This window comes from Salvelinus alpinus, chromosome 31 (genome assembly GCF_045679555.1).
Source record: "Salvelinus alpinus chromosome 31, SLU_Salpinus.1, whole genome shotgun sequence".
NCBI lineage: Eukaryota > Metazoa > Chordata > Actinopteri > Salmoniformes > Salmonidae > Salvelinus > Salvelinus alpinus.
Genome location: NC_092116.1, coordinates 29,891,771 through 29,963,267, shown reverse-complemented (window position 1 = coordinate 29,963,267; position 71,497 = coordinate 29,891,771). Strand labels below are relative to the sequence as shown.

The 71,497-nt window shown below is 43.3% G+C and overlaps 5 protein-coding genes and 2 long non-coding RNA genes across 8 annotated transcripts in view; 3 read left to right on the top strand and 4 right to left on the bottom strand.

The window, feature by feature from the left end:
* The window catches only part of LOC139561438 (uncharacterized), a 10,296-nt gene extending 6,474 nt beyond the window's left edge, over positions 1–3,822 (bottom strand). Inside the window, exons 1-2 of the mRNA XM_071378534.1 lie at positions 3,363–3,822; positions 2,001–2,450 (exon numbers count right to left, since the gene is read on the bottom strand). Of these exons, the coding sequence (XP_071234635.1) occupies positions 2,001–2,450; positions 3,363–3,528 (616 nt within the window). The 5' untranslated portion in view covers positions 3,529–3,822. The remainder of the gene's footprint in view (positions 1–2,000; positions 2,451–3,362) is intronic.
* A 198-nt stretch (positions 3,823–4,020) lies between these two features.
* On the top strand, positions 4,021–4,988 carry LOC139561474 (uncharacterized). The gene is made up of 2 exons (XR_011672148.1): positions 4,021–4,487; positions 4,576–4,988. It is a non-coding gene; the product is annotated as an uncharacterized lncRNA (long non-coding RNA).
* LOC139561462 (uncharacterized) lies at positions 4,912–8,963 on the bottom strand. Its single transcript, XM_071378588.1, has 2 exons — positions 8,440–8,963; positions 4,912–7,113 (listed from the first exon to the last, which is right to left on the bottom strand). The coding sequence occupies exon 2, from the start codon at positions 5,839–5,841 to the stop codon at positions 5,035–5,037; it is 807 nt and encodes a 268-aa protein (XP_071234689.1). The 5' UTR covers positions 5,842–7,113; positions 8,440–8,963; the 3' UTR covers positions 4,912–5,034.
* Positions 8,964–19,391: 10,428 nt separating this feature from the next.
* On the bottom strand, positions 19,392–24,171 carry LOC139561445 (chorion transcription factor Cf2-like). The gene is made up of 3 exons (XM_071378545.1): positions 23,895–24,171; positions 22,705–23,154; positions 19,392–21,464 (listed from the first exon to the last, which is right to left on the bottom strand). Exons 1-3 carry the CDS (start codon positions 24,058–24,060, stop codon positions 20,614–20,616), a joined length of 1,467 nt encoding a protein of 488 aa, XP_071234646.1. The 5' UTR covers positions 24,061–24,171; the 3' UTR covers positions 19,392–20,613.
* Positions 24,172–26,470: 2,299 nt separating this feature from the next.
* LOC139561472 (uncharacterized) lies at positions 26,471–28,421 on the top strand. Its single transcript, XR_011672146.1, has 3 exons — positions 26,471–27,351; positions 27,676–27,756; positions 28,173–28,421. It is a non-coding gene; the product is annotated as an uncharacterized lncRNA (long non-coding RNA).
* Positions 28,422–32,958: 4,537 nt separating this feature from the next.
* LOC139561440 (zinc finger protein 436-like) lies at positions 32,959–44,005 on the top strand. Its single transcript, XM_071378537.1, has 3 exons — positions 32,959–33,334; positions 37,062–37,514; positions 38,421–44,005. The coding sequence occupies exons 1-3, from the start codon at positions 33,169–33,171 to the stop codon at positions 39,542–39,544; spliced, it is 1,743 nt and encodes a 580-aa protein (XP_071234638.1). The 5' UTR covers positions 32,959–33,168; the 3' UTR covers positions 39,545–44,005.
* A 2,188-nt stretch (positions 44,006–46,193) lies between these two features.
* On the bottom strand, positions 46,194–60,589 carry LOC139561436 (uncharacterized). Of its 2 annotated transcripts, none has more exons than XM_071378531.1 (3): positions 60,299–60,589; positions 55,059–55,499; positions 46,194–50,629 (listed from the first exon to the last, which is right to left on the bottom strand). In XM_071378531.1, exons 1-3 carry the CDS (start codon positions 60,462–60,464, stop codon positions 49,299–49,301), a joined length of 1,938 nt encoding a protein of 645 aa, XP_071234632.1. In that variant the 5' UTR covers positions 60,465–60,589; the 3' UTR covers positions 46,194–49,298. The 2 variants fall into 2 exon arrangements, with proteins under 2 accessions (XP_071234632.1, XP_071234631.1); XM_071378530.1 differs by having other exon boundaries at positions 55,059–55,508; positions 60,299–60,588.
* Between the last annotated feature and the right edge of the window lie 10,908 nt (positions 60,590–71,497).

Genomic DNA, 71,497 nt, shown 5'->3' with positions numbered 1-71,497 from the left:
AGGCTGACTACCTGTTATGCGAGTGCAGCAAGGAGCCAAGGTAAGGTGCTAAGGTAAGGTGCTAAGGTAAGGTGCTAGCTAGCATTAAACTGATCTTATAAAAAATAATCAATCTTAACATAATCACTAGTTACCTACACATGGTTGATGATATTACTAGTTTATCTAGCTTGTCCTGCATTGCATATAACCGATGCGGTGCCTGTTAATTTATCATTGAATCTCAGCCTACTTCGCCAAACCTATGATTTAACAAGCGCATTCGCAAAAAAAGCACTGTCGTTGCACCAATGTCCCTAACCATAAACATCAATGCCTTTCTTAAAATCAATACACAAGTATATATTTTTAAACCTGCATATTTAGATAATATTGCCTGCTAACATGAATTTCTTTTAACTAGGGAAATTGTGTCACTTCTCTTGCGTTCTGTGCAACAGAGTCAGGGTATATGCAGGAGTTTGGTCCGCCTGGCTCGTTGAGAACTGTGTGAAGACCATTTCTTCCTAACAAAGACAGCCAACTTCGCCAAACGGGGATGATTTAACAAAAGCGCATTCGCGAAAAAAGCACCATCGTTGCACAAATGTACCTAACCATAAACATCAATGCCTTTCTTAAAATCAATACACACAAGTATATTTTTTTTAAACCTGCATATTTAGTTAAAAGAAATTCATGTTAGCAGGCAATATTAACTAGGCAAATTGTGTCCCTTCTCTTGCGTTCATTGCACGCAGAGTCAGGGTATATGCAATAGTTTGGGCCGCCTGGCTCATTGCAAACTAATTTGCCAGAATTTTACAAAATTATGACATAACATTGAAGGTTGTGCAATGTAACAGCAATATTTAGACTTAGGGATGCCACCCGTTAGATAAAATACAGAACGGTTCTGTATTTCACTGAAAGAATAAACGTTTCGTTTTCGAAATGATAGATTCCGGATTTGACCATATTAATGACCTACGGCTCGTATTTCTGTGTGTTATTATATTATAATTAAGTCTATGATTTGATAGAGCAGTCTGACTGTGCGGTGGTAGGCAGCAGCAGGCTCGTAAGAATTCATTCAAACAGCACTTTCGTGCGTTTTGCCAGCAGCTCGTCGCAATGCTTCAAGCATTGAGCTGTTTATGACTTCAAGCCTATCAACTCCCAAGATTAGGCTGGCAATACTAAAGTACCTATTAGAACATCCAATAGTCAAAGGTTTATGAAATACAAATGGTATAGAGAGAAATAGTCCTATAATTCCTATAATAACTACAACCTAAAACTTCTGACCTGGGAATATTGAAGACTCATGTTAAAAGGAACCACCAGCTTTCATATGTTCTCATGTTCTGAGCAAGGAACTTAAACGTTAGCTTTTTTACATGGCACATATTGCACTTTAACTTTCTTCTCCAACACTTTGTTTTTGCATTATTTAAACCAAATTGAACATGTTTCATTATTTATTTGAGACTAAATTGATTTTATTGATGTATTATATTTAGTTAAAATAAAAGTGTTCATTCAGTATTGTTGTAATTGTCATTATTACAAATATATATATAAAAATCGGCCGATTAATCGGTATTGGCTTTTTTGGTCCTCCAATAATCGGTATCGGCGTTGAAAAATCATAATCGGTCGACCTCTAATGCTTACTTCTATTATGACCTCACAGCGTTTAAGATGAGCAGAGTCAGGGGTCTACAGGACTGAAGCTGTACTCTGCCTACTGCCATCATCAATGTAATATTGAATTACTAGTGTGAACGTAAACGTACTCACCATCTCTAATGAAATGCATTGGAGTCAGAGAGGCTGTGCTATATAAGCTATTTCAATCATCTTTTCCTGACAGATAACTTTTTAATTATGGCTGGTGAATCTTAGCTATATTATAAACTGTTCTTTAAAAATGGATGTAATGGAGATCCCTGTTACCAGAAACAGTTTATTAACTAAGTAGAACAGTAGCTAGCTAGGTATTAGATCTACATACTAACCTATTCTACATAGTTTTATCTCTGGTGTGATCCGCAGCAGTCTCCGTAGCAGATCATTCTCCTCCTGGTACTCTGCTACAGTTTCCTCAACCGCACCAAAAATCTCCACAGCAGCAGATGCCGTTAAACATTCATTTAAAAACACACAGAACAACTGTAGTTTAGATGTTTTCAGTGGACTGAGAGTTGGGTATTCAGCTCGTACGGCTTCTTGACATGGGTCCTCCTGATCACATTCACTTTTCACACAGGAAGGAGTGGATATGGAGTCTTTGGTATCAAAGCGCCCTTGAAGCTGCTCTTCCTCCTGACTGGTCCTGACTTCCTCCTGTTCCTCTTTAATCTGTATGGTCTCTGGGTCCTCCTGTCCCAGACTGGGGCTCCACTCCTGCTCACAGTGCTGCTGCTCAGGGGGAACCTCCTCTTCAGAGACAGAGAGCTGCAGGGAGTCTGGAGGGAAGGAGAGGAGGAGCAGAGGTTTACACTCCCCTATGTATTTATTTACACAGTGAAACTAACATTTACAAATGTGGCTCTATACTCCAGAATTTGGGATTTGAGATCAAATGTTTAATATGAGGTGACAGTACAGAATGTCACTTTTTATTTGAGGGAATTTTCATAATATCTGTTTTACCATTTAGAAATCAAAGCACTTTATGTATCTAGTCCCCCAACGTGAAGAAGTCATAAACGTTTGGATAAATTAACGTAGTATATTACAGTAGTCAGAAGTGTAGTATTTGATCCCATATTCCTTACACACATTAATCTTGTGAAACCACAAACTTGTTGAATGCATTTGCAGTTTGTTTTGGTTGTGTTGTGGGTTTTGCCCAATAGGAAGTGAATGGTGAATAATGTATTCTATAAGCTTGGAGTCCCTTTTATTGTAAATACAATATAATCTGTTTCTGGACAATAATGAATGAATCTTCAATGACGACAAGTGAGAAAGTTAAAAGAAACAAAGATGACCATCATCCCCCCCCCCCCCCCAAAAAAAATGCTGACCTCCCCTGTTATTGGGGAGGGGGGGTTATGATCTTTATTCCTGATTTTGACGGAAATTATCTTCATTATTCATGATTTATTTGTGATTATCCATAATCATAGTATAATCCACATGAATGTATAAATGTTCAGAAACATATATTCTTATTTACAATGTAAAAAATTACTGCAAAAGTACAATACATTACACTTGAAATGTTAGTCATTTAGCAGACGCTCTTATCTCCAGCAATTACAGGAGACATGAGGGTTAAGTAACTTGCTCAAGTGCACATCGACAGATTTTTCACCTAATGTGGAAATAGTGAAGGGGTCTGAATACTTTGCGAATGCACTGTACATACGTACCTGTTCTACATAGTTTAACCTCCGATGTGATCAGCAGCAGTCTCCGTAGCCGATCATTCTCCTCTTGGTATTTTAGTACCGTTTTCTCAACTTCCCCGAAAATCTCCACAGTAGCCGCAGTTAAGCGCTCATTTAAAAACACATGAAACCACTGTTGTTTAGACATTTTAAGTTGACTGGTAGCTACTTAGTTAGCTATTCAGCTGGTAGCTTCTTCCACGAGGAAAGAACGGTGTTCACAAGAAAGAAAAGTCCACTCGCAAGCTCACTTCCGCCTGTATCAGAGGGTGGCAAACCCATAAACACAGCGCCTCTATGTAGATGGAGCGTTAACTACAAGGTACAGACATTTTTTTATTTTTAAATTTAACCAGGCAAGTCAGTTAGGAACAAATTCTTATTTACAATGACGGCATCCTGGGGAACAGTGGATTAATTGGCTTGTTTAAAATGACAGATTTTAACCTTGTCAGCTCTGGGATTTAATCCAGCAACCTTTCGGTCCATGGCTATAGCGAAGAGAGCAGGTGAAATAGGGCACCCCTGTCGGCAGCCCTTGAACAGGCGGAATGACTGCGACGTTTCCTGATTGGTTACCACGGACGCCATTGGGTGTGCATAAATAATTATTATCCAATTAATACATTAATTTCCAAACTCGAAATGCTCCAGAACCGACATCATATACTTCCAATCAATATGATCAAATGTCTTCTCTGCGTCAAGAGCTATTACCACTGCCTCAACTTTATGGTCATGATACATTACGTTGAAAAGGCGTCTCAAATAGACTCTGTGCATTATACCGCCTCCAACGGTCTAATTTACTTCTGACCGGGTTGATGACTTCCGGAGCGAGTTCTGCTATTGTTTTTATCATTAGCTTACTAGCTAGCTAACTGTCGCCGATGCTTTTCTGACTGAAATAGTTCGCAATGACTACGTTTAAATTACAGGAGGCGAAGGAGGTGCCAATGAACATTGTTCAGTGCCTCCGTGTTCAGTTTCTTCCAAATGTAATGGTATTGTGAGCTTCCATCGTTTCCCAGTCGATGTAGAGCTCAGAAGAAAAGGTGGTTGGTGGCAGTACGTCGTGACAACTTTGCTGTCACCAAACACACAAAGGTGTGTAGTACACATTTCGTCGACAGTGACTTTGTTGAGGGAAAAATTGGGGGGCGACAATTCCTAAAAAGAGGTGTTGTTCCTACAGGCTTCGCGTGGAACTGGCACATTCAAAAGAGACCTGGTGCTTGGGAAAGAAGACTGAAACCTCCTGCTCCGACTGAGGGGGATGAAGAACAAGGTGCGCTGCCAATGGACTGTGCTGTCTTTGTTCCGGTCCAGAGCATGGGCTAAGCCAGTGTAAATGTACATGTGTTTATTTGTTAGCAGCAAAACAATAATTTGTTTATCTACGGCATGTATCAATCATTTGTGTTGTAGTGAATATCAGTTTGTGTGGAGCTTGTATTGGCTTTAATTAGGCAATGAGTAACAGGGGCGGGGGAAAGAAATCAAGTAAACACAGAATAGCCAGAATGCAAGATTGAATACAATGTCAGAGATGTTTAATTGATTAACTGAACTGTTGAACATTTGCTGAAATACATTTTTTTAAACAAATCTATTCTACTGTAGATTTCTTCACAAGAACATCAATACTTATTTTTCATAAAACCACTAAACTTGGCACCCATGCAGGGGATCCATTCAGGTGCGAGAGACACTTCTGCAAGTTGTGGTAAAAATACAAGTGGTCAACCTTCTCTCTTATAGTTTTTGAAACCTGTAGATCTTTATATATCCTTTCAACTAGCATGTCCTCCTGTGCACAGCTGACAAAGTCACACCAGCTACAACCTGTGAGAAGGATTTGACCTTGCACCTGCCAGTAGTAAGCATGAGATCTCTTCAACTTCAGCTCTCCATTCTGTATCTTCAGGTAAGGGCAGTCAACATAACTTGGTACATTTGGGCACTTGACCTCTAAGAGTCCAAAGTGTGGTCTCACACTGGGATCAAATATGATGCCATCTGGAGAGGATCCTAACCACGGAGCATCTGGGTGCACTACGAAGCCACACGGAAAGAAGTTAACATTCTTCAGTGTGCAGTACTCCTGTACAGCCACTGGCTCCATGGGTAGCCCCCTCTTCATCTCCATGGTCTGCATACCAGGTCCCTGTACAGCCACTGGCTCCATGGGTAGCCCCCTCTTCATCTCCATGGTCTGCATACCAGGTCCCTGTACAGCCACTGGCTCCATGGGTAGCCCCCTCTTCATCTCCATGGTCTGCATACCAGGTCCCTGTACAGCCACTGGCTCCCTCTTCATCTCCATGGTCTGCATACCAGGTCCCTGTACAGCCACTGGCTCCATGGGTAGCCCCCTCTTCATCTCCATGGTCTGCATACCAGGTCCCTGTACAGCCACTGGCTCCATGGGTAGCCCCCTCTTCATCTCCATGGTCTGCATACCAGGTCCCTGTACTGCCACTGGCTCCGTGGCCCCCTCTTCATCTCCATGGTCTGCATACCAGGTCCCTGTACAGCCACTGGCTCCATGGCCCCCTCTTCATCTCCATGGTCTGCATACCAGGTCCCTAAACAGCCACTGGCTCCGTGGCCCCCTCTTCATCTCCATGGTCTGCATACCAGGTCCCTAAACAGCCACTGGCTCCATGGCTAGCCCCCTCTTCATCTCCATGGTTTGCATACCAGGTCCCTGTACAGCCACTGGCTCCATGGGTAGCCCCCTCTTCATCTCCATGGTCTGCATACCAGGTCCCTGTACAGCCACTGGCTCCGTGGCCCCCTCTTCATCTCCATGGTCTGCATACCAGGTCCCTGTACAGCCACTGGCTCCATGGCCCCCTCTTCATCTCCATGGTCTGCATACCAGGTCCCTGTACAGCCACTGGCTCCGTGGCCCCCTCTTCATCTCCATGGTTTGCATACCAGATCCCTTGAACATCCGCTCAGCTAGGTGGTCAGCTGAGGTCTCTCCCCGGACATGGCAAACCTCTCGGAAACGAGAGGATGTTATTCTCATTTTTCTGAGCTGATGCCGTTCTGGGCTGCTGCTCTGCTCCCTTGTAGCGACCTGGACTTTGTGTGACATCTCGTAGGTTGTCTCTAATGCCTTGAGGTGGAACTGCTCCTGATGGCTAAGGACGTAAGCACACTCTGAAGCCTGAAGCCTGTAGCCATCTAATGGAAGTATTGGTGGAGAAGGGGCATCGGCAATCTTCACAATTTCCCGGGTCTTTGGCTGTGGAAGCTGATAGGACAGAACACTGCCGGCTTGCACTGGCCCAAAGGCGGACTCAACCAGGTGCACGTCAGCTGACATTTCCATTGTTGTCACAAGAGGGGCAGTAAGTGGAGAAAAGTTGGCATACGTTTCTGAGACGCGGAGTAGGTCCATGTCAGGCATGTATCCATTGAGTGCTTTGTAGAGAGAACTTCTGCAAAACATTTACTAATAGAATCAGTAAGGATTTACTGTTACATAGGCTGAATACTTTTCAGGTGCATTTTTTTATTGATAGACAAGTGTTCTTGGCTTGTGCCAATGCTGTTCTGTGTCTGTGCAGCTGTGAACTGGTGGTGCAGCAGGAATGTTTTGTTGAGAGTAGTGCGCTGTCTGGTAAAGAAGAGCCACCAGATGATTGCACAGATCACTTCCTGCAACACAGGAGCAGTGGCTTTGGACCACTATCACTGGTACGGACTGCTTAAACACCATCTGTGAAGATAAGACTGAAGTGAGAAACAAGAATGATGCGGCCCATAAATAACAAACATAGTAGTTTCTAGTCTTCTTAACTAGGGGCTCATTTAACTATACAGGAATACATTGTGTCTCAGTAACACAATTACCAAACACTGCATCAACAGATCTTTACCAAATAACCTGTTAAGTGGGCAATTCTAAATTGGGTTTGGGACCCATCATTAATATCTATCTACTGATAAGATTAAACGTTGACACTGTCTCCAACACATTTTGACCATGATGACAGTGTCTCACAGGAGATGTTTAACAAGGTCCCTAGTAGCTATCTATAACCTTTCCCTACTCTCATGCTGTGCGGCTTTTCACTCTTCCTCATGGACCTGTGACAGGCAGCCCTCACGGTGATCTCCCCTGTCAATGTATCTTTGTTAGATACTGTGTAGAAGACATGAATAACAATTATTTTTAGCTAGTGTAATAAATATCATTTATTATAACACAAGCATATTTGCTATTACGTTGTTATAACTAACTTCTTTCCAAACAGGGTTTCTCACAAACTCATAAGCAGATACTGAGACCCACACACACCCAGAGACAGATGGCTGACACAGACCTTTCATAAACACTGATAAGAAAAGGGTGCCTGGTACTGCATATCATGAGATACTGAGACACACACATACCCAAGGACAGAGGGCTGACGCAAACCTTTCATAAACACTGATAAGACAGGAACATCTACGCACACACAAAATCTCCTCTTCAGTCTGAACATTTTACAGAGACACACAGAAATGTCAAAATAGGAACATCTACGCACACACCTAATCTCCTGTTTTAGCTGAACATTTCTGAAGACAAAGAAATCTACTCAGAGCCAATGAGACAGTGATACTAGCCTGAAGGGGACCTCGCCCAACTCATCAGGACCAACCAGAGGACAAGAACTTCCAGACTCAACCTACTTTCTATCTTTGTATAAAATGTCTATGCACTCTGTTATCTGGGCTTCTTTCGGAGAGTTCCATTTGAGCTTGATGAAAGGGTCCGTGCACGCTATTTCAGATATCTTTACCTCTGAATAAATTGCTTTTAATTAAACCTCATCCACCCTGTCCAGAGTCTCTACTTCGTCTCAGTTCTCCAGTAAACTTGTGATATCAACACTAGCAAATATAGCTAGCAAGCGTAACTTAACCAAGCTAACGAAAATACACACATTCTCAGGTAGATTCTGTCAACGTTACATCCTTTTACGAAGTAACTAGCTAGCTACAGTTACTAGTTAAATTAGCTAGCTAACGTTATATCTGTCACTGACGTGGTACTCACCTTCATAGTTGTCTATGTGGCTTCCTATATACATCTTCAACCCCTTTTCATTCTTGCTAGCTGGAGTCTCGGAGGCTGATTTAACAATTCAATGTATATCAAGTCCTGAAGACACCTAGTACATAGTGGTAGTAACGTTATTTCGTCGATAACTAGACTGACCGGAAATTGCCAAACCGATAGGAAGTGTGTTTAGAATTTTCGATCATGGAATGTGCATAAGGGCTATTGTAGTATAAATGTCGGCCCGGGATAAAAACCTGTCTGGTCAGAGTGTATGATGTCAGAAAAATATGTTTTCAATCGGTTTGCCAATATCTTTGTCAACACCTTATTTTCTATGGGGAGTAACGACACGGGGCGAAGAGACGACATCTCCATGGAATCTCTTATCTTTTGTCAAGATCAGTGCTATTGTAGCTTCATACAGTGTTTGGGGGGGGTTTGGCATTTTCTTTGGATTGTTTAAAAATTCGCAACATAAGTGGAGCTAGACTGGCGCAGTACTTCTTATAGAATTCTATTACATATCCATCGGGCCCAGGGGCCTTGCTGTTTGGAAATTGTGCTATCGCTGTGTTAATTTCCTCTAAAGTTATCCCAGCATCGAGTGCAGCAGCTCCCCCTCTGTATAGTTTAGGAAGTTCACATTCAGCGAGAAAGCGTTCCATAGTTTGTGGATCAGTAGCATCGCATTTTGATTGGTATAGCTCTGAGTAAAACTGCGCAAAGCATTTATTAATATCCTGCTGATCTGTTACTATTTTGCCCTTCTTGTCTTTTATTTTGTGAATAGCTCTAGATGCCTGTACATGCCTTAGCTGTCTTGCTAATAATTTATGTAGTTTGTCACGCAGTTCAAAATAACTTTGTTGCGTTCTAGCAAGTAAAGAGCCCATCCATTTCGAAAGGATGGTATTGTATTCATATTTCAACTTCGTGATCTTCTCAAGGACTGTATTCGAGGAATTCATCCTAAAAACGTTCTCCTGTTCCCCTAACTCTCTTTCAATTTCTCTCAGCCTAGTATTGGCGCGTTTCTTCCTCTCTGGTGTATAAGAAAGGATGTAACCTCTAATCACAGCCTTTAGAGACTCCCAAAGGGTGGAGTCGTCAACATCCCCCGTGTCGTTAGCTCCGAGGAAAAAGACAATCTGCTCCTTCAAATACTGACAAAAAGCCTAATCTTTCAACAGGTATGCGTCTAAGCGCCACGGTCGCCGACCTGTCGACATATTGTCGAGTTTCAGCACCATGGACAGAGGAGAGTGGTCCGTAATTAGAATAGGGTGATAGGTAACCGACTCAGCTGCTGAAATTAGTTTGGAGTCCAACAAAAAAATGGTCAATTCTGGAATATGATTTATGAACTGATGAAAATAAAGAATAACCCCTATCTGTTGCGTCAGTCTCCAAATATCGACAATGTTAAGGTTTGTCATCAATGTATTTAGACAGACACCGGCATTTGATTGTTGAAGTGACCTTGATAGCTGTTTATCTAAAAGAGGATCTAACGTACAGTTAGTCACCTCCAACAATAACACTTGTATCCGAGATATTTGGTATGGCCTTAAATACCCTTTGAAAAAATAATGGATCATCGAAGTTGGGTCCATATAAACTGACCAAGGTTATTGGTTTCGAATTCAGTGTACCAGCCACAATAATATACCGACCATTAGGATCTGAAATCAAGGATGAGTACACGAAAGGAATGTTTTTCCTTATCAGGATTGCAACCCCTCTCGCTTTTGCATCACAATTAGACTGGTATATCTGACCGATCCAGCCGACTCGTAGCTTGTCCTGAGCGGAGCGTTTCATATGCGTTTCTTGAAGAAGCACTATGTCAGCGCCCAGTGATTTAAGATGAGGAAAAAAACCTTAGCTCGTTTCACGACATCCCGTAAGCCATTACAGTTCCAGCTGACTATCTTTATTCCACCAGGTCTACTCTGTGCTCGGTCACTATGTGGAATTTCTTATTTTAGAGCAAATTGTTGCTGTCATACAAAACCCAGAAGAAAAACGTCCCGCAGTGCGGGAGCTTGTCATGCCACATTTATTAAATGTGAACATAAAACACAGACACCACCCCCCCCCCCGTCCCCCCCCGTCCCTTTACTGAGTGACTTCCCCAAACGAAGCACTCCTTGACTAACACACAAACCTGAGGGTGTCTAGACATACAGCTTGAACTAACTCGTCGTCTATAGATGCTCCGCATATCAACTAATATTAAATAATACTGAACTCTCACGTTAGGGGGTGAGTGGCGCTAAAACATGATAGGCTAAACAATGCTATATAAGCCACAACATCTCACCCATCATATAAGTCCCAATTTCTGATCTTCTGATCGAAAAGACATAGGCAGGAAATTCAAACACATTCCTGGCCTGTATTTGGCCATTTAGCCGGTTGACATTTAGCCGTTCTGTATCCTCAGCCAGGGAACTTGCTTGACAAGAACAGATCGGCCTCTTTTGGGTGGTCAAAGTAAGTGTTGATCCCTCGCCTGTCACCTTAAACCGGGCTGGGAAGATGAACCCATTCCGGCTATGGGCCGCCCTGCATTTGTTGCGTAATTCATCATACTCTTTCCGTTGGTTCCTCACCCCCAAAGTAAGATCTGGGTAGAAAGACACCCTGGCTCCGTTGTAGTTAAGGGGGAACTTTTGACTAGCCAGCTTGAGGATGAGATCCCTGGTCTGGGGATAGTGCAGCCGTACAATGAATGGCCTTGGTGGCGCGCCCTTGGCCGTCTTCGTTGCCTATGATCTGTGTGCGCGGTCGATCAGGATGGCCGTTTTGAAGTGTTCACTCCCCAGCAGTGCCAGTATCAGCTCCGAGACGAATTCAGTGGGTTTCCCTTTCTCAGTGTCCTCCTGGATCCCAAATACTCGGATGTTCTGGCGTCTTGAATGCGACTCGAGCATTTCCAATCGGGCTCTCAGGGTTTTGTTGTCATTTTTGAACGCTGCACACTGTTTCTCTATGTCCTGTAGCCTGGCCTCGTGATCGACTGTCGTCTGCTCAACCTCATGCACCCTTCCCTTACTTGCCTTCACAGTTTCAGTCAAAGTCCCAATACTCTTTGAGATATCAGCCAACCTTGTGTCCACCTTCTTGCTTAGTGAGTTTATGGCAGCCAGTATGTCACGTTGAGTAAAATCTGTGGGGAAGTCTTGGGAGCTGGCATCTTCAGCTAACTCCTCGTGGGTCGGCGATGTTGAAATTGGTTCGTTACGGCCCCATTTTTGGTGCCTTTTCCCTTTGTCATATTGCCAGACAATGTCTGAAGTTATAGGTTGTGAGAGGTTAAGATAAATATTAATTTGTTTCAAAATAGAGAGGAGCTCTAGCAAAGTACGTCTACTCCATAGCACGCTCTCTAGCGCCCCCTATGTTAGGGGGCCTACACCAAGTAGGCCTTGGTGTGTGTGAGCTGCTGACTGCTCATTATTTGCAGATAGTTGTTGACACATCCAGGATCAAGGGGCAGGGAAATGTGTGACTAGTTTTGGTAATCAGTGCCTGTATTGGAGGGGGAGTGGTTTCACCTCTCCAAGGCAATCAGCAATTAGTACAGGAAGGTGTGCTCTCCACCTCTGCGAGGCTATTGTCAATTAGTACAGGAAGGTGTGCTCTCCACCTCTGTCAGGCTATTATCAATTAGTACAGGAAGGTGTGCTCTCCACCTCTGCCAGGCTATTATCAATTAGTACAGGAAGGTGTGCTCTCCACCTCTGCCAGGCTATTATCAATTAGTACAGGAAGGTGTGCTCTCCACCTCTGCCAGGCAATTATCAATTAGTACAGGAAGGTGTGCTCTCCACCTCTGCCAGGCTATTATCAATTAGTACAGGAAGGTGTGCTCTCCACCTCTGCCAGGCAATTATCAATTAGTACAGGAAGGTGTGCTCTCCACCTCTGCCAGGCTATTATCAATTAGTACAGGAAGGTGTGCTCTCCACCTCTGCCAAGCTATTATCAATTAGTACAGGAAGGTGTGCTCTCCACCTCTGCCAGGCTATTATCAATTAGTACAGGAAGGTGTGCTCTCCACCTCTGCCAGGCTATTATCAATTAGTACAGGAAGGTGTGCTCTCCACCTCTGCCAGGTTATTATCAATTAGTACAGGAAGGTGTGCTCTCCACCTCTGCGAGGCAATTATCAATTAGTACAGGAAGGTGTGCTCTCCACCTCTGCCAGGCTATTATCAATTAGTACAGGAAGGTGTGCTCTCCACCTCTGCCAGGCTATTATCAATTAGTACAGGAAGGTGTGCTCTCCACCTCTGCCAGGCTATTATCAATTAGTACAGGAAGGTGTGCTCTCCACCTCTGCCAGGCAATTATCAATTAGTGTTAGTACTTCAGTCTCCCCTGGTTTCTCAGCAACATCTGTAAGCAGCGGTTTTGTGGCAAACTAAGACAGTCACCAAAACAAAGACGGTTCTGCCAAGTTATTCGAGGAACGCTCCACACCACTCTCTCATCTTACCTAGTTATTTACAGATTCTCATTTTGCTCTTTTGTACCTTTGTCAACTATGTGTTTAAAAATGTATATATATTACACCCATTTTCTTCTCAAATTCATGACCTGCCAAACCGCGCTTCTTAACACCCACCTGGTTAACCCGGAAGCCAGTTGCACCAATGTGTCGGAGGAAACACCGTTCAACTGATGACCGAAGTCAGCCTGCAGGCGCCCGGCTCGCCACAAGGAGTCGCTAGAGCGCGATGAGCAAAGTAAAGCCCCCCCGACCAAACCCTCCCCTAACCTGGACGACGCTTGGCCAATTGTGCGCCTCTCTATGGGACTCCCGGTTGTGACACAGCCTGGGCTCGAACCCAGGTTTGTAGTGACACCTCATGCAGTGCCTTAGGGCCTCCAGAGTGGTACAGCGGTCTATGTGTGTGTTTTCTGTACCGGTTCACACCTCTCCCTGTAGGCCTTACAGACGCTCCCCACCCCTTGGCTGCAACCCTTTTCATTTAGTGTACCCTACGCGCTCAACCTACGTGAAACTCCGGGTATCTGGCAGCCTGTGGAACTGCCGATCTGCGGCCAAGAACTCCAAGTTCATCTCAGCCTATGCTGCCCTTCAATCCCCTTGACTTTTTGTCCCTGACACAGACATGGATCACCCCAGAGAACACTGCTACTCCAGCTGCTCTTCATCTGACTACTTTTTCTCTGATAGTCAGAGAGAATCTGGTCATCGCGTTGGTGGTACAGGTCTATGCATTTCTAGTGGATAATTTAACCTGTCCAGCTCCTCATTTGAATTCCACGCTGTCACTGTCACTTGTCCACTCAAGATGAACATTATTGTCATCTATCACCCACCAGGTGTCCTTGGAGAGTTGCTCAATGAGCTTGACACCTTGATAAACTCATTTCCTGACGATGGCTCACCGCTCTTCGTACTTGGGACTTCAACCTCCCTACGTCTGCCTTCAATTAATTTCTTTCCAACTCTCTTTCCCCTCCTTGCCTCTTTTGACCTCACTCTTTCCCAATCCCCTCCAACTCACAAGGCAGGCAATACGCTTGACCTCATCTTTACTAGAGTCTGTTCTCCTACTAATCTCACTGCAACCCCCCTCCAGGTCTCTGATCACTACATTGTTTCATTTTCTGTCTCCCTTTCCTCCAACCCCCTACCCAGATGGTCATGGGCCGTCACAATCTTTGCTCTCTCTCTCTCCTCTTCTATCCTAACATCTTTCCCTTCTGCTAAATCCTTCTCCCTCCCGTCTCCTGATTCTGCCTCTTCAACCCTACTCTCAACGCTTTCCGCATCATATGACTCGCACTGTCCCATTTCTGGCCGGCCGGCATGGCCCTTTGCTTGGCCACTTTGAAAAAAAGGTTGACTACATCTCCTAGTCATTCACTCAGCCTACTGATTCCACTGGTATCACTCACACAGAACTAACCTACGCCTTGACCTATTTCTCCCCTCTCTCTCCAGATGAAATCCTGTGACTAGTGAAGTCTGGCCACTCGACAACCTGCCCGCTCGACTCCATCCCCTCCTCCCTTCTCCAGACCATCTCTGGAGACCTTCTCCCATTCCTCACTTCCCTCATCAACTCATCCCTGACCACTGGCTGCGTCCCCTCCTCAAGACACCAACACTCGACTCATCTGACGTGAAACTGTAGACCTGTATCTCTTTTCTTTCCAAAACACTTGAGTGTGCTATCTCTGATCAACTTTCTTGTTATCGCTCTCAGAAAAATCTTCTTGACCCTAACCAGTCAGACTTCAAGACTGGTCACTCAACCAAGACTGCTCTTCTCTGTGTCATGGAGTCTCTCCGCACAGCCAAAGCTGACTGTCACTCCTCTGTCCTCATCCTCCTAGATCTATCCGCTGCCTTCGCCACCAAGAACCATCAGATCCTCCTCTCCAGCCTCTCAGGCTGGGCGTCTCCGGCTCTGCACGCTCTTGGATTGCATCCTACCTGGCAGGTCGCTCCTACCTGGTGACGTGGAGAGGACCTGTGTCTCCAACACGTACTCTCACTACTGGTGTCCCCTAAGGGCTTGGTTCTAGGCCCCCTCCTCTCTATACACCAAGGCACTCAGCTCCATCATATGGTCTCTCCTATCATTGCTATGCGGATGACACTCAACTACTTTTCTCCTTCACCCTCTTCTGACACCCAGGTGGGTGACACGCATCTCTGCGTGCGTGGCAGATATCTCAACTTGAATGTCGGCCCACCACCTCAAGCTCAACCTCGACAAGACGGAGCTACTCTTCGTCCCGGGGAAGGCCTGCCCACTATTTTGGAAATTACAAGATGTTATAATGCTGTTATTGCATCAAAGGGTTGTTTTATGCAACAGAATAAGGGGTTGTTAGAACACTCATGTGTGTGTTCTACTGAGGAAGGGCCTCTGGGAAAACACTGACAGGAGATTTACGATGTCTTTTGAGGGATAAAACCTAAAGAGACCGCATTCCAGAGCACGAGTTAACTTCTTATGGATAGGGGGCAGCATTTTCACATTTGGATGAAAAGCGTGCCCAGAGTAAACTGCCTCCTATTCAGTCCCAGATGCTAATATATGCATATTATTATTAGTATTGGATAGAAAACACTCTGAAGTTTCTAAAACTGTTTGAATCATGTCTGTGACTATAACATAACTTATTTGGTAGGCAAAACCCCGAGGACAAACCATTCAGATTAGATTTCTTTTGAGGTCACTCTCTTTTCAATGAGTTTTTCATTGGGAATCCAGCTTTCTAAGGGACCTTCCTGCAGTTCCTATCGTTTCCACTGGATGTCAACAGTCATTAGAAATTGGTTGAGGTTTTTCCTTTTTTCCATTTTTCCTGTTCCCAAGAAAGCTAAGATAACTGAGCTAAATGACTATCGTCCCGTAGCACTCACTTCCGTCATCATAAAGTGTTTTGAGAGACTAGTCATACACCTCCACCCTACCTGACACCGTAGACCCACTCCAATTTGCTTACCGCCCCAATAGGTCCACAGACGACGCAATCACACTGTACACTGTCCTAACCCATCTGGACAAGAGGAATACCTATGTAAGAATGCTGTTCATCAATTACAGCTCAGCATTTAACACCATAGTACCCTCCAAACTCTTCATTAAGCTCGAGACCCTGGGTCTCGACCCCGCCCTGTGCAACTGGGTCCTGGACTTTCTGACGGGCCGCCCCCAGGTGGTGAGGGTAGGAAACAACATCTCCACCCCGCTGATCCTCAACACTGGGGCCCCAAAAGGGTGCGTTCTCAGCCCTTTCCTGTACTCCCTGTTCACCCATGACTGCGTGGCCATGCACTTCCTCCAACTCAATCATCAAGTTTGCAGACGACACTACAGTGGTAGGCTTGATTACCAACAACTACAAGACGGCCTACAGGGAGGAGGTGAGGGCTCTCGGAGTGTGGTGTCAGGAAAATAACCTCACACTCAACGTCAACAAAGCACAGGAGATGATCGTGGACTTCAGGAACAGCAGAGGGAGCACCCCCCTATCCACATCGACGGGACAGTAGTGGAGAAGGTGGAAAGTTTTAAGTTCCTTGGCGTACACATCACGGACAAACTGAAATGGTCCACCCACACAGACAACGTGGTGAAGAAGGCGCAACAGCGCCTCTTCAACCTCAGGAGGCTGAAGAAATTTGGCTTGTCACCGAAAACACTCACAAACTTTTACAGATGCACAATCGAGAGCATCCTGTCGGGCTGTATCACCGCCTGGTACGGCAACTGCTCTACCCACAACCACAAGGCTCTCCAGAGGGTAGTGAGGTCTGCACAACGCATCACCGGAGGCAAACTACCTGCCCTCCAGGACACCTACACCACCCGATGTCACAGGAAGGCCAAAAAGATCATCAAGGACATCAACCACCCGAGCCACTGCCTGTTCACCCCGCTATCATCCAGAAGGCGATGTCAGTACAGGTGCATCAAAGCTGGGACCAAGAGACTGAAAAACAGCTTCTATCTCAAGGCCATCAGACTGTTGAACAGCCATCACTAACATAGAAAGGCTGCTGCCAACATACTGACTCAATATCTAGCCACTTTAATAATAAAAAATTGGATGTAATAAATGTATCACTAGTCACTTTAAACAATGCCACTTTATATAATGTTTACATACCCTACATTACTCATCTCATATGTATATACTGTACTCTATACCATCTACTGCATCTTGCCTTTCAGCCATCGCTCATCCATATATGTATATGTACATATTCTTATTCATTCCTTTACATTTGTGTGTATAAGGTAGTTGTTGTGAAATTGTTAGATTACTTGTTAGATATTACTGTACGGTCGGAACTAGAAGCACAAGCATTTTGCTACACTCATATTAACATCTGCTAACCATGTGTATGTGACCAATAACATTTGATTTGATTTGTGAATTATAAGTGTATTTCATGCTAATCTTAACCCTGTGACCCATTCTATACATCTGTTGTTTGTCATGTAGGTTGAACGGGGTGTATCTTGGCTATAAAAGACCGTTGTACTTCGTTTCGGGGCTCGCAACGAATCATTTGAGGTTGATTCGTTGACCAGCCATCGTTATCGTAGAACACTCAATCCATTCTCTTTGTGTTGTATTGACCTGCTCCCTTATTAAGTCAATAAAGATGTAGTTTAAGTATAACTCTGACTTGTGTGATACGTTTGTCTCTCCTCATTTGATAGTAAAGAACTGAACCACCACACCACTCAAAGACCTCTCCATCACACTTGACAACTCCAGTGTCGCCCTCCTAGAGTGGAACTCTGGGCCATGAAATATTCATGTATAAGTCACTCTGGGCCATGAAATATTCATGTATAAGTCACTCTGGGCCATGAAATATTAATGTACAAGTCACTCTAGGCCATGAAATATTCATGTACAAGTCACTCTGGGCCATGAAATATTCATGTATAAGTTACTCTGGGCCATGAAATATTCATGTTTAAGTTACTCTGGGCCATGAAATATTCATGTATAAGTCACTCTGGGCCATGAAATATTAATGTATAAGTCACTCTGGGCCATGAAATATTCATGTATAAGTCACTCTGGGCCATGAAATATTCATGTATAAGTTACTCTGGGCCATGAAATATTCATGTTTAAGTTACTCTGGGCCATGAAATATTCATGTATAAGTCACTCTGGGCCATGAAATATTCATGTATAAGTCACTCTGGGCCATGAAATATTCATGTATAAGTTACTCTGGGCCATGAAATATTCATGTACAAGTCACTCTGGGCCATGAAATATTCATGTACAAGTCACTCCGGGCCATGAAATATTCATGTATAAGTTACTCTGGGCCATGAAATATTCATGTATAAGTTACTCTAGGCCATGAAATATTCATGTATAAGTTACTCTGGGCCATGAAATATTCATGTACAAGTCACTCTGGGCCATGAAATATTCATGTACAAGTCACTCTAGGCCATGAAATATTCATGTATAAGTCACTCTGGGCCATGAAATATTCATTTATAAGTCACTGGGCCATGAAATATTCATGTATAAGTTACTCTGGGCCATGAAATATTCATGTATAAGTCACTCTGGGCCATGAAATATTCATGTATAAGTCACTCTGGGCCATGAAATATTCATGTATAAGTCACTCTGGGCCATGAAATATTCATGTATAAGTCACTGGGCCATGAAATATTCATGTATAAGTCACTGGGCCATGAAATATTCATGTATAAGTTACTCTGGGCCATGAAATAATCATGTATAAGTCACTCTGGGCCACGAAATATTCATGTATAAGTCACTCTGGGCCATGAAATATTCATGTATAAGTTACTCTGGGCCAATATTCATATATATGTTGTTGGGCTGTCAGGGAATAGACAAGGACTTTGGTGGACCTCTCATTTTGCTTGTCCCAAGGTTCAGTAGAGGATATTTTAATAATTATGATTGGGTAAGACACAGCCTCTTGTATTTGCATATAACCACGAGATTGGATTATACTGGGCACTAGTAGAGGTGGGTGTAGATTCTAGAGAAAGAAAGTCATTTTTTAAAGCTGTCTAAAAAATAATGTATTGACTTATCTTATCTTTAAGTATCTTAAATACCAGCTCTGAAACGTTTACTATTAACAACCACTCAGCGGGACGTCAGCTCAGGGGTCTAAGTTCATCAGGATCTCCTAGGGCAATAACAGTATCATTTATCAGCTCTGCAACTTATTATTAAATAAATACTTTAGTTTTTAATACCTTAGTGCGCCCCAAACCCTTCACCTGTGGGCCAGGAGTTCCTCACCGTAATGGGACCTAGTGTCCCACGAGACGAAAGAGGTATACTCACCTTGTCATGCTGAGGCATTTTCATACACACCCCAAAGCATGGGCCCAACACAGTAACAAAGAGGAAACCCTCTGGTCTATTTGGGTCGGTGGCCCCTCCAGAGGAAATGCACAGACAGTATTTATTCAAGCAAAGCCTTTTATAATCAGTCTACACATCCTATGGATTCTCTAGCTCTCCACCTCCAGGAAACACAATCCTGTTCCTAAAGAAAAATACTAATTATATGACCCTGCACGTGTGGGTAAAAAGCAGAAGCTTACCTCTAACTGATGTCTTAGAATTCAGAAAAAGTTAACAACAAAATACAGCAGTAGAATATTTATCAAAAGGGCCCCAGAGAGAGAGAGGTTCTAAAAACAGGCCGTCTGCAGACAAAGAAAAATAACTTAACAACAATGACTTATATACAGTCCAGCCTCGCTTGTAAACTCCTCCCACAACCAGTTACATCTGATTCACACAATACAGGAATACCCCCTTATCCAATCACTACTCCCCTGGTTACAAAACATCCCCCTTATCCAATCACTACTCCCCTGGTTACACCCCCCCCCTGATCTAATCACTACTCCCCTGGTTACAAAACATCCCCCTTATCCAATCACTAATCCCCAGGATACAAAAAATGTGTGGCTAATTTGAAGAATCTCAAATATTACATATATTTTGATTTAACACTTTTGGTTACTACATGATTCCATATGTTACTTCATAGTTTGTTTTCACTATTATTCTATAATGTAGAAAATAGTCAAAATAAAGAAAAACCCTTGAATGAGTAGGCATATCCAAACTTTTGACTGATACTGTAAATCTAGTTACACATGGGAATACTTGGGAACATAATCCCTCAATTAATTAAAAAAAAAAGTTCAACAACGAATAAAAAATAAATACAAAAATTCTATAGATTATCTTGTTTTGCTCAGAAAACTTTGGGCCAAATAAAAATTACCCACGGGCCACAACTCCCCAACACCATCCCTCAGTTGTTGACCTAAAAAGTGGTGGTTGTCTGAACTGCAGATTGTCCATTTCATACACAAAGAGTAGCAACATTACCTGTTAGGTTCAGACAACAGCCCCATTATATCATTACTGTGACATTGGACTGAGCAGGATCAGGAGGACCAGCTAGAGTTGGTCCACAGGTGTATCTCAATACTCTCTTAGTCCCCTCTCTGTGTCCTCATTTACTTTCTTTGTGGATGTTTTTCACGTGTTAGCAGATTAGTCTTCTGAATTAATATATTATCAGACTGAGCAGCCATGTTGTTTCTGATTTAAGTTTTTCCCTCAGTTGCCACAGCTAAATGGTTTCTCTCTGGTGTGAGTCAATTTGTGCTTAGTTAAGGTATCCTTGCGATTGAAGCTTTTCCCACAGTCACCACAGCTAAATGGTTTCTCTCCTGTGTGAATCCTCATGTGCCTGGACAGAACTCTTTTGTGTTTGAAGGTCTTTCCACAAACAGGGCAGGTGCAGGGTTTCCAACTGTGACAGAGTCGGACATGGGCCTTTAGTTTACAGGTGGACTTGTAGCGGTTTTGGCAGGAACTACAATCACTGGGTATCTTACTGAAGAGAGTCACATGTCTCTGCAGGTCAGCTTTCAGAGCAAATGTTTCACCACAGTCACGGCAGTGGTGAGTTTTTCTAGCTGTGGTGCTGGGTTTGGAACAGTGTTTCTCTAATGGTGGACTGGGATCCAATGGTGGACTGCTGTCAAGTCCTACTGTGTAGCTGCTTACAGCTGAACTGTGGCTGGAGGTATTGTTTTGATTATCTGGAGCATCACAGGGAATGTAGAGATCCTTAATGTGCGTCACAGTGCCAAAAGGTTTGAGATCCACTGGGTTAGAGTCTCTCTCTCTGTTCTCCACAGTCCGGGTTTGGGGAAGAGTCAGGGACTGAAGTGATTCCTCCTGATCACATTCACTTTTCACACAGGAAGGAGTGAATATGGAGTCTTTGGTATCAACGAGCCCTTGAAGCTGCTCTTCCTGCTGACTGGTCCTGACTTCCTCCTGTTCCTCTTTAATCTGTGTGGTCTCTGGGTCCTCCTGCCCCAGACTGGGACTCCACACCTGCTCACAGTGCTGCTGCTCAGGGGGAACCTCCTCTTCAGAGTCAGAGAGCTGCAGGGAGTCTGGAGGGAAGGAGAGGAGGAGCAGAGGTTATTTATATACTACAGAATTAAATAGAACACTTGAATCACAAATGTGAATTATAGATCTCAATGATTTTTTTATTGAAAATGTCTTTACTGGTATTGATCCTAAATAATAACAGGAGCTAAAATAATGTGCAATACAGATAAATTGTTCTACTGCTCCCAAACTTGATATTTGAATAAAGCTTGTACACGTCCTAATAATGTGAAAGATTTCTCAGAAAACTAGATGTTTTGATCACCGTATCCTTACTTCTATTATGACCTCACGGCGTTTAAGATGAGCAGAGTCAGGGGTCTACAGGACTGAAGCCGTACTCTGCCTACTGCCATCATCAATGTAATATTGAATTACTAGTGTGAACGTAAACGTACTCACCATCTCTAATGAAATGCATTGGAGTCAGAGAGGCTGTGCTATATAAGCTATTTCAATAATATTTTCCTCACAGATAACTTTTGAATCACGCCCGGATAATCTTAGTTACATAAAAAAAAAAACAGTTCTTTAACAATTACATTTACATTTAAGTCATTTAGCAGACGCTCTTATCCAGAGCGACTTACAAATTGGTGCATTCACCTTATGATATCCAGTGGAACAACCACTTTACAATAGTGCATCTAACTCTTTTAAGGGGGGGGGGGGGGGGTTAGAAGGATTACTTTATCCTATCCTAGGTATTCCTTAAAGAGGTGGGGTTTCAGGTGTCTCCGGAAGGTGGTGATTGACTCCGCTGACCTGGCGTCGTGAGGGAGTTTGTTCCACCATTGGGGTGCCAGAGCAGCGAACAGTTTTGACTGGGCTGAGCGGGAACTGTACTTCCTCAGAGGTAGGGAGGCGAGCAGGCCAGAGGTGGATGAACGCAGTGCCCTTGTTTGGGTGTAGGGCCTGATCAGAGCCTGAAGGTACGGAGGTGCCGTTCCCCTCACAGCTCCGTAGGCAAGCACCATGGTCTTGTAGCGGATGCGAGCTTCAACTGGAAGCCAGTGGAGAGAGCGGAGGAGCGGGGTGACGTGAGAGAACTTGGGAAAGTTGAACACCAGACGGGCTGCGGCGTTCTGGATGAGTTGTAGGGGTTTAATGGCACAGGCAGGGAGCCCAGCCAACAGCGAGTTGCAGTAATCCAGACGGGATTACTGCAACTCAATGGATGAAACAGTTTATTAACTAAGTAGAACCGTAGCTAGCTAGGTAGTAGATCTACATACTAACCTATTCTACGTAGTTTTATCTCTGGTGTGATCCGCAGCAGTCTCCGTAGCAGATCATTCTCCTCCTGGTACTCTGCTACAGTTTCCTCAACCGCACCAAAAATCTCCACAGCAGCAGATGCCGTTAAACATTCATTTAAAAACACACAGAACAACTGTAGTTTAGATGTTTTCAGTGGACTGAGAGTTGGGTATTCAGCTCGTACGGCTTCTTGACATGGGTCCTCCTGATCACATTCACTTTTCACACAGGAAGGAGTGGATATGGAGTCTTTGGTATCAAAGCGCCCTTGAAGCTGCTCTTCTTCCTGACTGGTCCTGCCTTCCTCCTGTTCCTCTTTAATCTGTGTGGTCTCTGGGTCCTTCTGTCCCAGACTGGGGCTCCACTCCTGCTCACAGTGCTGCTGCTCAGGGGGAACCTCCTCTTCAGAGACAGAGAGCTGCAGGGAGTCTGGAGGGAAGGAGAGGAGGAGCAGAGGTTTACACTCCCCTATGTATTTATTTACACAGTGAAACTAACATTTACAAATGTGGCTCCATACTCCAGAATTTGGGATTTGAGATCAAATGTTCATAACATCTGTTTTACCATTTAGAAATCAAATAACCTTATGTATCTAAACCCCAATGTGAAGTCATAAGCGTTTGGATAAAGTGACTTAGTGTATTACAGTAGTCAGAAGTGTAGTATTTGATCCCATATTCCTTACACACATTAATCTCATTTTGCACTATTTATTCGTGATTATCCATAATCATAGTAGCAGCCACGTGAATGTATAAGTGTTCAGAAACATTTATATTCTCATTTACAATTTAAAAAATGACTCCAAAAGTACAATACATTACACTTGAAATGTTAGTCATTTAGCAGACGCTCTTATCTCCAGCAATTACAGGAGACATGAAGGTTAAGTAACTTGCTCAAGTGCACATGGACAGATTTTTCACCTAGTCGGCTTGGGGATTCGATAGGCCACCTGTGGCCCCACATTATTCACCTTTCAGTTTCTGTACATACATACTTGTTATACATAGTTTTACCTCCGGTGTTATCTTGACAGATAACTTTTGAATCACGCCCGGATAATCTTAGTTACATTTTTTTTTTAAAGTTCTTTAAAAATGGATAAAACAGTTTATTAACTAAGTAGAACCGTAGCTAGCTAGGTATTAGATCTACATACTAACCTATTCCACGTAGTTTCATCTCTGGTGTCCCCCGCAGCAGTCTCCGTAGCCGATCATTCTCCTCCTGGTGTTTCAGTACCGTTTTCTCAACTTCCCCGAAAATCTCCACAGCTGCCGCCGTTAATCGCTCATTTAAAAACACATGAAACGACTGTTGTTCAGACATTTTAAGTTGACTGGTAGCTAGTTAGCTAGTTAGTTAGCTATTCAGCTGGTAGCTTCTTCCACGAGGAAAGAAAAGTGGTCACAAAAAAACGAATCCCCTTCGTAATTTCACTTCCGCATTTTCCTTCTGTTTATTTCAGCGGGTTGCAAGCCCATAACCACAGCACATCGCCTCTATGTGGATGGAGCGTAAACTACAAGGTACAGACTGGTAGTGATAATGGAAATAGATAACTACATGTGGGGAATACGTTATAATATATTAGAATACTTATGTATGTGACCAATAAAATGTTATTTGATTTGAGAATGAAGTCCCAAGCCGTTGCAGCTTTCTGAAGTCGTCTATGTTACAATGAGTTGTCTTTCAATTCAGTTCATACATATGGTTAGCAGATGCGAAATGCTTGTGCTTCTAGTTCTGACAGCGCAGTAATATCTACCACAAAATCTAACAATTCCCCAACAACTATCTAATACACACAAATCTAAAAAGGGGTGAATGAGAATATGTACATAAAAATATATGGATGAGCGATGGTCGAGCGGCAATGGCAAATACAGTATATACAGTTGAAGTCGGAAGTTTACATACACCTTAGCCAAATTCATTTAAACTCAGTTTCACAATTACTGACATTTAATCCTAGTACAAATTCCCTATCTTAGGTCAGTTAGGATCCCCACTTTATTTTAAGAATGTGAAATGTCAGAATAATAGTAGAGAGAAATATTTATTTCAGCTTTTATTTCTTTCATCACATTCCCAGTGGGTCAGAAGTTTACATACACTCAATTAGTATTTGGTAGCATTGCCTTTAAATTGTTTAACTTGGGTCAAACGTTTCGGGTAGCCTTCCACAAGCTTCCCACAATAAATTGGGTGAATTTTGGCTCATTCCTCCTAACAGAGCTGGTGTAACTTGCTAGCACAGACTGGAATATGTTCCGGGATTCATCCAATGACATTGAGGAATACACCACCTCAGTCATTGGCTTCATCAATAAGTGTATCGACGACGACGTCCCCACAGTGACCGTAAGTACATATCCCAACCAGAAGCCATCGGATTACAGGCAACATTACAGATTACGGATTACAGAGCTGCCGCTTTCAAGGAGCGGGAGACTAATCCGGACGCTTATAAGAAATCCCGTTAGGCCCTCAGATGAACCATCAAACAAGCAAAGCATCAATACAGGATTAAGATTGAATCGTACTACACCGGCTCTGATGCTGGTCGGATGTGGCAGGGCTTGAAAACTATTACGGACTACAAAGGGAAACCCAGACGTGAGCTGCCCAGTGACACAAGCCTACCAGATGAGCTAAATGCCTGTTATGCTCGCTTCGAGGAAAGCAACACCGAAGCATGCACAAGAGTGCCAGCTGTTCTGGATGACTGTGTGATAACGCTCTTGGTATCCGACGTGAACAAAACCTTTAAACAGGTCAACATTCACAAAAGCCGCTGGGCCAGATGGATTACCAGGGCGTGTACTGCGCGGACCAACTGTCAAGTGTCTTCACTGACATTTTCACCCTCTCCCTGACCGAGTCTGTAATACCTACATATTTCAAGCAGACCGCCATAGTCCCTGTGCCCAAGGAAGCGAAGGTAAACAGTTATGGAACACTGAGCCATTGACTGCCTGCCTGCACCAGGTGGCTATGTTATGACTGTGTTGCTTTTGACAATAAGGCTGAGTATTTTTGTCTATTTTTGTTTTCCCCCTTTTGTGGGGGAAAACTAATTCTGATTGGGTGGGCCTGGCTCCCCAGTGGGTGGGCCTATGCCCTCCCAGGCCCACCCATGGCTACACCCCTGCTCAGTCGTGAAATCCATAGATTAGGGACTAATGGATTTATTTCAATTGTCTGATTTCCTTCTATGAACTGTAACTCAGTAAAATCGTTGAAATTGTTGTATGTTGCGTTTATATTTTTGTTCAGTATACTTTATTTAGTCTGATCAGTGGAACAATTCTCTTTCTTAAGTTTTTGAGCCAATTTCTTTTCGCTTTGTCGTCATTTGGGAGGTGATGGAAACTACCATCTCTGACAGGAACATTCTGATTTAGTTTTAGGTTTATGGTCGAAGCACTCCAATTTAAACCAATCATTACGTGTTTGTCTGGTTCTATGTACAACCACGAACATCACATGTTGTCCCCGAACTCCGTAACATTTTAACATCTAGCGAGTGAATATCTCATTATTGCTTATCCCAGTTGGCTAACTTCTAAAACCAAAAATACCACCGGCCAACCCAGTACTTCGCTACTTCCTCCGTGAGTAACTGTTACCACCCATAATCGTTTCCCCAGTAACCTCCCCAGGACACTTGTGGAAAGAAAGCTAGCTAAGTTAATTAGATATCACCAGCTACCTACCTTCATATTAGCTAGCTATCTTGATGTATTTATCTCTGTAAAAAACAAACTCCAAATGCATTTGTAGGTAGCTAGCTAACAGCCATGGAGGAGGGTGAACGGATAGCAGCCCCAACTGTCAAAGTGAGAGGGAAGGCTATTCTGTACAGGGCAGGTACTCTGTATAGTTCCTGTCCCTAGAAGTGAGGACGGGGATAATAGTAACATAGTAACACATATCATATTCAGTGCGGTGTATAATGAAGTCTGTTTCTTGTGTGGTGTTCTGTCCTCAGATAAAAAGAGCTATGAAAGCCTGTCTACAGATGAAGAGGACCCAATGAAGAGCAGTGGTTCTCAGTCCTGGTCCAGGGGACTCAAAGGGGTGCACGTTTTTGTTTTTGCCTTAGAACTACACAGCTGGTATTTATGTATTCATTTGTGATGCTATCCTTGATATGAGCATGTTATTGTCACATGCTACACATGCACATGCATCTATCAATCCAATGTTATCAGGATTTGTTATAATAGATATTATACTTTAGTAATCCACAAAGACCTGGTGACGTAAAAGTCTAAGAATGACATTATCTTCCATATTCCTACAGATACCTTGTTACTGGAGATTCATTCAAAACGATTACCTACAGTTACCGTGTAGGGCACTGCAAGGTTGGGTGACCAGGGTCATCTGGGACTGCCTCCTGGAGGAATTCAGGTGTGTGAGGGCTCCCTGTGTCCTTCATAACTTCACGAGGATGGACACGAGGACCAGGAGGGGATCTGCAGCTCGCCGCCGTGTGCCAGAGGAGAAGTCTGCTGCTCTGCAGGATGTTTCAAGGATGGGGTCCAACAACGCAGCAGGGGAGGAAATCTGTGTGCGGGAGATCTTCACCTCCTACTTCTTTCGAAGAAGGTGCTGTTCCCTGGAAACATCATAGACTACACTATGCACAACCAAAGGCTCTTTTAAGAGGGTGCTGTTCCCTGGCAACAACATAGACTACACTATGCACAACCAAAGGCTCTTTTAAGAGCCATCCACATTGCAATAAGAATATTCTTCCATTTACTTAGCTATGTCAACTGCAGTTATTCAATACCCAGTTTCTCTCCCTTTGATTTCTACCTCAGGTGAGGGTGCTGTTCAGGTAAGGGTGTGATGTCTGTAGAAAAACAAAACAGGCTATTTTAAGTCACCCATATTGATTTTTTTGTTTTTACCTGTGTCCTTCATAAGTTGGATCTGCAACTCGCCGCTGTGTGCCAGAGGAGAAGTCTGCCGCTCTGCAGGATGTTTCAAGGATTAGTTTCAAGAATAGTAAGACACTTCATTATTTCTATAACTATGCTATATTGTTTGTCCTCGTGTGTCTGTGCATGTTTTTCCAGCCACTTAGTGTAGACACCAGGTGAGACCACACACACAGATTCCTGTTGAACACTGTCTCTTTAACTACCTTATTTTCTCAATAACAGTCTCTCTCCTTCACTTTATCCATCTCTCCTCTTCTCCCTAAATCCTCTAGGTTATATCAGCTGATAACAGTCTCTCTCCTTCACTTTATCCATCTCTCCTCTTCTCCCTAAATCCTCTAGGTTATATCAGCTGATAACAGTCTCTCTCCTTCACTTTATCCATCTCTCCCCTTCTCCCTAAATCCTCTAGGTTATATCAGCTGATAACAGTCTCTCCTTCACTTTATCCATCTCTCCCCTTCTCCCTAAATCCTCTAGGTTATATCAGCTGTGTCGGTGAACCCCTCCCTCCGTGTCCGTGTTGCCCAGCAACAGCCCCAAAACATCACTGCTCTAGAGGAGATCTGCATGGAGGAATGGGCCAAAATACCAGCAACAGTGTGTGAAAACCTTGTGAAGACTTACAGAAAACGTTTGACCTGTCATTGCCAACAAAGGGTATATAACAAAGTATTGAGATAAACTTTTGTTATTGACCAAATACTTATTTACCACCATAATTTGCAAATAAATTCATTAAAAATCCTACAATGTGATTTTCTGGATTTTTTTTCCTCATTTTGTCTGTCATAGTTGAAGTGTACCTATGATGAAAATTACAGGCCTCTCTCATCTTTTTAAGTGGGAGAACTTGCACAATTGGTGGCTGACTAAATACTTTTTTGCCCCACTGTACATGAAGACACAGCATCATTCAAAGACTGGAATGTGATACTCCTGGTATTGGACTTGACTGAAAAAGAATGTTACAGACATTTATACCTGAACTACACATTTATTTGCCAAGGTAGAGTACATAATCAGTGAATATATTAAATGTACAGGCTACAATGTGGGGATTACCATGCATGGTAATAACTACTTGTATATACGACTTGCTGCCAACAGCCCGTTCCATCTCATCCCATTATGTTCTATTGGGTTGAGCTCTGGAGACTGACCAGGTCAGGTCAAGTAAACTGAACTCACTGTCATGTTCCAGGCGATGTTTTTCCACTGCTCATTTGTCCAGTGTTGGTGATGGCGTGGCCACTGGAGCCGCTTCTTATGGTTTTTAGCTGATAGGAGTGGAACCCGGTGTGCTCGTCTGCCATCTAGCTTCTGGGTCAGTAGCTTCTGCACCACATCACACACACACACACACACACACACACACACACACACACACACACACACACACACACACACACACACACACACACACACACACACACACACACACACACACACACACACACACACACACACACAGACACACACACACACACACACACACACACACACACACACACTCATTAGCCTGATTGACTGACTCTATTAGCTAAATAATGTTCTTGTCATACTTTGTGTGTTATAAATAAATAAAAAATGTTTACTTTACCAGGTAAGTTGACTGAGAACACATTCTCATTTACAGCAACAACCTGGGTAATAGTTACAGGGGAGAGGAGGGGGGATGAAGTGCCATGGCATCTTTTATTGACCACAGAGAGTCAGGATACCCGTTAAATGTCTCATCCGAAAGACGACACACTACACAGGACAATGTCCCCAATCCCTGCCCTAACATATACAGTATATACAGGGCATTAGGAAAGTATTCAAGCCCCTTTACTTTTTTGTCACGTTATATCCTTATTCTAAAATGGATTAAATTGTTTTTTCCCCTCATCAATCTACACACACAATACCCCAAAATGACAAAGCAAAAACGTTTTTTTATACATTTTTGAAAATGTATAAAAAAATTATAATAGTGGAAATAGTACATTTACATAAGTATTCAGACCCTTTACTCAGAACTTGGTTGAAGCACTTTTGGTAGCGATTACAGCCTCGAGTCTTCTTGGGTGTGATGCTACAAGCTTGGCACACCTGTATTTGGGGAGTTTCTCCCATTCTTCTCTGCAGATCCTCTCAAGATCTGTCAGATTGGATGGGGAGTGTCGCTGCACAGCTATTTCCAGGTCTCCAAAGAGATGTTAGATTGTGTTCAAGTCCGGGCTCTGGCTGGGCCACTCAAGGACATTCAGAGACTTGTCCCGAAGCGTTGTCTTGGCTGTGTGCTTAGGGTCGTTGTCCTGTTGGAAGGTGAATCTTCGCCACAGTCTGAGGTCCTGAGCGCTCTGGAGCAGGTTTTCATCAAGGATTTCTCTGTACTTTGCTCCGTTCATCTTTCCCTCAATCCTGACAATCCCGGTCCCTGGCGCTGAAAAACATCCCCACAGCATGATGCTGCCACCACCTTGCTTCACCGCAGTGATGGTGCCAGGTCTCCTCCAGACGTGAAGCTTGGCATTCAGGCCAAAGAGTTCAATCTTGGTTTCATCAGACCAGAGCATCTTGTTTCTCATGGTCGGAGAGTCTTTAGGTGCCTTTTGGCAAACTCCAAGCGGGTTGTCATGTGCCTTTTACTGAGGAGTGGCTTCCGTCTGGCCACTCTACCATAAAGGCCTGATTGGTGGAGTGCTGCAGAGATGGTTGTCCTTCTGGAAGGTTCTCCCATCTCCACAGAGGAACTCTAGAGCTCTGTCAGAGTGACCGGGTTCTTGGTCACCTCCCTGACCAAGGCCCTTCTCCTCCTCATTGCTCAGTTTGGCCGGGCGGCCAGCTCTAAGAAGAGTCTTTGTGGTTCCAATCCTGTCTCGGAGCTCTACGGACAATTCCCTCGACCTCATGGCTTGGTTTTTGCTCTGACATGCACCGTCAACTGTGGGACCTAATATAGAAAGGTGTGTGCCTTTCCAAATCATGTCCAATCAATTGAATTTATTACAAGTGGACTCCAATCAAGTTACAGAAACATCTCAAGGATTATCAATGGAAACAGGATGTAACTGAGCTCAATTTCGAGTCTCAAAGCAAAGGATCTAAATACTTGTCATTATGGGGTATTGTGATGTCATTATGGGGTATTGTGTGTAGATTGATGAGGAATTTTTAAAATGTAATCCATTTTAGAACAAGGCTGTAACGTAACAAAATCTGGAAATGGAAGGGTCTGAATACTTTCCGAATGCACCGATAAGCTACTCAGGAAGAAGAAGAAAATTCCAATATTAATATATGTAGCCTTAGAAATAAGGTTAATGAAATCAATAACTTGCTAACATCAGATAACATTCATATATTTGCCATTCTCTGATACTCACTAAGGATTATTCCTTTGATGATACAGCAGTAGCAATACAGGGATATGACATCTACAGAAAATGCAGTAATGTTTCTGGTGGAGGTGTTGCTGTGTTGTTCAGAGACATATTCCTGATCATCTTAGAGGATCTCATGTTTAACGCTGTTGAAGTGTTCTGGTGGAGGTGTTGCTGTGTTGTTCAGAGACATATTCCTGATCATTTTAGAGGATCTCATGTTTAACGCTGTTGAAGTGTTCTGGTGGAGGTGTTGCTGTGTTGTTCAGAGACATATTCCTGATCATCTTAGAGGATCTCATGTTTAACGCTGTTGAAGTGTTCTGGTGGAGGTGTTGCTGTGTTGTTCAGAGACATATTCCTGATCATTTTAGAGGATCTCATGTTTAACACTGTTGAAGTGTTCTGGTGGAGGTGTTGCTGTGTTGTTCAGAGACATATTCCTGATCATTTTAGAGGATCTCATGTTTAACGCTGTTGAAGTGTTGTGGTTGCAGGTTCACCTGCTTCATCTAAAGCCTCTTCTTTTGGGGTGCAGCTATAGGCCACCAAGTGCTAACATTCATTATCTGGATAATATGTGTGGATGTTAACACAGAGGTCTGTTTTCTTAATTACTGTTTAGTGTTTCTGTATATCAATATGGACTTTGTAAAAATCTACAAACTTGGAAGCTGATCCTAGCTGTTGCACTCAGGTACATCTAAAGGCTGTATAGATCATAGAAATCTGTATGATTCAGGTGTTCTATTTACTTCTGTGGTATATACCGTAGGTAACCTCTACCCTCCTCTCCTTCCCTCCAGACTCCCTGCAGCTCTCTCTCTCACTGTCTCTGAAGAGGAGGTTCCCCCTGAGCAGCAGCACTGTGAGCAGGAGTGGAGCCCCAGTCTGGGACAGTAGGACCCAGAGACCACACAGATTAAACAGGACCAGGAGGAAGTCAGGACCAGTCAGAAGGAAGAGCAGATTCAAGAGTTTGGGACTGATATCACTGAGTTCAATTTCACTCCTTCCTGTGTGAAAAGAGAATGTGATCAGGAAGACCCACTTCAATGATTGACTCTTCCCAAAACCCAAACTGTGAAGGACAGAGAGAGACTCTAAACCAGTGGATCTCAAATCTTTAGCCACTGTGACCCACCTAAAGAGTTTCAAAATTCCAGATAATCAGAACAATGCCTACAGCCACAGCTCAGCCATAAGCAGCGACCATGTAGGACTTGACAGCAACCCACCACTGGATTCGAACCCCCCAATGGGGGAACCCTACACCTGCCCCTTTTATGGCAAAACCTTCAAACATTTGTCCACAAAAATAGAAAAACTGACCATAGAAATAACGTCTTCAGTCAGAAGATGGGAATAAAAAGGCAGAATGTGGACAACACTCTTAGGAAAGGAAAGCAACTCCAGACCATTCATACTATGGGCCTCAGATAAATACGTATACTGTACCATGGACTTAATGTTGTAAAACAATGTATGTAAATAAAGTTTGATTTGATTTGAATGACGAGGTAATGATCAAACAGTACAGAGTATTGTAGGAATTTCACAGTTCTGATGTTCAAAGTCTGTTTAATTTTTCCCTTCATTAGAAACAGCAATATCTGATCATTTGATTTTGGTCAGGTTGATGTAATTGATACGTGAAATTAAAAACAATTCCAGAAAAGGCATCCTTGCATTTGTCCAAGACTATTTCCAAGAGTATTTCTCATAAATTCTGACCTAATGCTACTCATTCATCATGTTGATTTAATCTTGTATGGAGTAATGATAAACTGTTGACTCCTGGGAAAGAATTGATTCTCCCAGATCATCCTGTACTTATGATAACCACTATTTGTCTACATGTAGTCATCGTTTTCCTTTACTACTGGTCTGTAGGCTGCCTTGCACAGTAAACTCCCATCCAGCTGGCGGCCCTGTTGTGTTTCTGGGTTCGTCACCAACTAGAACAAAGAATGTCCTAAGATTCCTTGACTTGAACACGGAAGTAGGATTGGTAACGAGTTTTTATTTTTTCTGTTCCTTGTGGGGAGTAAAGAAAGACATACTGACTAAACTGAATAGGCTACCCAGGTCTCATTTTACTGAAAATGTCTAAACTACAGATGTTGTGTGTGTTTTTAAATGAGCGTTTAACGGCGGCTGCTGTGGATATTTTCGGGGAAGTTGAGAAAACGGTAGTAGAGTACCAGGAGGAGAACGATCGGCTACGGAGACTTCTGCGGAGGACACCAGAGATACAACTATGTAGAATAGGTTAGTATGTAGATACTGATAGCTAGCTATAGTTCCACTTTATTGATAAACTGTTAACTGATCACCACTTCATACATGTTGAAGAAGTTGTTTTTAAACTTACCGTGCATTAATAAAAACATTGTCATAAAAACAGGAAGTGATTTTAATTTAAAATTCAAAAATGGATCAAATTTGGAAATAAATAGCCTCTCTTCAATTACTGAGAAGTAATTGAAAATGGATTCTAGATTTTAATTATTGAACTGGCATTATAGTTAGCCTAGTCTTGAATTTACTGGCTTAAAAATTCAAATTGACCACAACCCTGATGTCTAAAGCCTGATAGAGCCACACAGTGGAGGTGTAATAATACCCATAAACCCACAGTGGAGGTGTAATAATACCCATAAAACCTAGCGGTCAAACAGGGAAATGGTTTTAATCGTTTATCCACCATTCATTTTCCCCATAGGGGATCTTAGAAACACTTAAAATAAGGACTGCGTTTAATGCAGGCTTACCCGGTGTGACGTTTTGATAACCATGTAAATCTCTCTCAGACAAGGTGACTTCTATAAATGTATTCGCCACTGGCGGTCGGTGCTGTTAAAGATGGAGGACAATCTTTTTTGCTTTTATGAGCACGGCCTTATTTCTATTACAGCATATTGGATGACTGTCATTCATATTCCATTCACCCAGTTTAATGTAACATTAATGGGTTTATGTTACTGTCATTCATATTCACCCAGTTCAATGTAACAGTGATAGGTTTAGGTTACTGTCATTCCTATTCACCCAGTTCAATGTAACAGTGATAGGTTTAGGTTACTGTCATTCCTAATCACCCAGTTCAATGTAACAGTGATAGGTTTAGGTTACTGTCATTCATATTCCATTCACCCAGTTCAATGTAACAGTGATAGGTTTAGGTTACTGTCATTCATATTCCATTCACCCAGCTCAATGTAACATTGATAGGTTTAGGTTACTACATGATACTCACATTTTCCCTATAGCCATCATGAGGTTGCTACAACGTAGCCTAGCCTATGAATGATAGTATACAACACAGATGCACAGGTTGAGAAACATTTGAGTAATCAAGGTAACAGACAGCGAGACATTTAATACCACCTTGCACACTCTTGCCTGCATCTAGCTGATCTAGGGTGTAATCATTAGTCCAACAGTTGCAAACAAGAGTTTCTATTGGACAAATTCAGGTATGTTTATCCCTGTTCCGTTTGCTTCCGTTTAATAAAGTTTTTAACAGAATCTGCGGAATGAATACACCCCTGATTACACGCAAACGCAGTTCACTTTCGTAGCAGCAACATACAAACAGTATGATCACTTTGAACGTTGTAGCTATAATTCCTTCTCGCGTCTACGTGCTCTCACCTTTTCCCTTCAGTGCACAACACATCAGCTGTCTGTGACCAGGCAACAAAAATCTTTCCAAGCCAAACCTTCATATCATAACCGCTAACTGCTACACACAGCCTACATTGTCACCATTATTAGCTAATGTCATAGTCAACATAGCTACTAGAGCTAACACATTAGTAAACCCTCTACAATCATGTAGTCAGCAAGCAGTTTAGCAGTTACACCGGAGGACACCAGTGGCAAAACATTTATACAACCAAAAGCTTACCTTGACTTGGAAGAGTTCCAGGGTTGGATAGCCATAGCCAGCTAGCTAATGTAACAGTGTTGCTTCTGTCCCTCTCCTCGCCCCAACCTGGGCTTTAACCAGGGACCCTCTGAACACATCAACAACTGCCTCCCACGAAGCATCGTTACCTATCGCTCCACAAAAACCGTGGCCCTTGCAGAGCAAGGTAAAGAACTACTTCATGATCTCAGAGCGAGTGACGTCACCGATTGAAACGCTATTAGCGCGCACCGCTAACTAGCTAGCCATTGGTTACACTAATATCTTTTTGAGCTGGGTGTTTTGAGTAGGCTTAACTAGCTAGCTGCATTCGCTAGCTAAGTGGAAGTGAAAAATAGACTAAATTTCGCCAGCTCTCCCTCTCTTCTCCTTCATTTTTGAAGATATAAAATCATTCAAAAGTGTTCAACTATTGTCTTTCTCTCTTTGAGTCAACTACTCACCACATGTTATGTAGTGCAGTGCTAGCTAGCTGTAGCTTATGCTTTCAGTACTAGTTTAATTCTCTGATCCTATGATTGTGTGAACAACATGTCAGTTCATGCTGCAAGAGCTCTGATAGGTTGGAGGACGTCGTCTGGAAGTTGTTACTGTGTAAGTCTATAGAAGGGGGGTGAGGACCATGAACCTTCTAGGTTTTGTATTGAAGTCAATGTACCCAGAGGAGGATGGAAACTAGCGTAGTAGCACGCATAGCTGAATCAGGTGTAAGAACATTGACTATCCAGTAGCAGCTCACTTTGTTGACGCTAACCATCCTCCCTAAAAATACACAGGCATTGAGTTACTCTACCAAGGAGAGGAGGTAACATCGAGATCCTACTACTACAAAGGGAGGCTTACTGGATATCCTATCTAAAAACATTGTCCCTTAGTGGTCTGAATATTAACTTTGATCTCAGACACTTCTTATGAACATCATATCAAGTTTTCATGACATTACCCTGAAGAAGGCACATTGATGCTGAAACGTTGGTGATTTACCCAATAAATGACTGAGAATTTATATATGGAGTGTGCGACTCTCTTTAGTTTTAAAATAAATTATTTGGTGACATGGAAATATTAACTATAGTTTTATCTTAATAGGATAACTTAAAAAAAAAAAAAGTTTCATAATTTTTAATGAAATTCACTGAGGAGGATGGGCCTCCCCTTCCTCTGAGGAGCCTCCACTGATATCCGGCTTTATTTACGCTCAGATTCGAAAAAATGCTAATTAGCATCCAAGTAGACATCATGCGGAACTACAAATCCCAGCAAGCGGCTGCACGTCATCTATAGCTGACTTCTTTGCTAACACGTATTTTGTCATTTTAAAACTCGTACAAGATAGTTCACAGAATTGTTCATTTAAATACATTTTTGCCAGTTTATTCATTACTACTTTTAGATGACGTTAGATAGTTCACCCATAGATTTTTTACTTTGCCTCGATTCGGCAGTCCCGTCCAGAGCATCATGGTGTTTGTAGTTCTTTATGATAGCCACATTAGGAGCTGATTGTCATTTCATTTTGGGGGGGGTAAATATAGGCGAATATATTAATAAAAGTCACCTTGTCCTAGAGAGATTTACACGGTTATCAAAACGTCACGCCAGGGTTAGCCTCCTTATTATAAGTCATTGTAAAGGGTAAGCCTACACAAAACACAGCCCTTATTTTAAGTTATTGTAAAATCTCCTATGGGGAAAAATGAATGGTGGAAAAACGATTAGAACCATTTCCTTGCTTGACCGTTTTATGGTTATACCTTATACTGTGGTTATTTGGTATTTTATTAAGATTACCATTAGCTGTTGCAAATGCATCAGCATTTTTAAAAGGCACACGTAGCCTACATATCAATACATACACATAAAATATCTAGGTCAAGTAGAGGAGAGACGTTGTGAGGTGTTGCTTTATCTGTTTTTTAAACCAGGTTTGCTTTTCATTTGAGCAATTTGAGATGGAACAGAGTTACATGCAACAATGGCTCTATATAATACTGTACGCTTTCTTGAATTTGTTCCGGATTTGGGGACTATGGTAACCTCTGCTCCTCCTCTCTGTCCCTCCAGAATCCCTGCCGCTCTCTGTCTCTGAAGAGGAGGTTCCCCCTGAGCAGCAGCACTGTGAGCAGGAGTGGAGCCCCAGTCTGGGTCAGAAGGACCCAGAGACCATACAGATTAAAGAGGAACAGGAGGAAGTCAGGACCAGTCAGGAGGAAGAGCAGCTTCAAGGGGTGGAGCCTGATGTCATAGAGTTCATATTTAGTCCGTCCTGTGTGAAAAGTGAATGTGATCAGGAGGACCCACGTCAAGAACCCGTACTAGCTGAACACCCAACTCTCAGTCCACTGAAAATGTCTAAACTACAGTCGTTTCAAGAGTTTTTATATGAGCGTTTAACGGCGTTTGCTGGTGCAGAGATTTCCGGGGAATTTGCGAAAGCAGTAGCGGAGTACCAGGCGGAGAATGATCGGCTACGGAGACTGCTGCGGATCACACCGGAGATACAACTATGTAGAATAGGTTAGTATGTACAGAAACTGAAAGGTGAATAATGTGGAGCCACAGGTGGCCTATCGAATCCCCAAGCCGACTATGTGAAAGATCTGTTGATGAGCACTTGAGCAAGTTACTTAACCCTCATGTCTCCTGTAATTGCTGGAGATAAGAGCGTCTGCTAAATGACTAACATTTAAAGTGTAATGTATTGTACCTTTGCAGTAATTTTTTACGTTGTAAATAAGAATATAATATGTTTCTGAACACTTATACATTCATGTGGATGATACTATGATTATGGATAATCACGAATAAATCATGAATAATGAAGATAATATCCGTCAAAATCAGGAATAAAGATCATACACCCCCCCTCCCCAATAACAGGGGAGGTCAGCATTCTGGGGGGGATGTGATGATCTTTGTTTCTTTTAACTTTCTCACTTGTCGTCATTGAAGATTCATTCATAATTATCCAGAAGCTTATGTAACACAGCCTCTCTGACTCCAATGCATTTCATTAGAGATGGTGAGTACGTTTACGTTCACACTAGTAATTCAATATTACATTGATGATGGCAGTAGGCAGAGTACGGCTTCAGTCCTGTAGACCCCTGACTCTGCTCATCTTAAACGCCGTGAGGTCATAATAGAAGTAAGGATACGGTGATCAAAACATCTAGTTTTCTGAGAAATCTTTCACATTATTAGGACGTGTACAAGCTTTATTAAAATATCAAGTTTGGGAGCAGTAGAACTATTTATCTGTATTGCACATTATTTTAGCTCCTGTTATTATTTAGGATCAATACCAGTAAAGACATTTTCAATAAAAAAATCATTGATCTATAATTCACATTTGTGATTCAAGTGTTCTATTTAATTCTGTAGTATATAAATAACCTCTGCTCCTCCTCTCCTTCCATTCAGACTCCCTGCAGCTCTCTGTCTCTGAAGAGGAGGTTCCCCCTGAGCAGCAGCACTGTGAGCAGGAGTGGAGCCCCAGTCTGGGACAGGAGGACCCAGAGACCATACAGATTAAAGAGGAACAGGAGGAAGTCAGGACCAGTCAGGAGGAAGAGCAGCTTCAAGGGCTCTTTGATACCAAAGACTCCATATTCACTCCTTCCTGTTTGAAAAGTGAATGTGATCTGGAGGACCCACTTCAGTCCTTGACTCTTCCCCAAACCCAGACTGTGGAGAACAGAGAAAGTCACTCTAAACCAGTGGATCTCAAGCCTCTGTCCAGGCACATGAGGATTCACACAGGAGAGAAGGCATTTATCTGTGGTGATTGTGGGAAAAGCTTTATTCGCAAGGCGCACCTAACCAGGCATAAACTGACTCACACAGGAGAGAAACCATTCACCTGTGGTGACTGTGGGAAAAGCTTTCGTCTCAAAGGGAACCTAACCACTCACAAACTGACTCACACCAGAGAGAAATCATTTATCTGTGGTGACTGTGGGAAAAGCTTCCGTCTCAAAGGGAACCTAACCACTCATAAACTGACTCACACAGGAGAGAAACCATTTAGCTGTGGTGACTGTGGGAAAAGCTTCAATCGTAAGGTGAGCCTAACTGAACATAAACTGACTCACACAGGAGAGAAACCATTTAGCTGTGGTGACTGTGGGAAAAGCTTCATTCGGAAGGTGCATCTAACTGAACATCAACTGACTCACACTGGAGAGAAACCATTCACCTGTGATGACTGTGGGAAGAGATTTATTCAGAAGAGGGACCTAAGGAGACATATACTGATTCACACAGGAGAGAAACCATTTAGCTGTGGTGACTGCGGGAAAAGCTTCAATCGAAAGGGGCACCTTACCATGCATAAACTGACTCACACAGGAGAGAAACCATTCACCTGTGGTGACTGTGGGAAAAGCTTCAATCGAAAGGGGCACCTAACCATGCACAAACTGACTCACACAGGAGAGAAACCATTTAGCTGTGCTGACTGTGGGAGGAGCTTTATTCAGAGGAGGGACCTAAGGAGACATATACTGATTCACACAGGAGAGAAACCATTTAGCTGTGGTGACTGAGGGAAAAACTTCAATCAGAAACAACATGGCTGCTTAGTCTGATAATATATTCATTCAGAAGACTAATCTGCTAACACGTGAAAGACATCCAAAAAGAAAATAAATGAGGACACAGAGAGGGGACTAAGAGAGTATTGAGATACACCTGTGGACCAACTCTAGCTGGTCCTCCTGATCCTGCTCAGTCCAATGTCACAGTAATGATATAATGGGGCTGTTGTCTGAACCTAACAGGTAATGTTGCTACTCTTTGTGTATGAAATGGACTATCTGCAGTTCAGACAACCACCACTTGTTAGGTGAACAACTGAGGGATGGTGTTGGAGAGTTGTGAACACTCAATGTCGTAGTCAGATATGGATACAAGATGTCCAGATCTGATGCAGGTTTCCCAATAGGCGGCCCGTTGGTGGTTTTATTTGGTCCCCAAGTTTTCTGAGCAAAACAAGATAATATATAGAATTGTATTTTTTGGGGTTCGTTGTTGGATATTTATTTTATTAATTTAGGGAATCTATTCCCAAGTATTCCCACATGTAAATAGATTTAGTAGTCAAAAGTTTGGATACACCTACTCTAGATTGTAGAATAATAGTGAAGACCTCAAAACTATGAAATAATACAATGGAATCATATAGTAACCAAAAGTGTTAAACAAATCTAAATATTTTTTTATTTTTTAGATTCTTCAATGTAGCCACCCTTTGTCTTGATGACAGCTTTGCACACTTGGCATTCTCTCAACCAGCTTCATGAGTTAGTCACCTGGAATGCATTTCAATCAACAGGTGGGCCTTGTTAAATGTTAATTTGTGGAATTTCTTACCTTGAACTTCTTAGGGCTGCAATCCCGTTAACGGGATGATATGACAACAGCCAGTGAAAGTGCAGGGCGCCAAATTCAAACAACAGAAATCTCATAATTGAAATTCCTCAAGCATATAAGTAATTCACACCATTTTTAAGATACACTTCTTGTTAATCCCACCACAGTGTCCGATTTCAAAAAGGCTTTAAAGCGAAAGCACCACAAACGATTATGTTAGGTCACTGCCAAATCACAGAAAAACACAGCCATTTTTCCAGCCAAAGATAGGAGTCACAAAAAGCAGAAATAGAGATAAATTAATCACTAACCTTTGATGATCTTCATCAGATGACACTCATAGGACTTCATGTTACACAATACATATATGTTTTGTTCGATAAAGTTCATATTTATATCCAAAAACCTCAGTTTACATTGGCGCCATGTTCAGAAATGCCTCCAAAATATCCAGAGAGAGCCACATCAAATAACAGAAATACTCATCATAAACTTTGATGAAAGATATGTGTTTTACAAAGAATTAAAGGTACACTTGTTCTTAATGCAACCGCTGTGTCAGATTTCAAAAAAGCTTTACTGCAAAAGCACAATATTCAATAATCTGAGAACAGCGTTCAGCCACAAAAGCAAGCCATACAGTTACCCGCTAAATTGTGGAGTCAACAAAAGTCATAAATAGCATTATAAATCTTCACTTACCTTTGCTGATCTTCGTCGGAATGCACTCCCAGGACTCCCACTTCCACAAGAAATGTTAGTTTTGTTCGGTAATGTCCATCATTTATGTCCAAATAGCTACTTTGTTAGCGCGTTTGGTAAACAAGTCCAAAGTCACGAAGCGCGTTCACTAAAAGCAGACGAAATGTCAAAAAGTTCCGTAACAGTCAGTAGAAATATGTCAAACGATGTATTGAATCAATCTTTAGGATGTTTTTAACATAAATCTTCAATAATGTTCCAACCGGAGAATTCCTTTGTCTTCAGAAGTGCGATGGAACAGAGCTCGCTCTCACATGAACGCGCATCAATCCCCTCTCCTTCAGCCCCACTTCACAGTAGAAGCATCAGACAAGGTTCTAAAGACTGTTGACATCTAGTGGAAGCCGTAGGAAGTGCAACATGACCCATATCCCACTGTGTATTCGATAGGCGATGAGTTGAAAACCTACAAACCTCAGATTTCCCACTTCCTGGTTGGATTTTTTTCTCAGGTTTTTGCCTGCCATATGAGTTCTGTTATACTCACAGACATCATTCAAACAGTTTTAGAAACTGCAGAGTGTTTTCTATCCAATACTAATAATATGCATATATGCATATATTAGCAACTGGGACTGAGGAGCAGGCAGTTTACTCTGGGCACCTCTGGGCACCTTTTCATCCAAGCTACTCAATACTGCCCCTGCAGCCATAAGAACTTAATGCATTTGAGCCAATCAGTTGTGTTGTGACAAGGTAGGGGTGGTATACAGAATATATCCCTATTCGGTAAAATATCATGTCCATATTATGGTAAGAACAGCTCAAATAAGCAAAGAGAAATGACAGTCCATCATTACTTTAAGACATGAAGGTCAGTCAATCCGGAAAATTTCAAGAACTTTAAAAGTTTCTTCAAGGGATGTTGCAAAAACCCTCAAGCGCAATGATGAAACTGGCTCTCATGAGGACCACCACTGGAAAGGAAGATCTAGAGTTACCTCTGCTGCAGAGGATAAGTTCATTAGAGTTAACTGCACCTCAAATTGCAGCCCAAATAAATGCTTCAGTGTTCAAGTAACAGACACATCTCAACATCAACTGTTCAGAGAAGACCGTGTGAATCAGGCCTTCATGGTCGACTTGCTGCAAAGAAACCATTACTAAAGGACACCAATAAGAAGAAGAGACTTGCTTGGGCCAAGAAACACGAGCAATGGACATTAGACCGGTGGAAATCTGTCCTTTGGTCTGATGAGTCCAAATTTGAGATTTTTGATTCCAACTGCCGTGTCTTTGTGAGAGGCAGAGTAGGTGAACGGATGATCTCTGCTTGTGTGGTTCCCACTGTGAAGCATGGAGGTGTGGGGGTGCTTTGCTGGTGACACTGTCAGGGATTTATTTAGAATTCAAGGCACACTTAACCAGCATGGTTACCACAGCATTCTGCAGCGATACGCCATCCCATCTGGTTTCTCTTAGTGGGACTATAATTCGTTTTTCGACAGGACAATGACGCAACACACCTCCAGGCTGTGTAAGGGCTATTTGACCAAGAAGGAGAGTGATGGAGTGCTGCATCAAATGACCTGGCCTCCACAATCACCCGACCTCAACCCAATTGAGATGGTTTGGGATATGTTGGACCGCAGAGTGAAGGAAAAGCAGCCAACAAGTGCTCAGCATATGTGGGAACTCATTCAAGACTGTTGGAAAAGTATTCCATGTGAAGCTGGTTGAGAGAATGCCAAGAGTGCAAAGCTGTCTTCAAGGCAAAGGGGGGCTACTTTGAAGAATCTAGAATATATTTTGATTTGTTTAACACTTTTTTGGTTACTACATGATTCCAAATGTGTTAATTCATAGTTTTAATATCTTCACTATTATTCTACAATGTAGAAAATAGTAAAATAAAGAAAAACCCTTGAATGAGTAGGTGTGTCCAAACTTCTGACCAGTACTGTACATGTATGCATATCAACTAGTTCTCACGGTCTCACGTCAGAATGTTTCTTAAATGTTAAATTTGGAAGTTGTTGCGTACGTAAAATATGGAAGTGTTTAAGGTTAAGTTGAGGTATTAATGCTGAATGGTTAAGGTAAGGGTTAAGGTTTGGGATAGGCTTAAAACATCACAGAAATTCGAACTTGTAACCTTTGGAATCAGAGGCAGACGTTTAGTCCCATCCGCCATCCCCGTCCACAACCCAAACCTACTTGAAGGTAACATCGCTCACTGTTGCCTCTAGTGGCCGATTTCCACATCATCTCCCGACAATCATGGCAGTCGAATACTGATTTGTATCACGGGTAACCTGGCTGGATCTTATCCCCAGTGTTATCATGGTTGAAATGATTCTTCTTTTTTTCCCCCACATACTATATCTGTTTGGTATTCTTGCGGTCAATTTGGAGTGTACAAATTTATAACTATGTTCCGTCCCCCGGCTGACATGCTTGCTGAGCGGCAAGAAGAGTCCCCATTAGGGTTGCAAAGCTACCGGTAATTTACTGAAGTTACTGGAATCTTCAGTAATTTTGGTAGTTAACAGAAAATCTATTGGATATCTAGGTGAAGGGGTGGCAGGGTAGCCTAGTGGTTAGCGCGTTGGGCTAGTAACCGAAAGGTTGCAAGTTCGAATCCTTGAGCTGACAAGGTAAAAATCTGTCGATCTGCACCTGAACAAGGCAGTTAAACCCACTGTTCCTAGGCCGTCATTGAAAATAAGAATTTGTTCTTAACTGACTTGCCTAGTTAAATAAAGGTACAATTAAAAAATATCTATTGTAACTTTGGTCATTTAGACTTTACATTTTGTATTAATATATACTGTTCATTTGCCGTATCTGTGTCCATATTGTCATGAGTTTCTAGTAGATCGATCATATGGGTCGAGGTGATAGTACAATTAATAAAATTCAAAAACATCTTATCAACAATGGCATTTTTTTTGTCGATTTAACTCGTCCAACTATTGACTGTTCATAACTGCCACCAGTTTGACGCCAAAAAATGGACAACAAATACATATTAACATAGTAAAATAAATAAGTGTCCCAAATATATAAAGGATGAGCTGAAACGCCCATATTAAACACCAAGTTTCTATTTAGGATCATGTTTAACAGCTTTGTCATTCTATTTTATATTTTAAAAATATATATTTAATTATTTCATTTATTTTACATGTGATAAGGCCACACAGAGGGCCAGAGATGATTACAAACACCTGTGATAATATGAAGTACCCAAAAGTACCACAATCACGGCCGGATGTGATACAGCCTGGAATCGAACCAGGGTCTGTAGTGACGCCGCTAGCACTGAGATGCAGTGCCTTAGACCGCTATGCCACTCGGGAGCCGCTCATGAGGGCTCTTCTCCCTCAGGTGAGAATAACAAAATCCTATCCTACCTCAACCATTTCTGGCTCGGACCAGCTGTTAAGAGTGCCAACAGCTACTCAGCCTACTGACGGTGACTTCACTGTTGGTTCCACTGGCCACTCTCCGTCTCAGGCCACTCTCTGTCTCAGGTCACTCAGGCCACTCTCTGTCTCAGGCCACTCTCCGTCTCAGGCCACTCTCCGTCTCAGGCCACTCTCCGTCTCAGGCTACTCTCCGTCTCAGGCCACTCTCCGTCTCAGGCCACTCAGGCCACTCTCCGTCTCAGGCTACTCACCGTCTCAGGCCACTCTCCGTCTCAGGCCACTCTCCGTCTCAGGCCACTCTCCGTCTCAGGCCACTCTCTGTCTCAGGCTACTCTCCGTCTCAGGCCACTCTCCGTCTCAGGCCACTCTCCGTCTCAGGCCACTCTCCGTCTCAGGCTACTCTCCGTCTCAGGCCACTCTCCGTCTCAGGCCACTCAGGCCACTCTCCGTCTCAGGCCACTCTCCGTCTCAGGCTACTCTCCGTCTCAGGCCACTCTCCGTCTCAGGCCACTCAGGCCACTCTCCGTCTCAGGCCACTCTCCGTCTCAGGCCACTCTCCGTCTCAGGTCACTCTCCATCTCAGGCCACTCTCCGTCTCAGGCCCTCGAGCCCCTAGAGTCGATGTCTTTGAAGCTGTTACCTCCACTAAGAGGGTGTGAACTTTTATGCTTTTTCAGTGAGCACTGAAAGGGATCAGACGAGGAGTATCATCCTCTGTCTTAAGCCCTCATTTTAGCTAAAAGGTCCTGTCTGACAGACATGTGAACCTTACATTTGTCCTGCAGCTGCGTGTGAGCTGGGTGTTTCTGCCAGTGTGCTGTGCCCGGTCAGGCACACAGGCAATATGACAGTCTGATCCTCTATTCATTTTTGCTATGGTGGTGAGAGAGTTGTGGGCCAGAGCCTATCGAAGCAGAGACTCTCACATTGGATTGTGAACACTATCACTACGTAAGACCATTCTCTCATTACCCTGGGAGACAGGAAGTAAGTGGTAACATCAGTAAACCATTCTCTCATCACCCTGGGAGACAGGAAGTAAGTGGTAACATCAGTAAACCATTCTCTCATCACCCTGGGAGACAGGAAGTAAGTGGTAACATCAGTAAACCATTCTCTCATCACCCTGGGAGACAGGAAGTAAGTGGTAACATCAGTAAACCATTCTCTCATCACCCTGGGAGACAGGAAGTAAGTGGTAACATCAGTAAACCATTCTCTCATCACCCTGGGAGACAGGAGGTAAGTGGTAACATCAGTAAGACCATTCTCTCATCAACCTGGGTGACAGGAAGTAAGTGGTAACATCAGTAAACCATTCTCTCATCACCCTGGGAGACATGAAGTAAGTGGTAACATCAGTAAACCATTCTCTCATCAACCTGGGAGACAGGAAGTAAGTGGTAACATCATTCTCTCATCCCCCTGGGAAACAGGAAGTGGTTTCTGGTGTCAAATCCTAGATGCTATAGATGCTCCATACCTGCTGTCCTGCCCTTGAGTAAGGCACATAACCCCCCACAACAACTGCTCCACAGGTGCTGTAGTATGGCAGCCCCCTGCTCCATCCTCTATGTGTCTCTTTCAGGGGGGTTAGGGATAAACGCCGAAGTCGGACTTCTTTGTACAATTACTTAGTGTCAAATTTGATTTTCTGTAACTCAAAGGATGAATGATCCAGGCTTTAAGATAAGCAGAAAATACCAACTTTATTGTCCATTACGTTTAAACAGAATGAAAATGTGTCGTTGGCGCTCTGAGTTACAATAAAATAAACAGATAAAACATACACATTAAACATTGAAATGTCAGAATTAAACATTAAATATTGAAATGTCAGAACGAAACACGTTAAACATTTACATGTCAGAATGAAACACATGAAACATTGACATGTCAGAATGAAATGTCAGAATGAAACAAATGAAACATTTACATGTCAGAATGAAACACATGAAACATTTACATGTCAGAATGAAATGTCAGAATGAAACAAATGAAACATTTACATGTCAGAATGAAATGTCAGAATGAAACAAATGAAACATTTACATGTCAGAATGAAACAAATTAAACATTTACATGTCAGAATGAAACAAATTAAACATTTACATGTCAGAATGAAATGTCAGAATGAAACAAATTAAACATTTACATGTCAGAATGAAACAAATGAAACATTTACATGTCAGAATGAAACAAATTAAACATTTACATGTCAGAATGAAATGTCAGAATGAAACAAATGAAACATTTACATGTCAGAATGAAAAAATTAAACATTTACATGTCAGAATGAAACACATGAAACATTTACATGTCAGAATGAAACAAATGAAACATTAACATGTCAGAATGAAACAAATGAAACATTTACATGTCAGAATGAAACAAATGAAACATTTACATGTCAGAAAGAAATGTCAGAATGAAACAAATTAAACATTTACATGTCAGAATGAAACAAATTAAACATTTACATGTCAGAATGAAACAAATGAAACATTTACATGTCAGAATGAAACAAATTAAACATTTACATGTCAGAATGAAACAAATTAAACATTTACATGTCAGAATGAAATGTCAGAATGAAACAAATGAAACATTTACATGTCAGAATGAAACAAATTAAACATTTACATGTCAGAATGAAACAAATTAAACATTTACATGTCAGAATGAAACACATTAAACATTTACATGTCAGAATGAAACACATGAAACATTTACATGTCAGAATGAAACAAATGAAACATTTACATGTCCGTTCATCAGTCTTAATAAGGTTTGTCACTGCGGAGGGGATCAAATATTTTTTGGGCCATTCTTCATCGTGAGCTCCACCTGTTGTCACCGACCTGATGGCAGCATTTGGAAGGATGTTTGCAGTTTTCCTTGTGATGCTTTGTGTGTACAGGACTTGACCTCCAGGCAAGCAACCAGAGCCATGTCGTCTGCATATTTGATGAGGGCCATAACTCACTGTTGCTTCCTAAGAGATTTGTCCACATCCTGCCTTTTTATTCACTTACCTGACCAACTTTAAAAAATGTTTTAAAAAGTTTTCCTCCAGATACAAACAATGACTACATCTCCTCTGACCCGACCCCATCCCTAATACCTGACCACACCTCCATCCCTAATACCTGACCACACCTCCATCCCTAATACCTGACCACACCTCCATCTCTAATACCTGACCACACCTCCATCTCTAATACCTGACCACACCTCCATCTCTAATACCTGACCACACCTCCATCTCTAATACCTGACCACACCTCCATCTCTAATACCTGACCACACCTCCATCTCTAATACCTGACCACACCTCCATCTCTAATACCTGACCACACCTCCATCACTAATACCTGACCACACCTCCATCACTAATACCTGACCACACCTCCATCTCTAATACCTGACCACACCTCCATCTCTAATACCTGACCACACCTCCATCTCTAATACCTGACCACACCTCCATCTCTAATACCTGACCACACCTCCATCTCTAATACCTGACCACACCTCCATCTCTAATACCTGACCACACCTCCATCCCTAATACCTGACCACACCTCCATCCCTAATACCTGACCACACCTCCATCCCTAATACCTGACCACACCTCCATCTCTAATACCTGACCACACCTCCATCTCTAATACCTGACCCCATCTCCATCCCTAATACCTGACCACACCTCCATCTCTAATACCTGTCCACACCTCCATCTCTAATACCTGACCCCATCTCCATCCCTAATACCTGACCACACCTCCATCTCTAATACCTGACCACATCTCCATCCCTAATACCTGACCACACCTCCATCCCTAATACCTGACCACACCTCCATCTCTAATACCTGACCACATCTCCATCCCTAATACCTGACCACACCTCCATCCCTAATACCTGCATTATTGTTTGCCACAGCCTTAAAATTGTACCAATTCGTTTTTCCTCGGTTGATATTTCAACATTTCGATAATAAATCATTTGATTTTTCCATTGTGTCAGTGATGGCAGATCAATTCTCTATGTTTTTTTCTTTTCATGATGAGAAGAGAATCTTGGGTCTCTCACTATGCCCCCCCCAACCACCCTCAGGAAGGTAAAACCACCCCCAGACTCAGGAAGATAAAACCACCCCCAGGAAGGTAAAACCACCCTCAGGAAGGTAAAACCACCCCCAGACCCACTCCCCCACTGACCAATCATGTGGCTGTATCGTGATCATATACAGACTTATGACCCAGTATACTTTTCCAAATAATTTCTTCGGTTGGGTAATTGGTATTACCGAAAATAAATACAAAACCTTTAGGAGCAATTTTGAAGAGGTTTCTTCTACCTGTAAGATTTACAGGAAGATTATTCCATTGAATTAGATCTGCTTTCATATAGTTGAGTAATGGTATAAAGGCATCTTTATATATTTGTTGTTTGTTGTCACTCATTAAGCATCCTAAGTATTTGATATGTTTCTTTTTCCTATTGCCATTAATTATTTTTCCCCAGACAATCTCTTTGTCCTAATGTTCTTTCCAGTAACCGAAAGGTTTGCTGGATCGAATCTCCGAGCTGACAAGGTAAAAATCTGTCGTTCTGCCAATGAGCAAGGCAGTTAACCCACTGATCCCTGGGCGCCGACAACGTGGATGTCGATTAAGGCAGCCCCCCAGCACCTCTCTGATTCACAGGGGTTGGGTTAAATGCGGGAGACACATTTCAGTGGAATGCATTCAGTTGGAACACTACCTAGGTATCCCCCTTTCCCCCTCTTTCAGTTTCTGTCCTGTTTTCTTCCTTTGTGGACTTTGTCTACATGCCTCAGAAGATTTGTCTTCTGAGTGAATCCTTTACCACAGAAGGAGCAGCCATGTTGTTTCTCTCCTGTGTGAATCAGTTTGTGCCTCCTTAGGTCCCCTTTCTGATTGAAGCTTTTCCCACAGTCACCACAGCTAAAAGGTTTCTCGCCTGTGTGAGTCAGTTTATGCATGGTTAGATGTTCCTTCCGATTGAAGCTTTTCCCACAGTCACCACAGCTAAATGGTTTCTCTCCTGTGTGAGTCAGTTTATGCATGGTTAGGTGCCCCTTCCGATTGAAGCTTTTCCCACAGTCACCACAGCTAAATGGTTTCTCTCCTGTGTGAGTCAGATTGTGCATTGTTAGGTGCCCCTTCCGATTGAAGCTTTTCCCGCAGTCACCACAGCTAAATGGTTTCTCTCCCGTGTGAGTCAGTTTGTGTATGGTTAGGTGACCTTTCCGATTGAAGCTTTTCCCACAATCAACACAGCTAAATGGTTTCTCTCCTGTGTGAGTCAGTTTATGTTCAGTTAGGCTCATCTTCCGATTGAATCTTTTCCCACAGTCACCACAGCTAAATGATTTCTCTCCTGTGTGAATCCTCATGTGATTGGACAGAGCTCCTTTGTGTTTGAAGGTCATTCCACAAACAGGGCAGGTGCAGGGTTTCCCACCGTGACAGAGTCGGACATGGGCCTTCAGTTGACAGGTAGAGTTGTAGCTTTTTTTGCAAAAGCTGCATTCACTGAGTCTCTTCTTGGTGAGAGTCATATGTCTCTGCAGGTCAGCTTTCAGAGCAAACGCTTCACCACAGTCACGGCAGTGGTACGTTGTTCTAGACATGGTGCTGGGTTTGGAACAATGTTCCCCCATTGGTGGGTTTCGATCCAATGGTGGGCTGATGTCAAGTCCTACTGTGTCACTGCTTACAGCTGAACTGTGGCTGGAGGCATTGTTTTGATTATCTGGAGGGTCACAGGGAATGTTGAGACCCTTAATGTGGGTCACAATGACAAAAGGTTTGAGATCCACTGGTTTAGAGTCACTCTCTCTGTTCTCCACAGTCTTGGTTTGGTCCTCCTGATCACATTCACTTTTCACACAGGAAGGAGTGAATATGAACTTCATGATATCAGGCTGCAGACCTTGAAGCTGCTCTTCCTCCTGACTGGTCCTGACTTCCTCCTGTTCCTCTTTAATCTGTGTGGTCTCTGGGTCCTTCTGTCCCAGACTGGGGCTCCACTCCTGCTCACAGTGCTGCTGCTCAGGGGGAACCTCCTCTTCAGAGACAGAGAGCTGCAGGGATTCTGGAGGGAAGGAGAGGAGGAGTAGAGGTTACGTAGCTATACAGCCTGGATACAGAGGTTACCCAGCTATACAGCCTGGATACAGAGGTTACCCAGCTATACAGCCTGGATACAGAGGTTACCCAGCTATACAGCCTGGATACAGAGGTTACCCAGCTATACAGCCTGGATACAGAGGTTACCCAGCTATACAGCCTGGATACAGAGGTTACCTAGCTATACAGCCTGGATACAGAGGTTACCTAGCTATACAGCCTGGATACAGAGGTTACCCAGCTATACAGCCTGGATACAGAGGTTACCTAGCTATACAGCCTGGATACAGAGGTTACCCAGCTATACAGCCTGGATACAGAGGTTACCCAGCTATACAGCCTGGATACAGAGGTTACCTAGCTATACAGCCTGGATACAGAGGTTACCTAGCTATACAGCCTGGATACAGAGGTTACCTAGCTATACAGCCTGGATACAGAGGTTACCCAGCTATACAGCCTGGATACAGAGGTTACCTAGCTATACAGCCTGGATACAGAGGTTACCCAGCTATACAGCCTGGATACAGAGGTTACCCAGCTATACAGCCTGGATACAGAGGTTACCCAGCTATACAGCCTGGATACAGCCTTGACAATAGGGCTAGGCGAAAATGCCTGTATCGCAAGAATGTAGAGATTACTTTTAGGCCATATCGCCCAGCCCTACTTGATACCCTGCAGCCGTTAGGACTGAATGAGGATTTATCGGATTGTGAGGTCCCTGGTAAAAACCTCCGAGTTCCGACACCCTAGGTCTGGAAAAAAGGTAGTGTTAAAGACGTTAAATAACATCTCCCTCAACGTCAACAAAACGAAGCTGATCGTGTACTTCAGGAGACAGCAGAGGGAGCACGCCCCAATCCACATCGACGGGACCACTGTGGAGAAGGTGGAAAGCTTCAAGTTCCTCGGCGTACAAATCACTGACAATCTGAAATGGTCCACCCACACAGACAGTGTGGTGAAGAAGGGGCAACGGGGGGCTTGGCCCCTAAGACCCTCAGAAACTTTTACAGATGCACAATTGAGACCTGTCAGGCTGTATCACCGCCTGGTACGGCAACTGCACCGCCCGCAACCGCAGGGCTCTCCAGAGGGTGGTGCAGTCTGCACAACTACCTGCCCTCCAGGACACCTACAGCACCCGATGTCACAGGAAGGCCAAAAAGATCATCAAGGACAACAACCACCCGAGCCACTAACTGTTCACCCCACTATCATCCAGAAGGCAAGGTCAGTACAGGTGCATCAAAGCTGGGACCGAGAGACTGAAAAACAGCTTCTACCTCAAGGCCATCAGACTGTTAAATAGCCATCACTACCCAGCAACAACCGAATTATTTAAAATATATATATAAATAACGTCCCTTTTTCAGGACCCTGTCTTTCAAAGATAATTCGTAAAAATCCAAATAACTTCACAGATCTTCATTGTAAAGGGTTAAACACTGTTTCCAATGCTTGTTCAATGAACCATAAACAATTTATGAACATGCACCTGTGGAACGGTCGTTAAGACACTAACAGCTTACAGACGGAAGGCAATTAAAGTCACAGTTATGAAAATTTATGACACTAAAGAGGCCTTTCTATGGACTCTGAAAAACACCAAAAGAAAGATGTCCTGGGTCCCTGCTCATCTGCGTGAACGTGCCTTAGGCATGCTGCAAGGAGGCATGAGGACTGCAGATGTGGCCAGGGCAATAAATTGCAATGTTCATACTGTGAGATGCCCAAGACAGCGCTACAGGGAGACAGGACGGACAGCTGATCGTCCTCGCAGTGGCAGACCACGTGTAACACCTGCACAGGATCGGTACATCCGAACATCACACCTGCGGGACAGGTACAGGATGGCAACAACAACTGCCCGAGTTACATCAGGAACGCACAATTCCTCCTTCAGTGCTCAGACTGTCCGCAATAGACTGAGAGAGGCTGGACTGAGGGCTTGTAGGCCTGTTGTAAGGCAGGTCCTCACCAGACATCACCGGCAACAACGTCGCTTATGGGCAAAACCCACCGTCGCTGGACCAGACAGGACTGGCAAAAAGTGCTCAACACTGACGAGTCGTGGTTTTGTTTCACCAGGGGTGATGGTCGGATTCGCGTTTATTGTCGAAGGAATGAGCGTTACACCGAGGCCTGTACTCTGGAGCGGGATCGAGTTGGAGGTGGAGGGTCCGTCATAGTCTGGGGTGGTGTGTCACAGCATCATCGAACTGAGCTTGTTGTCATTTCAGGCAATCTCAACGCTGTGCGTTACAGGGAAGACATCCTCCTCCCTCATGTGGTACCCTTCCTGCAGGCTCATCCTGACATGACCCTCCAGCATGACAATGCCACCTGCCATACTGCTTGTTCTGCGAGTGATTTCCTGCAAGACAGGGATGTCAGTGTTCTGCCATGGCCAGCGAAGAGCACAGATTTCAATCCCATTGAGCACATCTGGGACCTGTTGGATCGGAGGGTGAGGGCTAGGGCCATTCCCCCCAGAAATGTCCGGGAACTTGCAGGTGCCTTGGTGGAAGAGTGGGGTAACATCCCACAGCAAGAACTGGCAAATCTGGTGCAGTCCATGAGGAGGAGATGCACTGCAGTACTTAATGCAGCTGGTGGCCACACCAGATACTGACTGTTACTTTTGATTTTGATCCCATCTTTGTTCAGGGACACATTATTCCATTTCTGTTAGTCACATGTCTGTGAAACTTGTTCAGTTTATGTCTCAGTTGTTGAATCTTATCTTCATACAAATATTTACACATGTTAAGTTTGCTGAAAATAAACGCAGTTGACAGTGAGAGGACATTTCTTTTTTTTCGCTGAGTTTATAATTAACTAGTAAAGTCAGTTAAGAACACATTCTTATTTACAATGACAGCCTACCCAGGCGACGCTGGGCCAATTGCGCGACGCCCTATAGGACTCCCTATCACGGCCGGATGTGATGCAGCCTGGATTCAAAACCAGGTACTGCAGTGACGCCTCTTGCACTGAGATGCACTGAGATGCAGTGTCTAGGACCACTGCGCCACTCGGGAGTTACTCAAACCTGCACCTTAGAGGATGCATAGACATGGAATCACTGGCCACTTTAAAATGTTTACATACTGCTTTACTCAAATGTCTACACTATTCTACTGTATTTTAGTCAATGCCACTCCAACAATGCTCATCCTAATATTTATATATTTCTTAATTCCATTCTTTTACTTTTTAGATTTGTGTATTGTTGTGAATTGTTAGATACTACTGCACTGTTGGAGCTAGGAACACTAGCATTTCACTACACTCGCAATAACATCTGCTAAATATGTGTATGTGACCAATAACATTTGATTTGAAGTACAGAGAGATCCTTGATGAAAACCTGCTCCCGAGCGCTCAGGACCTCAGAAAGGGTGCAAAGGTTTTAACAGGACTATGACCCTAAGCACACAGCCAAGACAACGCAGGAGTGGCTTCGGGACAAGTCTCTGAATGTCCTTGAGTGGCCCAACCAGAGCCCGGACTTGAACCCGATCTAACATCTCTGGAGAGACCTGAAAATAGCTGTGCAGCGACGCTCCCCATCCAACCTGACAGAGCTTGAGAGGATCTGCAGAGAAGAATGGAAGAAACTCCCCAAATACAGGTGTGCCAAGCTTGTAGCATCACACTCAAGAAGACTCAAGACTGTAATCGCTGCCAAAGGTGCTTCAGCAAAGTACTGAGTAAAGGGTCTGAATAAATATGTAAATGGATTTTAGAATAAGGCTGTAACGTAACAAAATGTGGGAAAAGTCAAGCGGTCTGAATACTTCCTGAAAGCACTGAAGTGTTATGTGTGTTCACCTTGTCTTTCTTTTTGTTGCAGATTGTCATCTGTATTGTTCTCTGTCTGAGAGTATGGGTTCCTGATACAAACACCTCATTTTGTGTTTGTAGAATTACATCTTTATGTTCTGTTCTATCTGATATGACATTGAATGGCCCTTTGGGTTACAGCAGGTATCTGTAATTATCTCTGGCTCTCTAAGGCTTCCCAAGTCTAATCTCTTTCCCATTTATTGACCAATCAGATCAGCACTGAAAATTATCTGGCGTGAAAAGATATATGATTGGTCAAAAGACCAATTAGTGTGGGGGGGAATCAGAATTGGTCTGCCTGTATAAACGCAGCCTTAGTGGCCTCATCTGTCTCACTGTTTGGGGAGATTTGCTCCGATGAAGGTTGAACGACCGAAATATAAAATGTAAGAAATTTGCATCGGTTTCTTTTTTATCTGTTTCTAAAGTCAGTAAATTCTAGAACCTATTTTCATACATTCAAATAACTTCCTGGTTTTCGTGACACAGGTATGTTTTTATCCATGTACAGCTAGCTGTCAGTATGTCTACATACTAACCTATTCTACATAGTTTAATCTCCGGTGTGATCCGCAGCAGTCTCCGTAGCCGATCATTCTCTTCCTGGTACTCCGCTACTGCTTTCGCAAATGCCCCAGAAATCTCCACAGCAGCAAACGCCGTTAAACGCTCATTTAAAAACTCTCGAAACAACTGTAGTTTAGACATTTTCAGTGGACTGAGAGTTGGGTGTTCAGCTAGTATGGGTTCTTGACGTGGGTCCTCCAGATCACATTCACTTTTCACACAGGAAGGAGTGAATATGAACTCTATGACATCAGGCTCCACCCCTTGAAGCTGCTCTTCCTCCTGACTGGTCCTGACTTCCTCTTGTTCCTCTTTAATCTGTTTGGTCTCTGGGTCCTTCTGTCCCAGACTGGGGCTCCACTCCTGCTGCTCAGGGGGAACCTCCTCTTCAGAGACAGAGAGCTGCAGGGATTCTGGAGGGACTGAGAGGAGGAGCAAAGGTTACCACTGTCCCCAAATCCAGAACAAATTCAAGAAAGAGTACAGTATTATATAGAGCCATTGTCTCATGGAACTCTGTTCCATCTCAAATTCCTCAAATGAAAAGCAAACCTGGTTTAAAAAACAGATAAAGCAACACCTCACAACGTCTCTCCTCTACTTGACCTAGATATTTTGTGAGTATGTATTGATATGTAGGCTACATGTGCCATTAAAAATGTTTTCTGTAGTTCTGTCCTTGAGCTGTTCTTGTCTATTAATGTTCTGGATGATGTCATGTTTCATGTGGACCACAGGAAGAGTAGCTGCTGCTTTTGCAACAGCTAATGGGAATCCTAATAAAATACCAAATAACCACAGTATAAGTCATAATAACCATAAAACGGTCAAACAGGGAAATGGTTCTAATCGTTTTCCACCATTTCCCATAGGGGATTTTACAATAAAATAAGGACTGTGTTTTGTGTAGGCTTACCCTTTACAATGACTTATAATAAGGAGGCTAACCCTGGCGTGACGTTTTGATAACCGTGTAAATCTCTCTAGGACAAGGTGACTTTTATTAATATATTCGCCTATATTTATCCCCCACAAATGAAATGATAATCAGCTCCTCATGTGGCTATCATAAAAAACTACAAACACAAAGAACTACAAACACAAAGAACTACAAACATAAAGAACTACAAACGCCACAATCTTTTATTTGATATTTTGTTGTTGATATTTTCATCATTGCAGCATCAAGAGTTTGTCCTTGTAGCCTCTCCTTTTGAATTTATGAAGAAGGCACAGTGATGCTGAAACGTTGGTGATTTACTCAGTTTATATGAGGAGTATATATATATATATATGAGTGTGCAACTCGCTTTCTTTTTATAGTTTATTCGCTGTTAGTCAGCACCTCCACACAAAATAATTTCTGGGTGTGCGCCAACTCATGTTTGTTTATTCTACCAAATAATTGATTAAAACACACTTTTTATCAATGAAGGTCTACAGTCGTGGCCAAAGGTTTTGAGAATGACACAAATATTAATTTTCACAAAGTCTGCTGCCTCAGTTTGTATGATGGCAATTTGCATATACTCCAGAATGTTATGAAGAGTGATCAGATGAATTGCAATTAATTGCAAAGTCCCTCTTTGCCATGCAAATGAACTTAATCCCCCAAAAACATTTCCACTGCATTTCAGCCCTGCCACAAAAGGACCAGTTGACATCTTGTCAGTGATTCTCTCGTTAACACAGGTGTGAGTGTTGACGAGGACAAGGCTGGAGATCACTCTGTCATGCTGATTGAGTTCGAATAACAGACTGGAAGCTTCAAAAGGAGAGTGGTGCTTGGAATCATTGCCAACCATGGTTACGTGTAAGGAAACACGCCATCATCATTGCTTTGCACAAAAAGGGCTTCACAGGCAAGGATATTGCTGTCAGTAAAATTGCACCTAAATCAACCATTTATCGGATCATCAAGAACTTCAAGGAGAGCAGTTCAGTTGTTGTGAAGAAGGCTTCAGGGCGACCAAGACAGTCCAGCAAGCGCCAGGACCGTCTCCTAAAGTTGATTTAGCTGCGGGATCGGGGCACCACCAGTATAGAGCTTGCTCAGGAATGGCAGCAGGCAGGTGTGAGTGCATCTGCATGAACAATGAGCTGAAGACTTTTGGAGGATGGCCTGGTGTCAAGAAGGGCAGCAAAGAAGCCACTTCTCTCCAGGAAAAACATCAGGGACAGACTGATATTCTGCAAAAGGTACAGGGATTGGACTGCTGAGGACTGGGGTAAAGTCATTTTCTCTGACGAATCCCCTTTCCGATTGTTTGGGGCGAACCTGGAAAAAAGCTTGTCCGGAGAAGACAAGGTGAGCGCTACCATCAGTCCAGTGTCATGCCAAGAGTAAAGCATCCTGAGACCATTCATGTGTGGGGTTGCTTCTCAGCCAAGGGAGTGGGCTCACTCACAATTTGCCTAAGAAAACATCCACGAATAAAGAATGGTACCAACAAATCCTCCGAGAGCAACTTCTCCCAACTATCCAGGAACAGTTTGGTGACGAACAATGCCTTTTGTGACAAACTCCAAGCATTGATTATGCAAGGATGAACTGCCATCAGTCAGGATGTGGCCCAGAAGTTAATTGACAGCATGCCAGGGCGGATTGCAGAGGTCTTGAAAAAGATGGGTCAATACTGCAAATATTGACTCTTTGCATCAACTTCATGGAATTGTCAATAAAAGCCTTTGACACTTAAGAAATGCTTGTAATTATACTTTAGTATTCCATAGTAACATCTGACAAAAATATCTAAAGACACTGAAGCGGCAAACTTTGTGAAAATTAATATTTGTGTCATTCTCAAAACTTTTGGCCATAACTGTACAGTAGCCTCAGCAGCACTCTGTAGGGTAGCACCATGGTGTAGCCAGAGGACAGCTAGTTTCTGTCCTCCTCTGCGTACAATGACTTCAATACAAAACCTAGGAGGTTCATTGTTCTCACCCCCTTCTATAGACTTACACAGTAATTATGACAACTTTGGGATGACATCCTCCAACCTATCAGAGCTCCTTGAGCATGAACTGACATGTTTTCCACACAATCATAGGATCAGAGAATTAAACTAGTACTGAAAGCATAAGCTACAGCTAGCTAGCACTGCATAACATGTGGTGAGTAGTTGACTCAAAGAGAGAAAGACAATAGTTGAACACTTTTGAACGATTTAATACCTTCAAAAATGAAGGAGAAGAGAGGGAGAGCTGGCTAAATTTAGTCTATTTTTCACTTCCACTTAGCTAGAGAATGCAGCTAGCTAATTAAGCCTACTCGAACACCCAGCTCAAAAAGAGATGGATGCTATGTTAGTGTAACCAGTTAGCGGTGCGCGCTACTAGCGTTTCAATCGGTTGACGTCACTCGCTCTGAGACCTTGAAGTAGTTGTTTCCCTTGCTCTGCGAGGGCCACGTTTTTGTGGAGCGATAGGTAACGATGCTTCGTGGGAGGCAGTTGTTGATGTGTTCAGAGGGTCCCTGGTTAAAGCCCAGGTTGGGGCGAGGAGAGGGACAGAAGCAACACTGTTACATTAGCTAGCTGGCTATGGCTATCCAACCCTGGAACTCTTCCAAGTCAAGATAAGCTTTTGGTTTTATTAATTTATTTCCACCGGGGCCCACCGGTGTAACTGCTAAACTGCTTGCTGACTACACTGTACTGCATGATTGTAGAGGGTTTACTAACATGATAGTTCTAGTAGCTATGTTGACTATGACGTTATAATTTAACTAGACAAGTCAATTCAGAACAAATTCTTATTAACAAAATACGGTCTACTGGGGAACAGTGGGTTAACTGCCTTGTTCAGGGGCAGAACGACAGATTTTTACCTTGTCAGCTCGGGGGTTCGATCCAGCAACCTTTTGGTTACTGGCCCAACGCTCTAACCACTAAGCTACCCGCTGCCCCATGTTAGCTAATAATGGTTAAAACGATGAAGGCTGTGTGTAGTGGTTATGATATGAAGGTTTGGCTTGGAAAGATTTTTGTTGCCTGGTCACAGACAGCTGATGTGTTGTGCACTGAAGGGAAAAGGTGAGAGCACGTAGACGCGAGAAGGAATTATAGCTACAACGTTCAAAGTGATCATACTGTTTGTATGTTGCTGCTACGAAAGTGAACTGCGTTTGCGTGTAATCAGGGGTGTATTCATTCCGCAGATTCTGTTAAAAAACTTTATTAAACGGAAGCAAACGGAACAGGGATAAACATACCTGAATTTGTCCAATAGAAACTCTTGTTTGCAACTGTTGGACTAATGATTACACCCTAGATCAGCTAGATGCAGGCAAGAGTGTGCAAGGCGGTATTAAAATGTCTCGCTGTCTGTTACCTTGATTACACAAATTCTTCCCAACCTGTGCATCTGTGTTGTATACTATCATTCATAGGCTAGGCTACGTTGTAGCAACCTCATGATGGCTATAGGGAAAATGTGAGTATCATGTAGTAACCTAAACCTATCAATGTTACATTGAGCTGGGTGAATGGAATATGAATGACAGTAACCTAAACCTATCACTGTTACATTGAACTGGGTGAATATGAATGACAGTAACATAAACCCATTAATGTTACATTAAACTGGGTGAATGGAATATGAATGACAGTCATCCAATATGCTGTAATAGAAATAAGGCCGTGCTCATAAAAAAACAGCACCGACCGCCACTGAAGAAAATATTGCTAAAAGTCACCTTGTCTGAGAGTGATGTACATGGTTATCAACACGTCACACCGGGGTAAGCAAACATGAAACGCAGTCCAAAGTTCTAAAATCCCCTATGGGAAAAATGAATGGTGGAAAAACGATTGGAACCATTTCCCTGTTTGAGCGCTAGGTTGTTCCTGCTATTATTACACCTCCACTGTGGGGCTCTATCAGTCTTTAATTAAACATCAGCGTTGTGGTCAATTTGAATTTTTAAGCCAGTCAATTCAAGACTAGGTTAACTATAATGCCAGTTCAATAATTAAAAACTAGAATCCATTTTCAATTACTTCTCAGTAATTGAAGAGAAGTTATTTACTTCTAAAGTTTATAATATTTTTTATAATAAATTAAAATCACTTCCTGTTTTTATGACAATGTTTTTATTAATACACGGTAAGTTTAAAAACAACTTCTTCAACATATATGAAGTGGTGATCAGTTAACAGTTTATCAATAAAGTGGAACTATAGCTAGCTATCAGTATCTACATACTAACCTATTCGACATTGTTGTATCTCTGGAGTCAACCGCAGCATTCTCCGTAGCCGATCGTTCTCCTCCTGGTACTCTACTACCGTTTTCTCAACTTCCCCGAAAATCTCCAAAGCAGCCGCCGTTAAACGCTCATTTAAAAACACACACAACATCTGTAGTTTAGACATTCTCAGTAAAATTAGATCTGGGTCGCCTATTTAGTTTAGTCAGTATGTCTTTCTTTACTCCACACAAGGAACAATAAAAACACGTTACCAATCCTACTTCCGTGTTCAAGTCAAGGAGTCTTAGGACATTCTTTGTTCTAGTTGGTGACGAACCCAGAAACACAACAGGGCCGCCAGCTGGATGGGAGTTTACTGTGCAAGGCAGCCTACAGACCAGTAGTAAAGGAAAACGACGACTACATGTAGACAAATAGTGGTTATCATAAGTACAGGATGATCTGGGAGAATCAATTCTTCCCCAGGAGTCAACAGTTTATCATTACTCCATACAAGATTAAATCAACATGATGAATGAGTAGCATTACGTCAGAATTTACGAGAAATACTAATGGAAATACTATTGGACAAATGCAAGGATGCCTTTTCTGGAATTGTTTTTAATTTCATGTATCAATTACATCAACCTGACCTAAATCAAATGATCAGATATTGCTGTTTCTAATGAAGGGAAAAATTAATCAGACTTTGAACATCAGAACTGTGAATTTCCTACAATACTCTGTACTGTTTGATCATTACCTCGTCATTCAAATCAAATCAAACTTTATTTACATACATTGTTTTACAACATTAAGTCCATGGTACAGTATACGTATTTATCTGAGGCCCATAGTATGAATGGTCTGGAGTTGCTTTCCTTTTCTAAGAGTGTTGTCCACATTCTGCCTTTTTATTCACATCTTCTGAACAAAGATGTTATTTCCATGGTCAGTTTTTCTACTTTTGTGTATATTATTCATATTCCTCAGCAGATAAGTCTTCTGAGTCAATATTTTATCACAGACTGAGCAGCCATGTTATTTCACTCCTGTATGAGTCTGTCCATGTTCATTTAGGTGCTTCTTGGGATTGAAGCTATTCCCACTGTCACCACAGCTAAATGGTTTCTCTCTTCTGTGAATTCTCATGTACATGGACAGATGTTTGAAGGATTTGCCATAAAAGGGGCAGGTGTAGGGTTCCCCCATTGGGGGGTTCGAATCCAGTGGTGGGTTGCTGTCAAGTCATACATGGTCGCTGCTTATGGCTGAGCTGTGGCTGTAGGCATTGTTCTTATTATCTGGAATTTCGAAACCCCTTAGGTGGGTCACAGTGGCAAAAGGTTTGAGATCCACTGGTTTAGAGTGACTCTCTCTGTTCTCCACAGTCTTGGTTTGGGGAAGAGTCAAGGACTGAAGTGGGTCCTCCAGATTACATTCACTTTTCACACAGGAAGGAGTGAATATGAACTCCATGATATCAGGCTGCAGACCTTGAAACTGCTCTTCCTCCTGACTGGTCCTGACTTCCTCCTGTTCCTCTTTAATCTGCGTGGGCTCTGGGTACTCCTGCCCCAGACTGGGACTCCACTCCTGCTCACAGTGATGCTGCTCAGGGGGAACCTCCTCTTCAGAGACAGAGAGAGAGAGAGCTGTAGGGAGTCTGGAGGGAATGAGAGGATGAGCAGAGGTTACCTATACAGCATAGAATTAAATAGAACACTTGAATGATACACATGAGTTCTAGATCCCTGTGATCTATATAGTCAAGGAGGAGTTGAACCTCCAGCGCCATAGTCAAAGACTGTGCCTGAGGTTGAGCAGAGGGTCCATTAAAAATACGGTACAATAACTTTCAACCAACCTTTACTTGGTGATACTTTATTCTCGATTTAGAAGAAAACATATTTTTTTAATACCCTTGTTTGCTGCCGGACTTCTCACATTTCCCAGCATCGTTTTTGGCACTAGTCATTCATTAATCTCGGTTACCCAGAAGTAATATCATCTGGTGAAATTTCCTGTTTTACTTCTGCGGAGGGGGGATGCTGTTAACAATTGTGATTAAGTCTCCTCCCTCGTAAATGTAAACTCTAGACCAAACCCTTCCTCCAATTTCTCCCGTGTTAAGTCCAAAATGCACATTTTTGTTTTCATTAATTTTTACAATAGAGCCTATTTTGGCAGAGCAATCTGTTTATCATCCACACACAGCATCAGGTTAAGAACTAAGGGGCCTAGCTCGAACCAAGAAACACAGCCCCAGACCATTATTTCTCCTCCACCAAACTTTACAGTTGGCACTATGCATTGGTGCAGGTAGCATTTTCCTGGCATCCGCCAAACCCAGATTTGTCCTGTCAGACTGCTTGATGGTAAAGTGTGATTCCTCACACCAGAGAACGTATTTCCATTGCTCCAGAGTCCAATGGCGGCGTGGATTACACCACTCCAGCTAACGCTTGGCATTGCACATGGTGATCTTAGGCTTGTGTGTGGCTGCTCGGCCACGGAAACCCATTTCATGAAGCTCCCGACTAACAGTTCTTGTGCTGAACATGCTTCCAGAAGCAGTTTGGAACTCGTAGTGAGTATTGCAACCAACGATTTTTACCCACTACACGCTTCTTCACTCAGAAGTCCCTTTCTGTGAGCTTGTGTGGCCTACCACTTCGAGGCTGATCTAAGAATATTACTCCTGCTTATTATGAAGAAAAAATACATCTGTTTAATTTGTAAACTAAAGGTGTGTTTAGAATTATTTTTGTTGTATTAATGCTATTTAATCTCTCCTCAGACTAATATTATTCTGTTTGTCCTGTGGGTACCTTTGCCACTGTTCCACCCCTTGTGTATTGCGCTGTCATGGTGTATCACTGAAACAATTATATAAATAGTTATACAACAGGTTATTGTTGACTCATTATTAATAGTGGTTAAATTAGTAACCAACTTACATGTTTATCCTTATAAAAGGAGAACTTTTGGATCACTGAAATAAGGACCAAAACCAAAAACATGCAATAGTTAGCTTCCGATTGTTTTAGTGTGAAGACATGATTTTGCTGACTTCAATACTGTTCACTGTTTGTTGCCGTAGCACTCAATAACATGTGTTGCTCAGTGTTGCATGCATGCCTCAGTGTTGCTTGCCTCGAAGCGAGCATAGAAGTGATTTAGCTCGTCTGGTAGGCTCGTGTCACTGAGCAGCTCGCGGCTGTGCTTCCCTTTGTAGTCTGTAATAGTTTGTAAGCCCTGCCACATAAGACGAGCATCGGAGCCAGTGTAGTATGATTCAATCTTTGCCCTGTATTGACGCTTTGCCTGTTTGATGGTTCGTCGCAGGGCATAGCAGGATTTCTTGTAAGCTTCCCGCACCTTGAAAGCGGCAGCTCTACCCTTTAGCTCAGTGCGAATGTTGCCTGTAATCCATGGCTTCTGGTTGGGGTATGTACGTACAGTGACTGTGGGGACGACATCCTCGATGCACTTATAGATAAAGCCAGTGACTGATGTGGTGTACTCCTCAATGCCATCGGAAGAATCCCGGAACATGTTCCGGTCTGTGATAGCAAAACAGTCCTGTAGTTTAGCATCTGCTTCATCTGACCACTTTTTTATAGACCGAGTCACTGGTGCATCCTGCTTTCATTTTTGCTTGTAAGCAGGAATCAGGAGGATAGAGTTTTGGTCAGATTTACCAAATGGAGGGTGAGGGAGAGCTTTGTACGCGTCTCTGTGTGTGGAGTACAGGTGATCTAGAATTGTTTTCCCTCTGGTTGCACATTTAACATATTGATGGACATTTGGTAGAACTGATTTAAGTTTCCCTGCATTAAAGTCTCCGGCCACTAGGAGTGTCGCCTCTGGGTGAGTGGTTTCCTATTTGCTTATACAGCTGTCTGAGTGCGGTCTTAGTGCCAGCATCTGTCTGTGGTGGTAAATAAACAGCCACGAAAAGTATAGCTGAAAACTCTCTAGGCAAGTAGCATGGCCTGCAATTTATCACAATATACTCTCTTCAGGCAAGCAAAATCTAGAGACTTCCTTAGATTTTGTGCACCAGCTGTTGTTTACAAATATGCACAGACCGCCCCCCTCGTCTTACCGAAGTGTGTTCTATCTTGCCGGTGCAGCGTATATTCCGCTAGCTGTATATCCATGTCGTCATTCAGCCACGATTCCGTGAAACATAGGATATTACAGTTTTTGATGTCCCGTTGGTAGGATATTCGGGATCGTACCTCGTCTAGTTTATTGTCCAATGATTGCACGTTGGCGAGTAGTATTGACCTTAACGGCAGCTTTCCCACTCGCCTTTTCCGGGTCCTGACCAGGCATCCGGCTCTTTGTCCTCTGTACCTGAGTCACCTCCTCTTGCAAATAACGGAGATGATGGCCCTGTCGGGTGTTTGGAGAATGTCTTGTGCGTCTTGCTTGTTGAAGAAAAAATCTTTGTCTAATCCGAGGTGAGTGATCGCTGTCCTGATATCCAGGAGCTCTTTTTTGCCTTAAGATACGGTGGCAGAAACATTATGTACAAAATAAGTTACAAATAACGCGAACACATAATAGCACAGTTGGTTGGGCACCCGTAAAACTGCTGCCATTTCTTCCGGCGCCATTTTAGATCAGTGGATCTTGCATGGCCACAGCGACAATACACGGGACAAGACCTGTAATAACAAGTGCACAATAACACGTAGCACGAAAGCCGATACAACAGAGCACAGGTACTCACAAGAACATGGGACAATAATCTACGAGGACAATGGGGAACAAAGGGCACATATATACACATACTAATTAGGGGAAATGGGAACCAGGTGTGCGTAATGAGACAAAACAGTCAGGAGTTGGTGGTGATGAATCCAGTTCAGTGACGCCTAGAAGGCCGGTGACGTAGACCTCTAGAGCTGGTGAACGGAATGAGCAGCAGTACCCGGGGGAATTCGTGACAGGGTGAAGGCTTCTCTGACGAACCTTGCTGGTGTTGCTCACCACAAATTGAAACCAGGAGATTTCATTGTGGTCAAGGACCTTCAAATAAAAATTTGGAAAGACCCCAGGTGGAAGGGAACATACCAGGTGCTCCTGACTACGTCCTCTGCTGTCAAGGTAGCAGAACGGGATACGTGGATACACACGTCCCACTGCAGGAAGGTGCCAGAACCAGGAAATCAGAATGGCGAGGAGGATCGGGGAATGCGAAAGGACCTGTTTCTGGATTGGTCTCACCACAATAGTGGGGACCGTTGTCTGCCTCCTGCTGGCCAGTAATTACCTAATAGGATCCAGGGACTGTCCCCAGCCAATGGGACGACCGCAGGCCCGGAGTAGAGGCCCAGAAGATACTGGTGAGGTTGCGAGAGGAAAACGAGACTTCAAAGACACTATGAACTAATTCCTTTCCACAGCACAGATGGTGGCGAATGGCATCTTCCCGAACACTTCCTGTTGGGTCTGTGGGCTAAGCCCACAGGGGGTAGGTGAAGGGCTTCCTTTATTGGGTGTCCCAGCTGGTGTAAATGAGACTTTTCCCATTCTCCCAGCACTGTGGTTTTACAATTCCCCAACTCGACGACTGGACCTTATGACATGTTTTGCTTTTTATAACCAAACTTGGAAAGGTAGTTATAGAAGACATTGTGAAAATAAAATCTGCCCCCCCTATCCCAATAGAAAGCTCATTGACTGCAGCCTGGTGTATACAGGGTAATGGTTCTGTCTACCTAGGTGAAAATGTGTGCAATTGTACAATGGACTCTGATGGAGAATAAAATTGCTCACTGTCAGTTCATGATTTGCAGATGGGCAGAGACTTACATGTAAGTGTTGTCCTCCCAGTGCATAATGTAACCTTGGAAACAAGGAAATCAGCCTCTAATGGGACCTATTGGTTATGTGGGAACAGCGCATCCGGCTGCGGGATTGAACTCGGGTCTGTAGTGGTGCCTTAGACTGCAGCGCCACTCCGGAGGCCCTGTGCTAATGCTTGCTGGGAAACCTAGCTTTAGATGGCTGGTTGTAACATTGTAGCTTGCTGTTTAGTAGCCATATAAACTCAGCAAAAATTTTTTTTTCCCTTTTTCAGGACCTGTCTTTCAAAGATAATTCGTAAAAATCTAAAAAACTTCACAGATCTTCATTGTAAAGGGTTTAAACACTGTTTCCCATGCTTGTTCAATGAACCATAAACAATTAATGAATGTGCACCTGTGGAACGGGCGTTAAGACACTAACAGCTTACAGATGGTAGGTAATTAAGGTCACAGTTATGAAAACTTAGGACACTAAAGTGGCCTTTCTGCTGACTCTGAAAAACACCAAAAGAAAGATGCCCTGAGTCCCTGCTCATCTGCGTGAACGTGCCATAGGCATGCTGCAAGGAGGCATGAGGACTGCAGATGTGGCCAGGGCAATAAATTGCAATGTTCATACTGTGAGATGCCTAAGACAGCGCTACAGGGAGACAGGATGGACAGCTGATCGTCCTCGCAGTGGCAGACCACGTGTAACAACACCTGCACAGGATCGGTACATCCGAACATCACACCTGCGGGACAGGTACAGGATGGCAACAACAACTGCCCGAGTTAGACCAGGAATGCACAATCCCTCCATCAGTGCTCAGACTGTCCGCAATAGGCTGAGAAAGGCTGGACTGAGGGCTTGTAGGTCTGTTTTAAGGCAGGTCCTCACCAGACATCACCGGCAACAACGTCGCCAAAGGGCTCTAATCCACCATCGCTGGACCAAACAGGACTGGCAAAAAGTGTTCTTCACTGACGAGTCGTGGTTTTGTCTCACCAGGGGTGCTGGTTGGACTCACGTTTATTGTCGAAGGAATGAGCGTTACACCGAGGCCTGTACTCTGGAACGGGATCGATTTAGAGGTGGAGGGTCCGTCATGGTTTGGGGGCGGTGAGTTACAGCATCATCGGACTGAGATTGTTGTCATTGCAGGCAATCTCAACGCTGTGCGTTACAGAGAAGACATCCTCCTCCCTCATGTGGTACTCTTCCTGCATGACCCTCCAGCATGACAATGCCACCAGCCATACTGCTCATTATGTGCGTGATTTCCTGCAAGACAGGAATGTCAGTGTTCTGCCATGGCCAGCAAAGAGCCCGGATCTCAATCCCATTGAGCACGTCTGGGACCTGTTGGATCAGAGGGTGAGGGCTAGGGCTAGGGCCATTCCCCCCAGAAATGTCCGGGAACTTGCAGGTGCCTTGGTGGAAGAGCAGCAAGAACTGGCGAATCTGGTGCAGTCCATGAGGAGGAGATGCACTGCAGTACTTAATGCAGCTGGTGGCCACACCAGATACTGACTGTTACTTTTGATTTTGACCCCCCCCTGTGTTCAGGGACACATTATTCAATTTCTGTTAGTCATGTCTGTGGAACCTGTTCAATTTATGTCTCAGTTGTTGAATATTGTTATGTTCATACAAATATTTACACATGTTAAGTGTGCTGAAAATAAATGCAGTTAACAGTGAGAGGACGTTTCTTTTTTTGCTGAGTTTATATTCGGAGAGTCTGTTTCTGTCCTGCCCTTGACTTTGGTGCAGGGCATGAGATGTCCATAGCCTCTTCGTCGCAAGACTCCCTGATCTTCTCAAAAACATATATTTGTCTAGCTGTGTCCAGTCCAGGTGGTGCTTGTACAGGCAGACCATCTATGGGAGGAAGGATGTCAGTGATGCACAGCAGCTAAAATCTGGTCCTGACAGTCCAAACGCTCCTTGGCGACAACAACACCAGGCTCCACAGCAACAAAGCTGTAAAACAGGAAATAACAACAAAATCAGAAGACATTACAACACTGCACAACATCAATTCACCTCCCAAGTTTAGATAAGAAGAATAACCTCATACAATGCGTTGAAAATTATTTTCACCTGAAGTGCTGGTACTGCTTGAACTGTGGCAGCGGCCTGAAGTACGGAGTCAGGTGTTATTGCCAGCCATAGCTTTCCACCAGCACTGTACCATCCTCCAGTCCAACCAGCTGTGGGATGTTGACCCCTGTCACAGTGCCGTCCTTCACAACACCAGCAGTCTCAGACAAAGTGTTCACTCTGGTCTTTCTGAAGCACTGCTTGATAAGGCCGAAGCACCAGTCGGGGGCAAACTTGGTGTGGCCTGTGATCAGGAAGTGAAGGTCCAGACTGTGGTGGAGCTTGTGCATGGTCCGCCAGGCACAATACCAGAGTGCAAACTTGTTCTTGTTTTGGCCACTGCAGTTATCACTATTCAGGTCTACACGTGTTTCCCCAACTCCGTAGTTGGTAAAGAAATGGGGCATGTAGTTGATGACTGCACTGCTGCCTTTGCTTGCTTGGGCCAGCTCTCTTTTTTAATGGGAGGCATTAGACCATTGTCCTTGTATGATTGGTGGAGGAGAGTCAGGCGTGTTCTACTGATGCTGAAAGACAACTTCCAGATACAAATATTTGAGCATTATTATACAATAGATGCGAAATGGCCTTCTGAGAACATCACTACACACAGTTCATACACGTAATGTTAGCTAGCTAGCCAGCCATCTAACATCAGCTGGCTAGCTAACAGCAAGCTTTAACTAGCAATACAAACCGATTTGTCATAGCTACCTAAAGTTAACCAAATAGGTTCAATGTTAGCTAGCTAACATTAGGCTATAACTAGCAATGCGAAATGGCATTCTGAGAAAACATCACTAACGTTACACACACATCATACAAGTAAATTAATGTTAGCTAGCAAGCCAGCCATCTAACGTTAGCTAGCTAACAGCAAGCTTTAACTTGGGGTCTTTTGTTTAGACATATAGCGTTAATGTTAGCTAGCTAAAAAATGTACTATAATCCCAATCCATAGAGTAACGTTACTAGCAACACAAACAGATTGTCATAGCTAAATTAACCGAATAAGTTAGGTTCAATGTTAACGTTCGCTAGCAAGCCAGCGATCGAACTCCAGCTGGCTAGCTAACTGCAAGCCTTAACTTGCAATGAAAACAACTTTCTGACAAAATTAGAAACGTATATCTGAAACTGTACCTAGATTCCAATTTGACAGAGAACCCAGGTAGACGCTACACCATTGGCTGCCAGGAAGCACGAGGGGCTTACTCTGAGTCATTGTCACACTAGGATTATGAGGACGCAGTAAAGTCTATACCTAGTTAGATTGCTCCTTTCCCCCAATTTAGCTATTCCCTTTATAATTAGACTTTAGCATGTTCCAAATTCTCATTTACACCAGCCAAGAGTTTGTCTCGCCAAAACTTGAACACAATTTATTTATAGTCCCGGCCTCAGGCAGCCTCTTCACAAAATGTATTTATTGTCCCGGACTCAGGCAGCCTCTTCACACAATTGATTTACAGTCACGGCCTCAGGCAGCCTCTTCACACAATTGATTTACAGTCACCGCCTCAGGCAGCCTCTTCACACAATTGATTTACAGTCACGGCCTCAGGCAGCCTCTTCACACTATTTATTTATAGTCACGGCCTCAGGCAGCCTCTTCACACAATTGATTTATAGTCACGGCCTCAGGCAGCCTCTTCACACAATTGATTTACAGTCACGGCCTCAGGCAGCCTCTTCACACAATTGATTTACAGTCACGGCCTCAGGCAGCCTCTTCACACTATTTATTTATAGTCACGGCCTCAGGCAGCCTCTTCACACAATTGATTTATAGTCACGGCCTCAGGCAGCCTCTTCACACGATTGATTTATAGTCACGGCCTCAGGCAGCCTCTTCACACGATTGATTTACAGTCACGGCCTCAGGCAGCCTCTTCACACGATTGATTTATAGTCACGGCCTCAGGCAGCCTCTTCACACGATTGATTTATAGTCACGGCCTCAGGCAGCCTCTTCACACGATTGATTTACAGTCACGGCCTCAGGCAGCCTCTTCACACGATTGATTTATAGTCACGGCCTCAGGCAGCCTCTTCACACAATTGATTTATAGTCCCGGCCTCCGACAGCCTCTTCACACAATTGATTTATAGGCACGGCCTCAGGCAGCCTCTTCACACAATTGATTTATAGTCACGGCCTCAGGCAGCCTCTTCACACGATTGATTTATAGTCACGGCCTCAGGCAGCCTCTTCACACGATTGATTTATAGTCACGGCCTCAGGCAGCCTCTTCACACAATTGATTTATAGTCCCGGCCTCCGACAGCCTCTTCACACAATTGATTTATAGTCACGGCCTCAGGCAGCCTCTTCACACAATTGATTTATAGTCCTGGCCTCAGGCAGCCTCTTCACACAATTGATTTATAGTCCTGGCCTCAGGCAGCCTCTTCACACAATTGATTTATAGTCCTGGCCTCAGGCAGCCTCTTCACACAATTGATTTATAGTCCTGGCCTCAGGCAGCCTCTTCACAAAATGTATTTATTGTCCCGGCCTCAGGCAGCCTCTTCACACAATTGATTTACAGTCACGGCCTCAGGCAGCCTCTTCACACAATTGATTTACAGTCACCGCCTCAGGCAGCCTCTTCACACTATTTATTTACAGTCACGGCCTCAGGCAGCCCCTTCACACAATTGATTTACAGTCACGGCCTCAGGCAGCCTCTTCACACAATTGATTTACAGTCACGGCCTCAGGCAGCCTCTTCACACAATTGATTTACAGTCACGGCCTCAGGCAGCCTCTTCACACTATTTATTTATAGTCACGGCCTCAGGCAGCCTCTTCACACAATTGATTTATAGTCACGGCCTCAGGCAGCCTCTTCACACGATTGATTTATAGTCACGGCCTCAGGCAGCCTCTTCACACAATTGATTTACAGTCACGGCCTCAGGCAGCCTCTTCACACAATTGATTTATAGTCACGGCCTCAGGCAGCCTCTTCACACAATTGATTTATAGTCCCGGCCTCCGACAGCCTCTTCACACAATTGATTTATAGTCACGGCCTCAGGCAGCCTCTTCACACAATTGATTTATAGTCACGGCCTCAGGCAGCCTCTTCACACGATTGATTTATAGTCACGGCCTCAGGCAGCCTCTTCACACGATTGATTTATAGTCACGGCCTCAGGCAGCCTCTTCACACAATTGATTTATAGTCCCGGCCTCCGACAGCCTCTTCACACAATTGATTTATAGTCACGGCCTCAGGCAGCCTCTTCACACAATTGATTTATAGTCCCGGCCTCAGGCACCCTCTTCACACAATTGAT

Bases quoted from the DNA above. Each gene is read 5' to 3' on its own strand.
- LOC139561462 (XM_071378588.1), bottom strand. From the start codon at position 5,841: ATGCAGACCATGGAGATGAAGAGGGGGCTACCCATGGAGCCAGTGGCT.
- LOC139561445 (XM_071378545.1), bottom strand. From the start codon at position 24,060: ATGTCTGAACAACAGTCGTTTCATGTGTTTTTAAATGAGCGATTAACG. The intron at 23,155-23,894 runs GTTAGTATGTAG...CCTTCCCTCCAG, and splicing joins GATGAAACTACGTGGAATAG to ACTCCCTGCAGCTCTCTGTC. The intron at 21,465-22,704 runs GTTAGTATGTAG...CCTTCCCTCCAG, and splicing joins GATAAAACTACGTAGAATAG to ACTCCCTGCAGCTCTCTGAC.
- LOC139561440 (XM_071378537.1), top strand. From the start codon at position 33,169: ATGTCTAAACTACAGATGTTGTGTGTGTTTTTAAATGAGCGTTTAACG. The intron at 33,335-37,061 runs GTTAGTATGTAG...CTGTCCCTCCAG, and splicing joins GATACAACTATGTAGAATAG to AATCCCTGCCGCTCTCTGTC. The intron at 37,515-38,420 runs GTTAGTATGTAC...CCTTCCATTCAG, and splicing joins GATACAACTATGTAGAATAG to ACTCCCTGCAGCTCTCTGTC.
- LOC139561436 (XM_071378530.1), bottom strand. From the start codon at position 60,464: ATGTCTAAACTACAGATGTTGTGTGTGTTTTTAAATGAGCGTTTAACG. The intron at 55,509-60,298 runs GTTAGTATGTAG...TCCTCCTCTCAG, and splicing joins GATACAACAATGTCGAATAG to TCCCTCCAGAATCCCTGCAG. The intron at 50,630-55,058 runs GTTAGTATGTAG...CCTTCCCTCCAG, and splicing joins GATTAAACTATGTAGAATAG to AATCCCTGCAGCTCTCTGTC.